Here is a 72,089-nt window from a genome sequence, read left to right as displayed (position 1 = left end):
TGGGTGTCAGAATCTTGAACTTTCCTGAGGAAGTAGCAGGTCACCAAATGGGGTTCAAAATTAGTCAGGCTTTCAGATTAAGTACTTTGAGAAATTTTGAGTATTGTAGAGCATTTATTATTTATTAATTTACCCTTAAGGTGAGATGCAAAATGATTTTGCTTAGATTTACCTTGGATGAATTAAGGAATTTAGTAATCCTTAGTTCATTCTAGCTTCAGCAGCCTGGCATCTGAGGGTTTACAGTTCATCACCCCTTTACATGTACCTCAATATTATATTTTCTGCCTATATAATTAGTGGACAGTTTGAGATTTAAAAGCTAAATTGAGTGTGGAACCAATAGATCTCTTTAGGAGTTAATGTTAGAAGTTTATTTTTGTTTTATTTTCTCTTCTGATATTTCTGTTCACTCTCCCAGAGCAAGTTGTACTGTGACTATTTCATAAGTATGCAAGAAGATTCATGTACTACATTTTTTGTTATTTTTTATCATGTTGTTGACCAGTACATTGTCTTTCTCTTTGATTTTTGTTCTTTTTAGTCTACGTGTGTATGTACACACATAGTAGAAAGAACGTAGGCAGGGTGAAATGCCCTGACTCTTACGCTATTCTACTGTTCGTTGGGTCTCAACCAGGGGCAGTTGGCACCACCAGGAGCATTTCACAATGTCAAGAGACAATTTTGTTTGTTAGAATTGGGTTGGTCGGGGTGTGCTATGGGTATATAGTGAAAGAAGCCAGGGATGCTGCTAAGCATACTGCAATGCACAAGACAGAGGCTTGCAATAAAATGTTACCAGGCCCAAAATGTCAATAGCTCTGAGGTTGAGAAACCCTGGACTAGCTGAACAAAATACCATCTTAATGCTTTTGCACTAAGACCAAATAATTACAGTCTTGCTCCATCATTGCAATGAATGCGCACTATGTGGTAAGATATTTCTAAGTCTTCAGTATTTCACCTACAAGTTTAAAGTTCTCTGATGTTGGCATAATGACTAAATCTTTCTGAACGTGATCTTCCTTTTGATAAAATGGAACTAACATGGCCTTAGTCCTATGGTTGTTAGAAGTATTAAATTAGATGCATATATAAAACATTTAGCAGTGTGTTCAAGATAGATTCTGAAGAATGATTCCTCCATCTCCCATGATGTTATAACACATTTTAGCTATTTCAAAAAGATTACTTTTTATTTTAACATTTCAGTCAGAAGAGGAAATACCTATGAATTTTTAATCAAGACAATAAGAAAGAGAGGGATTATTTAGTGTTAGCTTGATGGCTCTATTTTCTTTTTTACTTTAAACTTTTCATGATACACTTCAGCAGGAATTATTTTTGCACCTTAAACATGATGTACCAGTGGGAAATCTTGAGCAATGTAGCATTGGGGCAAGAAATAAATCTACACACTTCTTTTAGTTACCTTGAGGAAAAAAACAAATTGATTAAAGTTTTAATTTTTTAAAGTTAATTATTTTCTTGAAGTAAAAAAGGACATGCATATCTGTATATATAAATTCCATTTAAATAGATTTCAGGAAACTCTATGAAGTTTCTTTAAAAATAGCATGCACAGTTAGCTCTTTTAGCAAGATATTTCTAGCTATTTTTCTCTCCCAAATAAAGAATAAAATATCCTGTCTGGGATTTTCTACAAATATGATATAGAAAACTTGTATCATTTAGAAATTTGTGATTGCAGATTTATAGAAATACAGTCAAATGAGTGAATGCCTATATTGCAGGTATTCATACATAATGTAATCTTGAATCCTGATTTTTTTGGCAAGGAAGGGATCAAAAGTTTTCATGCAGTTCAGACATTTCAATATGCATATACTTTCCTTCCATTTCTTTCCTTTCCCCAGGCAAGCACAAAACTTTACAATAAAATTGCCTGTTTAGGGCTTCCCTGGTGGCGCAGTAGTTGAGAGTCCGCCTGCTGATGCAGGGGACACGGGTTCGTGCCCCAGTTCGGGAAGATCCCACATGCCGTGGAGCGGCTGGGCGGGTGAGTCATGGCCGCTGAGCCTGCGCGTCCGGAGCCTGTGCTCCACAACGGGAGAGGCCACAACAGTGAGAGGCCCGCGTACCACAAAAAAAATAAAATAAAAATAAAATAAAAATAAAAAAATCGCCTGTTTAGTAGTTTTCATTTCTTTCTAGAATCTTTCAGAAAATGTTAAAAGTTTCTCTGACAAGTTTGGCTATTTTTCAACAAACATAATAAATCCAGAGTTTAAGTAGTCATGTACTTTTACAATGCATATAAAAACAGACTTATCTTGAATTTATGGATTTTCTATTACATGCAATACTTGAGAGTTAATAAAAAATTTCCTTTTTTATCACAATGTGTGATTCAGATTTATACTAAGATATCTGAGTGTCCTTTTGAGAAAGTTAAAAGTAATGCTAACAATGTGAGGCAACTCAAGTATGTGTAAGATTATCCACTGAATGTTGTTGTAATGTTAGGAGTAGAAATTTAATATGTTGTTTTTTCCTTCAAAGGACCTATAAATATTATAAAAATAATAAAGCAAATAACAATGTTTTATTTTCCTTTAGTAACTTAAAAACAGGACAAATAGGGCTATTGATTATGAAATATGAAGCAAATATTTGTTGAAAGGATTATGCTAAAATTTTAAACCATTTAATCAATAAATGGTAACATATGCACTTCAACTCTTTTTTTTTTAGAAATTTAAAGAAAATTATTTAAAATGTCAGTATTTTATACAATGCTTTACATGAGTTTATGTGGCTTTTTAACATTACAGAGTGCTTTCACACACTTTTGTTTGTTTTAATTTTGACAAATGGAGCCATTTGAGAACTATTTAGATTGGGTGTGTTTCTTTCCATTTTTCAGAAGACAAATCTAAGGTTCAGAGAGGTCATTCACTCAAGCACACACCTAAGAGACGTAAAGACATGAATCTTCTCCCCCGTATTTCTCTATTGAGTTCTTAATCTCTTCTAGTTCACATTGATGCTGTTTTCATAAATATTTTCCAAGTATATAAAATTGATATGCCAACACTTATTGCTTTTTTCTGTTGTCCCTCAAAATGCATATTTGAGGACAGTCAAATGACTGACAGTAATTATTTTTAAATTTTTGTTAGTTAAGAGGTCATAATTTTTTAGCTTCTTTTTAATGGCTTAACATTTTTTAGAAATTTATTTTGCCATGATAGTATCAATTTTAATTTGTTCATGTGTATGGCAGTAATGACTGTCCATCAAAATCTTCCTGGACACAGGGCAAAATGACATTTTCCAGCCTCTCTTTCAGTCAGTGTAGTCATTGGAGTTCTTCTTAATGGGCTAAGAGTAGAGACAGTGTGTGCTGCTTTCATGTTTGAACCTCTAACTGGGTACCTGTGCCTCCTCATGACTCTTCTCCCTCCTGTCACCAATCGCTGGGCATGACAGCCTAGCCTTTAGGATGTGGACAGTGACGAGACCCTAAAGGATAGCAGAGTTCCAGAAGGGAGTTACAAGGAGCTGAGGATCCTTGTGTGGAGGAGAACTGCCCACCAGCCAGGAACACCTGCCTGAATGATTAAAGGAGAAAGAAATAGCAACCCTTTGTGGGTCTTTTTGTTACAGCAGTTTATAGTAGGCTTTAATATGATCTTTTAAATTTAATTTTTAAGCACATTCTTTTACTTTTCACAATCTACCAAGTGTATGGAGGTTTTCAAGACATTTTTCTTTACTCCTTGGCTTCTCTGACTTCCCAGACCTATAGAGAAGGTCCAATCATTACTTAACCTTAATTCCCATTACATTTGATGGCAAAAGTTCTGGCAAGTTTTCTGTTTACCTCTTGGTCTTTTCTGCTAGGCTTGCTTAATGTCCTGATTTGCACAGTGAAATGAACTTTAGCTCACATTTTAAATCTCAAAGCTTACATTGTGATGCACATAGCAAATGCTGGGAAGAAGCACTAAAAGGCACAGAATGTGTCAATTTTCCCCACCCCTGCATTGTAAAGACGCTCCTTAAGACCGTAAAAATGGCAGAATGATTCTCTTTCCATGTACAACACATAATCCATTAGGTGCCTTCACCTGAAGAAATTACATGCTGTACAGTAGTCATTTTAGAAAAGAGTTACGTATAGTTGACTACATTAACAACAATTTTGTACTCTGCCTTAAAGTCTTTGGCTATTACAGAGTCATGAGTGACTGTAATAATTTCGTCTAAACTGTTGAAAAATAGTTTATTCTGGGACACCTACTATATAGCCCACTTTTTTGTCTCTCAGAGGACTAAGCCAAGGCTCATTTCCAAGGTTTAGAGATTTTTATTATAGTGATCAGACTGGGAATTCCTACGTTTACATAGACCAAAATCCACTCGGGAAATTCTTCGCAATTCGACGGTGACTCATGATTTGTAAGGAATTACAAATAACACTCAGTTAGATGCTAGAAGTCTAATATACTCTGTACAATCGGGTGTTAGGAGGATTGAAATGGAAGTAGTCTTGTTCAGGCTTCAGGGACGATGTTAGGCGTCTAACCGATTAGTGACCTTGCCTGGACTACCTGCCTGCTTGTGAGCTACCGCCAGCTAGTCCGCCGGCACTTACGATAAAGAAAGGAGTGGATCCGGGAGTTTCTTGAGCCTCGGGGACCTGGCCAGTTGCCGGGGGTCTAGAGATTCTTATGATACACACAATGAGATAAACGGCATTGTTGAAGAAACCCAGAGCTCCCTATTTGCACTTAAATTGAGGATATCAGTTTGCGGCCTGGTATTATAAGCAGGACTCCCCTAAACTGCAATTGGAAGTCTCACCTGCAGAGTAGACGCACTGCCCAGGACCTTCCCAAATAGGACTCCAGATTGCTGTTCAAAGGACTTCCCAGCTCCATTCAAGTCTGGAGGTAGGTGTTGGCCCAATTTGGTGATGTACATGCTTTTACTTTTCTTCCCCTTTTCATTTCTCTTTCTTCCTTTTTAATGATTTTCTATTAAAGTTAAGTTGAAATTGTCTATTTGTGTGACGAGTGGTGTCTTTTTGTTACCGAATCTTCCGAATATAAGAAGAAACTAAAACTTTTGGCAAAACACCGGGTTTCTGCTCATTTATCTGTCCTTCACTTAACTAACACTATTTTCATAATAGATTGCTGTGCGGTTTAATACAACTCTAAGGACAAAAAGAATTAGGTAAAATGAAGTTCTGAATAATTGGAAGGCAAAAAATTTTGTATGTCTATAAATAGTTATAGTAACCAGCCATAAGAAATATCTAACTATATATTATATATATTTAAATTCCAAGAGTGTACAAGGTTTTCCTAACATCACTGCAAATCTGTGCATACTAACTTTCTCCTGCTCATGTTTCCTACTTGTCTCCTTCATCTGTTACATAAAAAAATAAACATTTTCTTAAAACTTCCTATGCTTACACTAATTACATTGGATGATGTGATTTATGGTAACAGTGAAGATGTAAAGGGGAGTGATCCAGACTGTTTCAATGCATCTAGAAATCAGAGAAATAGTTAGTAGTATTGTTTTAAAAAAATGGACAAAAGAAGAAAAATATCTCTTTTGTCTGATTTACCTTAAACCTTTGGAATAAAAGCCTGTTCCTGATTGGTGATATAGCAAGATATGTGTATATGTATATGTTTGTGTGTGTGTAGGATGTGCACATGAGTTTCAACTTTAAATAAAACAAATTTTCACTTGGAATATGTTTATGCTTAACTAGTGTAAACTCTACTGTGTTGTATGTAACATTTTGTAATTTGGGGTGATGGATGGTACAGAACTTAAAGAATCTACGTCAAAGGAGCTCATATGTTCTATGCTCTTTCCTGATTGTGAATATTAAGAATCTTTTAAATTTTGTTGCTTATAATTCTCATAAAAATCCCATGGAAGTGGGCACATTGATGACTAGAGAAGTTCTAATTTGCTCAGCAGTGGGTAGAAAGGAGAGATAAACTGAGGATTTCTTCTTGCTGGCCCAGTTGCCTAGCCTCTATGGCATACAGCCATTTTTCTCCTTCCTTCCTAAAAATGTTATATTCCCTTTGTCCTCCTCTCACTACTTAAAAATAATACAATTTAATATAGGCAGTTTCTCCCAGGGGTATTTCTCAGTGGGGCAGTTTTGGGATTTTGCAAGACTAACTGTTTTGCCTTTAAGGTAGTTGGAAGGTCTCTGGTTACACCAAGGGTGCTGTGGAATGATCCAGAGTCTTGGAATGTGGGTCTCTTTGCATCAGTATAGGCAAGCATGGGGGATTTATCTAGTAAGTGTGGTTGTGAGAAAGTAGTTGCCTGAGAAAAAAGACTTACTTTATCTTCTGGGCATCCTCTTATTGTTGAGAACTGTAGTTCTTGATGCAATAATAACAAGGACAGAAAAAAATGGTATTGTACTTAACATTCAAATAGTTAACATAAAGGTTAAAATATTTCAATAATAAAATAAACTGTAGATGCCTTTCCTTTTTTATATTTAATACAAAGTAATTTTAATAGACTTTTACTTAAGATAAAAATCTATAAAAGAGACTTTAGTTATACTTATCTATTAACTAATTCTATTATTTTAATTTAGTCAATACAAAAATATATACACATTGTTTTCTAAGATTTGCCTTCCATGAAGAGACTGCTCTGATACGCATATTTCTAAAGGTCATTGGAAGTCAGAAAATCTTGGTGGCATCTCTAGATTCACAATGAGGGCATTGTCATGGATTAGACAAATTTGAAGTCTGCATAAATATCAAAGCATAACCTAGGGCATACAGTACTGTTCTCCTCAAAGAATTATGTTAATTGGAGTAAAAGACATATTCTCACACAATTTTTATTTCCTCTTGAGTGCCTTGCAGAGTTCTAGGCACTTGGTGGATTTGCATAAATATCTGTTAAACAAAAATGAAGGATTTGAGACCATCAAAGTCAGCAGTTCATTTAAGATTCTTTACCAGTTAGCTATCTCTGTGTAACCAAACACTTGTAACTTAAGAGTTTTAAAACTACAATCATTTTCTTCTGTCTCATGATAATGAGTCTTTGGAAAGTTCTGCAGATCTAGGTCATACTTGACTGACCTTGGTGTAATCAGGGGGTGAGTCAGCTTGGGGCTGGCTGGTCTAAGACTGCCTCAGCTGGGGTGGGTCGGCTCTGCTCAGGGTAGTCTCTCATCAGGCAGCTGGCCAGTCCAATTTATTCTCAAGGTAAGTGGGCAGAGTTCCAAGAGAGTGCAACATGAACAGCCTCCAGAGCCCTGTACTCAGAATGCCACGCTGTGACAGCCCTGCATTCCATTGGCCAAATCAAGTCACAAAGTCAGCTCTGATTCCAGAGAAATCAGAGAAAGCAAGTTCACTTCTAGTTGGGAAGAGTTGCAATATCACATATAAACAACATATATATCGGAAGGGGTGGTGAGTAGGGGCCCTTCTTATAATCAATATCTGAAATATTGAAGCAAAAAAAGAAAGAAATCAGAATGTACTCAAAGCTCAAAATTACCGCATGATGAATTTTAGTAGCCACATTATTTTCCTGTCAGCAACTCTAAATGACAGGGAAAAAATTCCACAATTGGTGGCAGCAGAATAAGTTTTTCAAATGGCTTATGTTATTTGTCAAAACAGAGTAGTTATTCACACAGACAACCTAGCTGTGGATTTGTCAAAGCCCTGATTTTCATGATCTGAGCATTGCTATTTATAGTACAATGTTTCTACTGGGTGGGCCTTTCATTTCCTCTGCTTTATTTTTTTACCTTTCTGCAATATTTTCTGTTTAAATTTATATCAGTTGCTACAAAAATCCCTTTATACTACAAAGAATGATTGGTTTAGTTACTCTGATAATATTTCTTTTTTCCTGAAGTGATGCACAAAACAGCAAAACCTTTTTATAAACACACTTTGGAGGATTATTCATTTTTTTAAATTGTTAAACCTTATTTTTTCTTTAAGAACAGTTTTAGGTTTACAGAAAAATTGAGCAGAAAGTACAGAGTTTCCCATACACCCCCTCCCTACAAACACACACATTCCCTCATTATCAGCATGCCCTGCTAGATCGATATATTCACTATAATCAATGAACCTACATTGACACATCATAATCACCCAAAGTCCATAGTTTATATTGGGGTTTACTCTTGTAGATTCTGTGGGTTTGGACAAATGTAGAATGATATGTATCCATCATTAAATATTATATAGAGTATCGTCACTGCCCTAAAATTTTTCTGTGCTCTATCCCTCCCCTACCCAACCCCTGGTAACTGCTGATCTTTTCAGTTTTTAGTTTTGCCTCTTCCAGAATATCATATAGTTGGAATAATACCATGTATAGCCTTTTCAGACTGGCTTCTTTTACTTAACAAGATGCATTTCACATTCTTTTGTCTTTTAATTGCTTAACAACTCATTTCTTTTTAGCACTGCATAATAAATATTCTGTTGTCTGTATTACCACAGTGTGTTTAACCATCCACCTACTGAAGAATATCTTGGTTGCTTTCAAGTTTTGGAAGTTGTGAATAAAGCTGATACAAATATTCACTTGCAGGTTTTTGTGTAGATACACATTTTCAATTCATTTGTGTAAATACCAAGAATTACAATTGCTGGATGGCATGGTAAGAGTATGTTTAGTGTTGTACAAAACTGCCAAACTTCCAAAGTGGCTGTACCATTTTCTATTCCCACCAGTAATGAATGAGAGAGTCCTTGGAACGTTGCCACACATCCTCACCAGTGTTTGATGTTCTCAGTGTTTTGCATTATGACATTATTAGCTTTTAAACATTTTATCTTTAAATTGTTTAGCCTTTTTATAGTTTTGACTTGTAGTTACATAATAGAGAGCTTAAAATTTATTTAATTGCAATTTACATAAAACTTTAAGTAAAATGTATACATTTTATAACTAGCATTAATCATATATAAAAATCTGATTTTCTTATGCCAGATTTAATATATTTATTATTATGAAATATCCATACAACAGATATTAATCTTAATGAAAACACTTTGAGAATAAAAGAGGTAGTAATCCAAGATGAGAAACTGATGTTTCATTTTGTGGAACTCCTAGGTTCAAAGGTGAAACCAGGCTTCAAGAGGGTTGGCAAGGGACTGAGTCACCCAGTATCTTTCTGTAGTTGGGGCTTGACCTACCCAGAAGAGTAGGGGCCTCATTCATTCTTCTCAGGATCCTGACACCTGCTATGTTCCTGGAATGGGATATCCAAGTCTATTTCCAGGAACTCTCTCTTTGACCTATAGTGGTCTAGAATTTTTAGTTAAAATCAATGACACATTTCTTTCTTCTCTGTCTTCTTTTTCTTCTCCTCTTCTTCCTCCTCCATTTCCTTCCCTTTCCCCTCCCCTTCTCCCCTTTCTTCTTCTTCTTCTCCTCCTTCTTCTGCTGCTGCTGCTTCTTCTTTTTCTTCTTCCTCTCATTGATTACTAACTACTTAATTTCGAATCTCAGTGGCAGCACCGATTCTCTAAGCTTATTTAACCTCATCAAGGGAATGATGCAAGATGCGGGAACCAGAATCTTAGCAGATTAAAGTACAGCTAATCCATATCAAGTCAAATCTGTACCAAGTGAGATCAGTGAGTATTATACACACACTGGAGCTGAAGAGGAGCCTATACTTCAGAAATGTCATTGCTTTTATACTTTAATTGTTTGTTGTGAGATTGTTTTGATAGTCTATTTAGAAAATGGGTCATTAGAGAATGTCAGTTGCTTAAAAATCAATCATAAGTGCTAATAATATCTTGAGATAAAATGAAGTAAATTATTAAAAATTAATGTATACGTTTAATTTAGACAGTGTTTGGGAGGGGAAAGATTCAAGTTTAGTTCATTCTAAACAAGACCTAATATAAGCCTACCTGCTGTAAGCAATGCATGTATACTCCTGCCTTTGCCCAGAAAAAAATACTCTCTTCAAATTTCTATTGTAAAAAGGAAGACCCTCTCTCTGGAGCACTGAAATTGACTTAAACCTTCCAGATAAGACACACTTTACAATAAGTTACACCTGGTAATAACATTACAACATTCTCAATCTCTTATATTTATAATGGTCTTCCTTAACCTTGGTTAAAAAACAAAATACAAGTAAAACTATGTTAGTAAGTACTAATAAACACTAGTTTAAATACAAGGACTCCAGTCTCATTATTTTTTCATTCCTCACCAAGAATATCAAAACTCTGATGTAACTGCAAAGTAACAGTTGATTTTTATTTTGCTTTTAATTGTCATATTATTAGTTTGTAAATAAAGAGTGTTAAGTCTCTTCATAGTGGAAATTGTGTCTCTGTGTTCTAATTTGAGTATTCTCATTACCTAATATCATCATGACATTTGGTAGGCATCACAAAAATGTATCTGTTGAATGAACCAATAAATCAATATGAATGAATAAATGTTAAGAATTTATAAATAATTAATAAGGTTGAAAATGAATAAATGTTAAGTCTGAGAGTGTTCTTTAGACTGTTTGCCCAAAGAGGGAAGATTTATAGATAAGAAAATCACAGAATATTCAGAATCTGTTAGAAGTATGAAGGAAGTATTTTGTTGTTGTTTGTATAATTGTTTATTTATTCTCTCTCACTTTAATCAACATTCAGCATAGTGTTATGTAAACAAAGTGATTTATTAGAATATCTGGGCCCAGGTGCCCTTGATCCTTTAAATGAACAAGATCATTAAGCTTTCTCATTTCCCCCAGCACTACCTAAAACAGCATCACTATCACCTTCAACAACAAAGATCTTAACCTTTCAAATACTCAGCACCTAACATATACTTCCATTGGCCTTGCTTTTTGCTTCATTGAATTTATTGACAAAGGAACCACTTGTTTTAAAAGAGATAATAATTTTACCTTAAGTCATGTAGGGAAAATGACATTTGGACTTGGTAAAAATACTGCATGGTTTAATTTTCTTACATACTTGTCAACTTTTTCCTTTATAGTATGTAGATTTGACTTACTTTTCTTAAAGTCATGACTAAATGCTTTAACTTGGTGAATATTTACCAAATTTTCTGCCCTTATATATCTACTCCACACAAATTAGTTTTCAATAAACATTGCCAAGACTCTCTTTCCTCATATCTTTATCCCTAACCATCTGCAAAATGTTTAAAATAAATAAATTAGATACAAAACTGTTAAAGGAAGAGTGAGATTTTGATCTCAACTATTCAGATAACCCAATTTCTGGCTCTCCATATTGATTAAAATCACCAGATTTTGTTCAAACCTCTGCTTCTGTTTGCCTGTGTAAACACAATGTATTTTTTTTTCTTTTTGGATGCAGTTTTATGAGGAGAGATTGCTAGAGCTTCAGAGAATAGCTCAAGCATTTTATCTGTTTACATGAAACCTAGACTTAGATTGAGGGTCTTCCTATTTATATCTTTTGCTAAAGAAACTAGTAGCTCTGAACTGTCTCAAGAGAATCACTATATTTCTCAAATGAACAGCATATACTTAGATCAGATGTTTTGTCTTACAAAATTCAATATTTCCTTTTTTTAGGAGAAGAAATAATGATTTAATAATGCTTTGCAGCAAGCAACACTTTAGGTGTAATAAATTCTTGCATTCTAGTAGTCCATTTTGCAAATGCCTTCTAGTAGTCCAGACAATTGATGCCCTTTTTTATTTTTCTTATTATACAGATTTTCAGGGAAATACCTATGTGAGCAAAATTAATTCTACAATTTTTTTCCTCATTATCATCTTGCATTGTTTTCGAGTGGAAGTGCAACTTTTCTTAAAACTGCCTACAACTTGTTTTTTAGTATTAGTCATACTCCTGATATGTCATTCTGCTTTTTCAAATTGAGAGGTTGAAGGAGAAAGAGTCAATAAATTTATCTGAAAATATTCAAATTCATGCTGTTCTAAGGTCACAAATGTAACCTCTTGGCCTGACCACTGTTGGTCATTGACCAAGAGAGTGAGAGAGAGGTGCAATGGTGACAGCTCCGGTTCCCATAGTGCGACTAAGAGTGCATTGTGTTTTCCAATTACGAAAAACTGTATATAGCATTTTGCCTATCATGTGCATTTTATAACTAAAACCAAATCTTTATTATATTTGTGCCAGATACGGTCCCCACAGGAAACAGAGAGCTCATTCAAACTTGGCACTTAAAAGATAGTTGAATAATAGTATTATTGTCATAGGTGCAGTCAGAGTTTAGGTCAACCAGCAGGGGACAGGACAGTGATTCAGGACTATAAATAACAGGGACACTTCACCAAGCCTGGACTTGAAGAGTTGGGGTCAGTTATAGGAATCCAGAAAGAATAGCTAGGGCGAGGGCTACCTCATAGGAGTTGGGACTTTCTGTCAAAGGATGCAGCTGTCTCACGATGACTTAGTAGGGAAGTAGCTGAGGTGAATGCATACCAGAACCTCTTTTCCTCTTGTCCTCTTGATCTCATTTTAGAGTCATCAGTTGGCCAAACACAACTGGAGAACAGAGCATAAATCAACTCATTGTGGCAATTTACACAGTTCAGACTTCTGGATGCAAAGAACAGGAGAGAGGGTAGAGAATGGATATGGATGGGAAGACACTGCCACCTGTCACAGCGTCTACAAGTTCCTATGTGATCTGGCCATGATGGTTTCTACCATTTCTACCACATTCCGTTTCCTACTACTTAACCTATTACATGCTTTTCTTTGACCACCAAAGCCTTCTTCCTCCCTATCAGTGAAACAACTGTACATTTGTCACCTCCTCATTGAGGCCTTCTACAACCATCCAGTTTGAAGCGTCTACATCACTAGTCACTCTTAACACATTATCCTTTTCGCTTTCCTCATGACAGATACCACCCCATAAAATCATCTTGTTCATTTATTTGTTTCCTTATTCATTTACAAGAATTTAGGTTTCTAGTACAAGGACATCATCTGGATTATTGATCACAGTTTGTCCAGTGTTTGGAAGAATCTGTGGCCCAAATATAATTTCATTCACATATCCCTCTTGCTTTTTTAGTAGGCAAGAAACCTGTGGCACAGATGTGCCCCAAGTCATAGGCAATGTAAGGTTAAAGGAAAAGCTTAGTTATCCCTAACTCCACTAAGTATCATGATAAATTATATTGCTTTCTAATGTTGCAATTCAAAAGACAGTAGGAGGGCTTACCTGGTGGCACAGTGTGGTTAAGAATCTGCCTGCCAATGCAGGGAACATAGATTCGAGCCCTGGTCCGGGAAGATCCCCCATGCCACGGAGCAACTAAGACCGTGCGCCACAACTACTGAGCCCACGTGCCGCGACTACTGAAGCCCACGCGCCTAGAGACCATAATCCACAACAAGAGAAGCCACCGCAATGAGAAGCCCACACACCACAAAGAAAAGTAGCCCCTGCTCACTGCAGCGAGAGAAAGCCCACACACAGCAATGAAGACCCAATGCAGCCAAAGATAAATAAATAAATAAATATTTAAAAAATAAAAGACTAGGGTTTTGCTTGTGACCTGTTAGAGTTAATGAAGCATTAGAAGTTGACTCATTTAAGAATAAGCACTTAGTTTATGGATGTAGAAAATTCTGGGTCAGTGTTTGCTTTAGGGTGGAGAAGAGAACTCTAAATAATAACTCCACGTCAGTAAGTCTGTATAATGATTAAGTTTATGCCTTTAGCTTTTTAACATATTCAAATCTACCATGTTACACATAAAAATCAACTTCTGCTCTGCATTTCTATCCATGACACCTGGGCAAAACCAGAAATGGCTTATTTGATGAAACACTTACTGTTTTGTTAAAAGAAAACTACTTTCAATCCTTGTCTAACAGAAACTACATGTTATATCCCTTTTTCATTTTACATTTCAATTAAGTCTTATCGCTCCCCTTTCTTTCTCTGCTTTCTGAATCATATCCAGTTGGAAGTGTCGATGTCACTCTTAGACAAAAATATGGACTTTTGTTCATTTAGGTAGTCATTCCCAGTATTTTTTGTTACACATAATGAAAACAAAAGCTGATAGAGATGTTTTTAATGAAAATTTAAATGGGTGGTAGTAGAAATGGGGAAAGAAGAAAGGGAAAGCACAATAGCAAAATATTTTTAAGCATTTACAATAACAGTGTTTCCACAATTCCTTTTCTTGTATAATTACACTGGGAGCAACCCTTCTGTTTGGCATCCTTCCTTCTCTTGCTGTACACAATTCTCTCTCACATCCACTGCTCCTTATTTTACAAAATAAAGCTATGTGCAGAGGGGAAGATAATCCCCAGTTTAATTTTCTACTATCTTGTCAAAAATTTTAACATTTCATTCATTTCAGTCATTTTATAATTTGTGTATTTGTTGGCATTGGAAATGAGGCATTGTTTCTCCTTCATTTTTTTCATTCTATTTGTTTTTGCTTCCCAAACATCCAAGCTCATTCTATGTACCAGTCTTGTATTCCTTTACCTACCTAAGCTGGGCACCAGGGGAGCCAGATCTTTTCATACTCATAGCTGGAGAAGAAGACAGCGAGAGCTCCAAAATTCTATCCCGATGACTCATTTCATTGAAAGCTCTAAAACCCTTCCTTACAGAATTCCACTCTGTCACCCAACAGCTGCTCATATTTTTGCAATTAAACTGTGATCTCAGTGTTTCCCCTTCCAGGGAATCACAGCATTCTTAGACATCTCTTTTTAGATTTATTTTACTATACATCAGTTTTGTTTGTCTTGACTTTCTTATAAATGGAAGCATACAGTATGTCCTTCTTTATGCCTAGTTTCTTTCATTGAAAAATGTTTTTTTATGCAACCATGTTGTACTATTAGTGGTTTTTTTTTTAATTGAACTGTATTATTGTACTGTATGAATGCACTGCTATTTGTTTATCCATTCTTCAGTTGATGAATATTTGTGTCTCCAATTTGGGGGTATCATAAATAAAACTGGGATAAACAGTTTGTGGACGTATGATTTGTTGACCTTGGGTTAATATCTAGAAGTAGAATTACTAGGTCCTAGGGGAGGGATATGTTAAACAGTATAAAAAATTGTGAAAACTTTTTGCCAAGCTGTTATAACATGTTATATCCCAACTCCTGAAATGTAAGCGATTCCAGTCATTCTACAACCTCACCAAACATTAGTTTTATCAGATTTCTCCGTATTAATCACTCACGTGGGTATGAAATGATACACCATTTTCATTTCAATTTGTACTTCTTATTGTATAAATATGTACAGGAGTATCTTATGTATTAATTGGCAATTCCTACAAATGCTTGTGTAGTAGCTGCTCACATTTTTGGCCAAATATTTTTACGTTGGGATTTATTTATTTATTTATTTTGTTGTTTTCTAGTAGTTTCCGTATTGTGGACACAAGTTCTATGTCAGAAGAGAGAATTTTGAATGTTATTATAATTCTAGGGATGGTCTTTAATTTTCTGAATAATGATTTCTAATAAGCAGAATTTCTTAACTGGAAGACAAATTTTTAAAAGTTGTCTTAATACTTAGCAGTTTTTGGATCTGCTCAAACAAATCTTTACTTTGCTGAAGATAGTATTGCTTTTTTTTTTTCTCCAGCAGCTTTATAGTTTTAGGATTAAGTGTGGGTAGGCTGATGACCCCTCTAGAATGAATTTTTGAGTGTATAGTATGAAATTGATGTTGAGGTCCTTTTTTTTTTTATTTTAGCCAATTGTTTCAGCACCATTTTTAGGCAGGGTTGTCCTTTCTCAATTGAATTGCTTTGATGTCTTTGCTGAAATCAATCAAATGTGTGGGTTTATTTCTGGATTCTCTATTCTGTCCTATTAATCTATATCTGTCCTTTTGCCACTTCCATACTCCCACATTGTCTGAATTACTGTAGCTTTAGACAAAGTCTTGAAATCAAGTAGTATAAATCTTCCAAATCTGTTCTTCTATTTAAAGATTGTTTTGGTTAGTTTTGATCATTTTTATTTCCATATACATTTTAGGATATATTACCCAATTCTCAAAAGAAAGCTTGTTGGAATATTAATTGGGGTTACATTTCATCTATGCATGAATTTCGGAAGACTGAACATTTTAATATTACAATCTAAATATATTGTATACTCCTTCCATTTATTTATTTATTTATTTATTTATTTATTTATTTATTTATTTTACTGGAGGCTAAGACATCCAGAGTAATATTTAATAGAACTGATGGGGCTTCCCTGGTGGCACGGTGGTTGAGAGCCCGTCTGCCGATGCAGGGGACAAGGGTTCATGCCCCGATCCGGGAAGATCCCACATGCCACGGAGTGGCTGGGCCTGTGAGCCGTGGCCGCTGAGCCTGCGCGTCTGGAGCCTGTGCTCCGCAACGAGAGGGGCCACAGCAGTGAGAGGCCCGCGTACCACAAAAAAAAAAAAAAGAAAAAAAAATAGAGCTGATGACAGCAGAAATATTTGATATTTTTTCCTTGTTATGGGCAGGAAGATAGGTCACTATATCACAATTAAATACGATATTAACACTAGGTTTCTTATAGACTCCATGTATCAGTTTGAAGAAATTCCCTTCTATTAATAATTTTCTGAAGATGTTATTTACTGATTTTATTTAATAACTTTTATGCCTATTGGGATGGTTATATAATTTTTAATCTGCTAATATGGAAAATTACATTGTTTGGTTTTTAAATATTCAACCAAAGTGCATTTCTGAGATAAACCCCACTCAATCATTAAGGTATCATTGAGTTTTTCTAATGTACAGATGAACTTAAATTACTAATGCATTGGTAAGGAGTTTTCTATCATTATGAGTGATCTTGGTCTATAATTCTCTATTCTTATAATGTGTCTGTCAGGTTGACATATAAGTTGGGAGTTGTTCTCTTCAGTGTTATCTGAAATGGCTTTTCTAAGATTTCAATATTTCTCTCTTAAATGAACCACAGAGTTCACACCTGACATTATCTGGCCATGGAGATGTTCTTTGTGGAGATTTTTTTTTTTTTTTATAAGAACCTTAATTTACTTAATAGGTATACCCTTATTCCGATTTTTTAAAATTTATTTTTGTGACAATCATAGTAGGTTCTATTTTTCAAATAAATTTTCATTATTACCTATATTGCTGAATTGCCATAGAGTTTTTTATAATAGTATTTATTTTATTTTAATTCTGGTTTGATCTCTACCTTATCACCTCTTTCATTCTTAGTAGTAATCATTTTGTTTTCTCTTTTTCTTTTTTTCATTTCCAATCTTCCTTAAGTTTCTCAAAGAAAAAAAACTTTGACTTTGTTAATATTTTATATTGTTTTGTGTTTCATTGATTTCTGCTCTTATATCTATTATTCCTGTCTTTATTCTCACTTTGTGTTTAATTTTCTCTTCATTTTCTAGCTTTTTATGATAAAAACTTATTTCAGTGATTTTAAACCTTTCTTTTTCCTAATATAAAAATGTAAAGGTATAGAAGCAACCACTCATTTTAATATGTCATAATTTCATTTTACTCACATTTTCCAAATCCTTTGTAGTTTCTTCTTTGATGCATGGATCATTTAAAAGTGTATTTGTTTTAGTCCTCCTGGGTCCCGATAATAAAATACCGCAGACTGGGTAGCTTACAAGTAACAAAAATGTATTTTTTTAATCCATTCTAGAGACTGGAAGTTTAATACCGTAGTGCCAGCATGGTCACATGAGGTCCCTCTTTCAGATCACAGACTTCCTCATTGTATCTACACTTGGCAAAAAGAGCTAGGGAGCTCTGTGGGGTCTCTTTTATCAGAGCACTAATCTCCAACATGAGGACTCACACGACCTAATTGCCTCTGAAAGACTCCAGCTCCTAATGTCATCACCATGGGGTTTAGGTTTTCAAAATACAAATTTGGGGAGGAACAAACATTCAGACCATAGCAGAGTGTATGGTAGTGTGTGTGTGTGTGTGTGTGTGTGTGTGTGTGTGTGTGTGTGTGTGTGTGATTTCTAGATATTTAGGTCTTTTTTAATGGATTGATTTTTATTGATTCTAAATTAATCCATGTGGTTGAAGAACATACTCTGTACTTTTTCTTTTTTTTTTTCTTCTCTTTTCTTTTTTAAGGCATATTATAGCTCAACATATTGTCTATTTTGGTGAAATTCCTGTGTGAATTCTGAAAAGTAAGGTGTAGTATTCTATAAATTTCAATTGAGGTAAGTTGCAAGATAAAGATAATGTTTTTAAAATATTCTAGGTGCTTGGTAATATTTTTATCTAGTTCTATGAGTTACTGATAAATATGTTTTAGAATATTCAATTATGAGAGTAAACTTGTCTAATTCTCTCTTTAGTTGTCTTTATTTTGGCTTCAAGTATTGTAAAGCACTGATTTTCAGTACATACACATCCCATAATGATATATCTTCCTGGTAAAACTACCCTTTTGTCCATATGCAAAGTTCCTCTTTGTTACTGGTAATATTACTTGCCTTAGAATCTGTATTGTCTAACTATAGCCATACTTGTTTTCTTACTTTTACTGTGTGCATGCCTTTTTCTATCTTACTACTGTTAATCCATCTGATTTTTTATATTTAAGTTGTTTTTTTTTTCTATGAGACCTCATATACTTGAAGCTTTTATTTAAAAACCCAGCCAGGCCATTTAGGTGTGAGATCTGAAATTAAGATCAAATATTTAAGTGATGTCTTGACATCTGGTAATATTGGGAAGGTCACAGACAGCCTACCCACAAGTTTCCCTCCCACCATGGCTGCTGAAGATAAGGTTCCCTTGCCAACAAAGACTCTTTATCATAGAGACCAGGCATAGTGCCTGCTTATGCCCAGTAGCAAGCCTCAGTTTTCTGCCAGCATGTGGAATTATTTAAATTAGCTAATTACATCTTTCCTTAGAAAACCAGGGTCAACCCACCCTCTTTTTGCTACAAAGCCTACCTCTCACATCCTATGCTTATTCACGGTTCCTAAGTGCAGCCTTGTGTGGCCCTGAGGGTATGCAGTGCCCTCCCCCCAATGCTGTGAGTCTTTGTGAATATGAATTGTAGTCTCTTTCATCTGTGCAGTGCCATGTGTTGTTTGTTCAGCCATTTCATATAATTTACAGGAGGAGATCCCTCCCTCACCAACAGGGTAAATAGAGGTAATAAAAAACAACAATATCTGTGCTCAAAATAGATTGTTTGTCTCTTTATATTTAATGCAAATATTGTGATGTACGGATTTAGGTCTATCATTTGCTGTTGTCTATTTTTCTTCTACTTATTATTTTTCTTCTTCTGTAATTGCTTTTTATTTTGGAGTATATTAATTAAGCTGCTATTTTATTTTAATTCCTCTTTGTTTTTCAGCTATACCACTTTATATTATTTTTTATTGATGTGGGTGACTGGCAGGGAGTTATAATATTATTCCTTGTCATCAAAGTCTAATAATTAAAATTTTTCCATAAAATTAAAGATCATTACATCAATATAATTCAATATGTCCCTTCTTTGTGCTATTTTTGACACAAATTTTACATTATACTAATAAACATACTTATTATTTTTCATGCTCTCAATACCTTATATGCATTTTAATTCCCATCTTGTGTTCTTTTCAGCTGAAAATTTCCTTTGGTATTTTCTGTAGTGCATGTCTCCTAGTGACAAGTTTTCTTGCACTGATCTGAAAAAAATAAATCTATTTTTCACTAATTTTTAAAGTATATTTTCTTTATATGCACACTTCTTAGTTGAAAGATTTTATCTCAACACTTTAATGATGTTCTTTCCACTGTTTTCTTGCAGCCGTTGTTTCTGAGGACACATAAACCGTATTTAGTATTATTGCTACCTTATATATAATCTGACATTTTAATCTATTTGGCTTAAATTTTTATCTTTTTTCTTGGCTTTCAACAGTTTGAATATGATGTGACTAAGAATTTTTTTGTTTTACTTTATAATATACATGTTGCTTGAGGTTTATTGGTCTTCCTGAATTTGTTGTTTATATTTTTCATCACATGTGGGCATTTATTTGCATTTATTTATCCAAACATACTTTTGTTCTTGTCAGTCTCTTTTTCCTCTCCTTAAAAGACTCTGTTTACCCTTATAGTAGAAAACTCAATACTGCTAACAGGTAACATAGTACCTATTCTCTTTTTCAGTCTTATTTCTCTCTGTTCTTCAAATTGAATAACATCTTTGAACTATCCTCAGGTTCACTGGTTATCCACCCTGTTAATGTTTTTTTTATAGAATATTTTGTATTTTTAACCTTAGAATATTTCTATTTTTAATTTTCTCTTTAGTGCTGCAATACCATGTAATTATATATATATATATATATATATATATATATATATATATTTGCTTTAAGTTCTTGAACATGCTTAAAATGAATGTTTTAAGCTCTTGTTTTCTAATTCCAGCATCTGGTTAATCTAAGTGTCTTTTTCTATTGACCACTCTTTGTCTTAACAATGTGTCACATTTTCTTCTTTCTTGGCATTTCTACTGATTTTATTATTATTATTATTATTATTATTATTATTATTATTATTACATACTAGCTATTGTGTACAATATGTTTCAATTCATTTGGATTTAACTGTATTCTTCTGAAGAGTGCTTATTGGTTTTATTTGGCAAATAAATTACTAACTGATCATATTGATATTATGTAGGCTCAGTTTTACATTTTGCATGACAGAACAATTCTATTTGCCCTTAGTCATAGTATTGATCTCCTTGCCATCAAACATAGTGTTTGACCTTAAAATGTAGCAATTCTTAGGTTTGAATGGGAAGCCTTAGTTGTTTATGAAGCCTGTTTAATTCTGCATGACTTACTCTGTGAACTCTATTTTCTTTGTAACCAATGGTTCCAAGAATGTTTATATACAGATAAGTCTTACCACTACATGACTTTTTTCCTTATGTGTTTTCCCTCCTCAATTTCTAGCTGCTTTTGAATATCTGAAATCGGTCCTGGAAAGTCTGAAAATGATGCAATCATCTTTTTTAAGTTTTAGTCCTAAATGTCCCATGCTATGCAGATTATTGAGTTCCTTCAGGGAAAAGATAGATAAATGAGGATCTCACTCATGCACAGCTCTCTTCTTTCGAGGCTCAGATTTTTCCTTGTTTTTACTTGTTTTCCATTAACATTCACATACACACACATAGACAATATGATGAGGGAAACCCTCCTCGTTCAATATTCAACCTAAAATATTAAACTTATGAATGAAAACAAAGGATCTGAGGTGAAAAATAGCAAGGGAATAATATAGAACAATAAGAGTAGGAAAAAGCAGAAAATTCAACTGAGTTAAGGTAACACCACATTTTTAACATTAGATATAGTCTGGTATACAGCAGTAATTTTAAGAATTTATGAAATGGAAAATATCTCCAACTCCTTACTGTTCTCCACTCAAATTTTGTACATTTCACATCCATCATTTTTGCTTCTGAGCTTTTAATACTTTTAAAGGCTCTATCTCCAAAAGTGAACTGTTGGAAAATGTCAGATGTAGCTTTGCTGTTCTAATAAAATGATGTTTGCATATGTATTTTGTGTCTATTCTGTTGTCAAAATCATATGGACAAATTAGGCTTTCTAAATTTCAGAATGTATAAGTGTCTTTTTCCACTGAATTTTCTTTTTTTATAAGAAGATTATTCAACAACTAACAAGCCATAACAGGGACACAAGATGTTTTTCTAGCTTATTGTGTTCCCTATTGTGATTTTACTTTCCTAGGTTCTCCAGGTTTTAATTTGCCCAGAAAGATGTTTTAAGCCATGGCCACTTTGCAGATGTGGTGTCTTATTCTTGCTAGACAGGAAAATGAATATGGTATATCCTTGATTCTAATCTTATTATGTTACTTTTTGAGCAGAGGTAAACTGGAGGGGTGATCATGCAATGATACTCTTTATTTATTTTTATTTTTTGAATTTTATTTAATTTATTTTTTTTATACCACAAGTTCTTATTAGTTACCCATTTTATACATATTAGTGCATATATGTCAATCTCAATCTCCCAATTCATCACAACACACACCCACACCCACCACTTTTCCCCCTTGGTGTCCATACGCATCTGCTCTACATCTGTGTCTCATTTCGGCCCTGCAAACCTATTCATCTGTACCATTTTTCTAGATTCCACATATATGTGTTAATATACAATATTTGTTTTTCTCTTTCTGACTTACTTCACTCTGTATAACAGTCTCTAGATCTATCCACATCTCTACAAATGACCCAGTTTCATTCCTTTTTATGGCTGAGTAATGTTCCATTGTGTATATGTACCACATCTTCTTTATCCATTCATTTGTTGACGGGCATTTAGGTTGTTTCCATGACCTGGCTATTATAAATATTGCTGTAATGAACATTGGGGTACATATGTCTTTTTGAATTATGCTTTTCTCTGAGTATATTCCCAGTAGTGGGATTGCTGGTCATATGGTATTTCTATTTTTAGTTTTTTAAGGAACCTCCATACTGTTCTCTATAGTGGCTGTATCAATTTACATTCCCACCAACAGTGCAAGAGGGTACCCTTTTCTCCACATCCTCTCCAGCATTTGCTGTTTGTAGATTTTCTGATGATGCCCATTCTAACTGGTGTGAGGTGATACCTCATTGTAGTTTTGATTTGCATTTCTCTAATAATTAGTGATGTTGAGCAGCTTTTCATGTGCTTCTTGGCCATCTGTATGTCTTCTTTGGAGAAATGTTTATTTAGGTCTTCTGCCCATTTTTGGATTGGGTTTGTTTTTTTAATATTGAGCTGCATGAGCTGCTTGTATATTTTGAAGATTAATGTTTTGTCCATTGATTCGTTTGCAAATGTTTTCTCCCATTCTGAGGGTTGGCTTTACGTCTTGTTTGTAGTTTCCTTTGTTGTGCAAAAGCTTTTAAGTTTCATTAGAACCCATTTGTTTATTTTTGTTTTTATTTCTATTACTCTAGGAGGTGGATCAAAAAAGATCTTGTTGTGATTTATGTCAAAGAGTGTTCTCCCTATGTTTTCCTCTAAGAATTTTATAGTGTCCGGTCTTTCATTCAGGTCTCTAATCCATTTTGAATTTACTTTTGTGTATGGTGTTAGAGAGTGTTCTAATTTCATTCTTTTACATGTAGCTGTCCAGTTTTCCCAGCACCACTTACTGAAGAGACTGTGTTTTCTCTATTGTATATCCTTGCCTCCTTTGTCATAGATTAGTTGACCATGGGTGTGTGGGTTTATCTCTGGGCTTTCTATCCTGTTCTATTGATCTATATTTCTGTTTTTGTGCCAGTACCATATTGTCTTGATTACTGTAGTTTGTAGTATAGTCTGAAGTCAGGGAGTCTTATTCCTCCAGCCCCGTTTTTTTCCCTCAATGGGAATTCCCGTTTTTTCCCAAATTCCTGAAGACTGCTTGGCTATTTGGGGTCTTGTGTGTCTCCATACAAATTTTAAGATTTTTGTTCTAGTTCTGTAAAAAATGCCATTGGTAATTTGTTAGGGATTGCATTGACTCTGTAGTTTGCTTTGGGTAATGTAGTCACAATGATACTCTTTTTAAATCTGCTATTCCAGCTATACTTACTATTGCATAGGTAGCCTCGGCTTAGATACCTACAATCAAAACTGATTTTTTTTTTTCTGACTACATATACAGTGGGCTTCTTCTTTCTTTTTTTCTGTTACTTGTCTCAGCTATTGCTTATATCAGTATCTGTTTGTCAACTATTATCCTCATTTTTCACAAGAGACATATGAGTTATATAACAACCATATATTTGACTTGAATATCAAAGAGATTTGTATTGACTCACATACTTCATTCTTTTTTTTTTAATTTTTTAAAAATATTTATTGGAGTGTAGTTGCTTTACACTGTTGTGTTAGTTTCTACTGTACAGAAAAGTGAATCAGCTATATGTATACATATATCCCCCCTTTTTTGGATTTCCTTCCCATTTAGGTCACCACAGAGCACTGAGTAGAGTTCCCCATGCTAAACAACAGGTTCTCATTAGTTATCTATTTTATACGTAGCATCAATAGTTTATATAGTCAATCCTAATCTCCCAATTCATCTCACTCCCCTTTCGCCCTTGGTATCCATACATTGTTACATACTTCATTCTTTTTTTTTCTTTTTTTTTCTTTTTTTTTTTGCAGTACGTGGTCCTCTCACTGCTGTGGCCTCTCCCGTTGTGGAGCACAGGCTCCGGAGGATGCGCAGGCTCAGCGGCCATGGCTTACGGGCCCAGCCACTCCACAGCATGTGGGATCTTCCTGGACTGGGGCATGAACCTGTGTCCCCTGCATCGGCAGGTGGACTCTCAACCACTGTGCCACCAGGGAAGACCCAGACTTCATTCTTAATTGAGGTATTTTATTTTCTGTGTCATTAATAATATATTTATAACCAATACCCTGAACATGGTCCCAAGGTTTGTAGAGATGAGGGATGACTGAGAACTTTTTAATTCTTTTTAATGACTCAGTATCATCCAAGAATTCTCTTGGAAGACCTTAGCTTGAACAAAGTGTGACAAGAATTCTCACAGAATGACTGCAGGCTCCTGATGGGTGGCAGTAGGAAGATACTGGTATATTCTAGGAGCAGTAGAAATATCTAAGCAAGCATGCCTACTCACGTAGTTTTTGTATTCATTTTGAAGCAATTATCTAGCTTAATTCTTTATTTCTTTGAGAATAAAATGGAAGTGAATTGATTTTTACTGAAATCCTCACCTTTCTAAACTGCTGAATAAAATGATTGAGGTATGAGTTTCTATAGCAATGTCTTGTTAGAAAACTCTGAATTAATGTTAATTTAGTCACAAGATCTTAAAATCTCCTTAAGTCTTACCCCAACTATTAACATTCTATTACAGTTATGAAAAAGATAAACTGTCCAATGACCAGAATATCATGACATCATAGTTATGAGAAAAATTAATTTTTCAATGAACTGGACATTTTAGTCATATTTATAACCATTTTCTTTCAACTTTATATCATGCTAATTATAGTTAACATAGTAATCTAGTTAATAATTTAAGGAGTGTTGTGATTTTCTTTCAGTTCCTTGATTTCTTTGTTGTAGAAAAATAGCTCTGATGCATTATTAAAACAACCTCAGTAAATCACTACATTTTATTCCCAGTTTAATATAATAAAACCAATGGAATGCTCTACTTTTAGAAACTTTTGATGTAGTATCTCTCTACATGAGCTGAAAGAAAAAAAAAATCAGTTTACATTTTTCATTTTATGAGCTCTATGATGCAAAGTCTCAAGGTATATATACTGTTCTTCCTGAGATTTTCTGACCACATTCTCTTTTCTCTCTTCTAGTTCTTTTATATCAATCTCACAGGTGTTGACTGGTTTGCAAGTCAGTTTATCTACTGTCACCCAGGATGATATAAATACTCTATTGACACAGTGACATAAAGATCTTACTTTTTAGTAATACCAGCGTGTCTCACTACGTGACACTCTTTACATTTATTAAGATTCTTACTAAATTATACCTTTCTGTTACTTATTAGAATTCACATTGAAATGGTCAAAGTTTAAAAGTATTTTCCTTGCTTGAGGTGTATAATAGAATAGGGTTGGGATTTTTTTGGGTTTCTTTTTTTGTTTGTTTGTTATTTCAGGATTGTGTTAAGACATGTGAGCACTCAATTAAAAATACTTAATCTTTATTGCTGGACAAGTCCTGATTGTAATACTTGGGCATTTATTTATGGATGTTATAAGAGCATGTCTCCGTTAGTGGCAGCCAGAAACATGAACTTTAAAAATCTTCAAATTTTCAAATTCTCTTCAAATTCAGTACCATTAAGAGGTATATACCTTCAACTCATGCAGTCCTTTAAAACTCTCTTATTGACTATATATAACCTTCTTAGTTTCTCTCCCAGAGAAGTCTAAAGCCTGAAAGACATTTTAAAGTAGATAATACCTAGAAGGAAACATTAAGAATTCTGGAGAGAAAGCTCCAAGGAACAAATCAATAAGCTCTACAAACCTGAGAAAGGAAATACAAATCATTTGGGAATATTAAGAGAAGCTGCAAAAAAAAAAAAAAAAAAAAGTCAAATAAAACACTTCCAAAGCAAATACATTTCAAGTCCAACTGCCATTGTTTACTGTACTCAGCTGAGTTACCTTGCTGTCTGAACAGGATAAAACTTGCAAGACTCTGCCTAAAAAACTCTGTCTAGGGCTTCCCTGGTGGCACAGTGGTTGAGAGTCGGCCTGCCAACGCAGGGGACACGGGTTCGTGCCCCGGTCAGGGAGGATCCCACATGCTGTGGAGCGGTTGGGCCCGTGAGCCATGGCCGCTGAGCCTGCATGTCTGGATCCTGTGCTCCACAATGGGAGAGGCCACAACAGTGAGAGGCCCACATACAGCAAAAACAAAACCAAAAACAAACAAAAAAAAACTCTGTCTAAAGATTACTTGAAATTATCACAAATTGGGCTTATCTACACTTGTGTTTACTTCCAATAACAATTAGTTTATGTCAACTCTGCTCCATTCAAAGTAACAATGTAATAATGCCTATAATTTATGGATGTTAACCCTTAGGAAAACTCTATGAGATTTATATTTATTTGTATAGGAAAAGGAGAAGAATCATAGGAGATTAAATAACCTGCCCTAGGTCTTGTTTGAGGAAGAATCAGAACTGAAACGTGAGCCAAACCAGTCTGACTCATGTTGAAGTCTGTATTCTTAAACACTGTCTATAATAAGTTGAATACTTGATGTTTTTTTATAATGAGGGACAATATGATACAAAATTCTTCAAATGCTTTTGGCATATTAAACAGGAAATATATAGTTTGTCAATATATTTAGACTAAATAACTAATAAAACTAGATAGAGCTCCTTGAAGAAGTGATTTTGGCAACAAGCAAAATTAAACAACTATTCCATAGTGTTTTATGGTATAGAGCCCACTATTCTGACATGTTTGTTTTGATAATTCAACTTTCACAAAAATCTTCACTAATAACAACATATTCTGCATTATGTGGATAATGTTTAACATTAAGCAAAAGATCCACATAATTCTGATTATGAAAACTGGAAGAAAATTGAAAGATGATTGTGTAATTGTGTTTTGCTGAACCCAAAAATTTAAATTACTTATAGCCTTAGAGAGCCATTTTCTTGTGGTGTGTTTTACATAATACCTAGCAACACTTTCTCTACTTTTGTTTATGAATGTGACATAAACAAATGAACCTCATGTATGCACTAACTAGTAATAATCTGCAGTAAATTTCTCCTTGTCTCATTATTCAGAGACTTATTTTACATAAACCTTGAGTTCAAAGTCCTTGAAGGCTTTTATTTTTATTTTATTTATTTTATTTAACATCTTTATTGTAGGATAATTGCTTTACAGTGGTGTGTTCATTTCTGCTGTATTACAAAGTGAACCAGATTTACATATACATATATCTGCATATCCCCTCCCTCTTGTGTCTCCCTCCCACCCTCCCTATCCCATCACTCCAGGTGGTCACAAAGCACCAAGGTGATCTTACTGTGCTATGTGACTGTTTCCCATTAGCTATCGATTTTACATTTGGTAGTGTATATATGTCCATGAAAATCTCTCACTTAATCCCACCTTGCCCTTTCCCCTCCCTCAGTCCTCAAGTCCATTCTCTACATCTGTGTCTTCATTCCTCTCCTGACCCTAGGTTCTTCAGAACCATTTTTTTTTTTAGCTTCCATATATATGTGTCAGTATACGATATTTGTTTTGCTCTTTCTGACTTACTTAACTCTGTATGACAGACTATAGGACTATCCACCTCACTACAAATAACTCAGTTTTGTTCCTTTTTATGGATGAGTAATATTCCATTGTATACCTGTGCCACATCTTCTTCATCCATACATCTGTCGACGGACATGTAGGTTGCTTTCATGTACTGGCTACTGTAAATAGTGCTGCAATGAATATTGTAGTACATGACTCTTTTTGAATTATGGTTTTCTCAGGGTATATGTCCAGTAGTGGGATTGCTGGGTTGTATGGTAGTTCTATTTTTAGTTCTCTAAGGAACCTCCAAACTATTCTCCATACTGACTCTATCAATTTACATTCGCACCAACAGTGCAAGAGGGTACCCTTTTCTCCACAGCCTCTCCAGCATTTATTGTTTGTAGAGTTTTTTATGATGGCCATTCTGACAGATGTAAGGTGATACCTCATTGTAGTTTTGATTTGCATTTCTTTCATGATTAGTGATGTTGAGCATCCTTTCATGTGTTTGCTGGCAATCTTCTTTGGGGAAATGTCTATTTAGGTCTTCTGCCCATTTGTGGATCGGGTTGTTTATTTTTTTGATATTGAGCTGCATGAGCTGCTTGTATATTTTAGAGATTAATCCTTTGTCTGTTGCTTCATTTGCAAATATTTTCTCCCATTCTGAGGGTTGTCTTTTGGTCTTATTTATTGTTTCCTTTGCCGTGAAAAAGGTTTTAAGTTTCATTAGGTGCCATTTGTTTATTTTTGTTTTTATTTTCATTTGTCTAGAAGGTGGGTGAAAAAGGATTTTGCTGTGATTTATGTCATAGAGAGTTCTGCCTGTGTTTTCTTCTAAGAGATTGATAGCGTCTGGCCTTACACTTAGGACTTTACTCCATTTTGAGTTTATTTTTGTGTATGGTGTTAGGGAGTGCTCTAATTTCATTCTTTTTCATGTAGCTGTCCAGTTTTCCCAGCACCACTTATTGAAGAGGTCTCTTTTCTCCATTGTATATTCTTGCCTTTTTTGTCAAAGATAAGGTGACCATGTATGTGAGGGTTTATCTATGGCCTTTGTATCCTCTGCCATTGATCTATATTTCTCTTTTTGTGCCAGTACGATACTGTCTTGATTACTGTAGCTCTGTAGTATCATCTGAATTCAGGGAGCCTGACTCTTCCACCTCCATTTTTCTTTCTCAAAATTGCTTTGGCTATTTGGGGTCTTTTGTGTTTCCATACAAATTGTGCAATTTTTTCTTCTAGTTCTGTGAAAAATGTCATTGCTAGTTTGATAGGGATTGCATTGAATCTGTAGATGGCTTTGGGTAGTATAGTCATTTTCACAATGTTGATTCTTCCAATCCAAGAACATTGTATATCTCTCCATCTGTTTGTATCATCATTAATTTCTTTCATCAGTGTGTTATAACTTTCTGCATACAGGTCTTTTGTCACCTTAGGTAGTTTTATTCCTAGGTACTTTATATTTTTTGTTGTTGCAATGGTAAATGGGAGTGTTTCTTTAATTTCTCTTTCAGATTTTTCATCATTAGTGTATAGGAATGCAAGAGATTTCTGTGCATTAGTTTTTTTATCCTGCTCCTTAAAAAGTTCTAGTAGTTTTATGGTAACATCTTTAGGATTCTCTATGTATATTATCATGTCATCTGCAAGCAGTGACAGTTTTACTTCTTCTCTTATGATTTGGATTCATTTTATTTCTTTTTCTACTCTGGTTGCTGTGGCTAAAACTTCCAAAACTATATTGAATAATAATGGTGAGAGTGGGCAACCTTGTCTTGTTCCTGATCTTAGTAGAAATGCTTTCAGTTTTTCACCATGGAGAACAATGCTGGCTGTGTGTTTGTCATATATGGCCTTCATTATGTTGAGTTAAGTTCCTCTATGCCTGTTTTCTGGAGAGCTTTTATCATACATGGGTGTTGAATTGTGCAAAAGTTTTTTTGCATCTCTTGAGATGATCATATGATTTTTATCCTTCAATTTGTTAATATGGTTTATCACATTGATTGATTTGTGTATATTGAAGAATCTTTGCATTCTGGGATAAATCCCACTTGATCATGGTGTATGATCCTTTTAATGTACTGTTGAATTCTGTTTGCTAGTATTTTGTTGAGGATTTTTGCATCTGTGTTCATCACAGATACTGGCCTGTAGTTTCCTTTTTTTGTGACATCTTTGTGTGGTGTTGGTACCAGGGTGATGCTGGCCTCAAAGAATGAGTCTTAGAATGTTCCTCCCTCTGGTATATTTTGGAAGAGTTTGAGAAGGATAGGTGTTAGCTCTTCTCTAACTGTTTGATAGAATTCTCCTGTGAAGCCATCTCTTCCTGGGCTCTTGTTTGTTGGAGGATTTTTAATCACAGTTTCAGTTTCAGTGCTTGTGATCGGTCTGTTTATATTTTCTATTTCTTCCTGGTTCAGTCTCAGAAGGTTGTGCTTTTCTAAGAATTTGTCCATTTTTCCATGTTGTCCATTATATTGGCATGTAGTTGCTTGTAGTATTCCCTCATGATCCTTCGTATTTCTGCAGTGTCTGTTGTTACGTCTTTATAATTTCTAATTCTATTGATTTGAGTCCTCCCTTTTTTTCTTGATGAGTCTGGCTAAGCGTTTATCAATTTTGTTTATCTTCTCAGAGAAGCAGCTTTTAGTTTTATTGATTTCTGTTATTGTTTTCTTCATTTCTTTTTCATTTATTTCTGATGTGATTTCTTTCTTTCTGCTAAGTTTGGGGTATTTTGTTCTTCTTTCTCTAATTGATTTAGGTGTAATGTTACATTGTTTATTTGAGGTTTTTCTTGTTTCTTGAGGTAGGATTGTATTGCTATAAACTTCCCTCTTAGAACTATTTCCCTGCATCCCATACGTTTTGGGTCGTCGTGTTTTCATTGTCATTGTTTTCTAGGTATTTTTTTGATTTCTTCTTTGATTTCTTCAGTGATCCCTTGGTTACTTATTAGTGTATTGTTTAGCCTCCATGTGTTTGTATTTTTTAGTATTTTTTTTTCCTGTAGTTGATATCTAGTCTTATAAGGTTGTGGTTGGAAAAGATACTTGATACAATTTTAATTTTCTTAAATTTCCCAAGGCTTTTGTGACCCAAGATATGATATCCTGGAGAATGTTTCATGAGCACTTGAAAAGAAAGTGTGTTCTGTTGTTTTTGAATAGAATATCCTGTAAATATCAATTAAGTCCATCTTGTTTAATGTGTCATTTAAAGCTTGTGTTTCCTTTTTTATTTTCATTTTAGATGATCTGTCCATTGCTGAAAGTGGGATGTTTAAGTCCTATACTATAATTGTGTTGCTGTCAATTTCCCCTTTTATGGCTTTTAGCATTTGCCATATGTATTGAGTTGCTCCTATGTTGGGTGCATAAATATTTACAATTGTTATATCTTCTTCTTGGATTGATCCCTTGATCATTATGTAGTGTTCTTCTTTGTCTCTTATAATAGTCTTTATTTTAAAGTCAATTTTGTCTAATATGAGAATTGCTACTCCAGCTTTCTTTTCATTTCCATTTGCATAGAATATCTTTTTCCATCCCCTCACTTTCAATCTGTATGTGTCCCTAGGTCTGATGTGGGTCTCTTATAGACAGCATGTATGTGGGTCTTGTTTTTGTATCCATTCAGCCTGTCTATGTCTTTTGGTTGGAGCATTTAATCCATTTACATTTTAGGTAATTATCAATATGTATTGTCCTATTACCTTTTTCTTAATTGTTTTGGGTTTGTTATTGTAGGCCTTTTCCTTCTCTTGTGTTTCCTGCCTAGAGAAGTTCTTTTAGCATTTGTTGTTAGGCTGTTTTGATGGTGCTGAATTCTCTTAGCTCTTGCTTGTCTGTAAAGATTCTAATTTCTCTGTCGAATCTGAATGAGATCCTTGCTGGGTAGAGTAAACTTGGTTGTAGGTTTTTGCCTTTCATCACTTTAAATATGTCCTGCCACACCCTTCTGGCTTGCAGAGTTTCTGCTGAAATCTCAGCTGTTAACATTATGGGGATTTCCTTGTATGTTATTTGTTGCTTTTCCCTTGCTACTTTTAATATTTTTTTCTTTATATTTATTCTTTGGTAGTTTGATTAATATGTGTCTCGGTGTGTTTCTCCTTGGATTTTTCCTGTATCGGACTCTCTGCACTTCCTGGGTTTCATTATTTCCTTTCCCATATTAAGGAAGTTTTCAACTATAATCTATTCAAATATTTTCTCAGTCCGTTGTTTTTTTTTTTTTCTCTTTGTCTTATGGGACCCCTATAATTCAAATGTTCATATGTTTAATGTTGTCCCACAGGTATCAGAGACTGTTCTCAATTCTTTTCATTCTTTTTTTCTTTATTCTGCTCTGCAGTAGTTACTTCCAATATTTTATCTTCCAGGTCACTTATCCATTCTTCTGCCTTGGTTGTTCTGCTATTGATTCCTTCTAGAGAATTTTTAATTTCATTTATGTGTTGTTCATCACTGTTTCTTTGCTCTTTAGTTCTTCTAGGTCCTTGTTAAACATTTCTTGTATTTTCTCCATTCTGTTTCCATGATTTGGGATCATCTTTACTATCGTTACTCTGAATTATTTTTCAGGTAGACTGCCTATTTCCTCTTCATTTGTTTCATCTGTTGGGTATTTACCTTACTCCTTCATCTGCTGTGTGATTCTTTGTCTTCTCATTTTGCTTTGCTTACTGTGATTGGGGTCTCCTTTTCACAGTCTGCAGGTTTGTAGTTCCCATGTTTTTTGTTGTCTGCCCCCAGTGGGTAAGGCTTCCTGCTGGAGGGGACTAGTGTCTGTGTTCTTATGGATAAGGCTGGATCTTGTCTTTCTGGTGGGCAGGACTGTGTCTGGTGGTGTGTTTTGTGGCTTCTGTGAACTTAGTATGATTTTATGTAGCCTCTCTGCTAATGGATGGGTTTGTGTTCCTTTCTTACTGTTTGTTTGGCATGTGGTGTCCAACACTGGAGCTTTCTGGTCGTTGAGTGCAGCTGGGTGTTAACGTTGAGATGGAGATCTCTGGGAGAGCTTTAACTCACTGATATTACATGGGGCTGGGAGGTCTCTGGTGGACCAATATCTTTAACTCGGCTCTCCCCCCTCAGAGGTCCCGACACATGGCAGGAGCACCAAGACCCTGTCAGCCACACAGCTGAAATAATAGAAGAGGGATTTATGCTTTCTGATGTTTTCACTTCCATTTATTATGATTTTCTATCCTGTCACACTCCAATATTATGCCATTGACTGTGGGAATCTTTTCATTTTTCCTTTAGAACCACTAGATAATCTTCATTGTTCCAACATTTTCACTTCACTTCAGACCGTGTTCTACCTTGTGAACAACTTCCTTGATGTTATTGCTTGAGACATTTGTTTGCTCTCACACACTGGCCCATTCCTGCACCCGGCCACTGACATCAAGGCTCTTCTTAACTGATGCAGCCTTTTGTCTTCTCTCCTTGAAGGCTTTTAAATGAATATATAAAATGCCAGGACATCTAGAATCAGGGGTGTTTGTAGTGAAACTCTTCATGTTGTCTGCAAGTTTCATTCTTCTGTTTAACTGTGGAGAAAGCATGGCACCTTTATACTTTTCTGTTCTCCTTTTTCTGGGCACCAGGGAAAGGACATGTCTTAGTACCCAGAAAACCTTCAGGTTGCAAATATGTCTAGGATTTTAGCTTTGGATATGAATTATTCCTTTTATGGTGAAACACAGAAGTTTACATCTGATACATAAATTGGAACTCTTTTCATAATGGCATTCCATTTAAGCAGTGGATATAAAAAGGAAGAATACAACAGAGTTAACTAGATATTTTTAGTGAGAAAGGTGAAAAAGATATTCTCAGCAGTAAATTGCACACCTAGAAATGCATATCAATATTTTGATTTTGTGCTGCCTGCAGTTTCAGTTAAGCCATTTTATAAACCATATTCTTGTTTTAATCTCCCCAATCAATTTTTTAATACCTGAGTGAGTATACAAACAATATGTGGAGAAAACCACATGATAACATGTAATTTTTCCATATGGAGAATCCCCTCTCCAGGTATTTTAAAAGACGGAAGCCCCAAAATAACCCCAGATGAATTGAACCAGATTTTTTCTTGTTTGTTTTGGGGTTGGGAGGGTTACTTTGTAATAATCCACAGTTCATTCTGGCTCTCACAGACATTGAGATTCAATATATTAGAAACAGTTTATAGTGTTGGGGAACAAAGAATTTGAAGGCCAATCATTCCAGGACTCAAACTTTAGACTGAGCTTGGCCACTGCTGAGCTACGTCACCTGAAGTTCAGGGTGGATCAGAAAGCGTGACTCTCTTCCTCATCCTTATATCTTCAGGGCTGGTCTAATGTCTGACACATGGTAGGGTTTCAGTATGTGTTTGTTAAGTGAATTAATAAATAAAGGGGTGAATTGCTTTCTCTTTCTTCAAGAGAAGAAACTTTAAGAAAAAACGAAGGCTGTTTGCTACCACATTTTCCTGGAAAGGACACATATTTGATTGATTTAATGAGGACCAATTTTTGAAGGTCAGATTGTCTATTAAATTCTGTATGAGGAGAGGCATTTGGGGTGTCAAATAGGAGTTTGTTCAGGTCTCCAGTGAGCATTAAAAAGAAGGTTGTGGGAGGATTTGTAAGAAGATGATTACTTCTCCTTGATACCTTAGAAGGAGAGTTCAAAAGGAAATTGATTTTCTTGATTTCTTGAGGATATAATGCAAGTCTTTTTCCCCCTCTGGGGTAATGAAATTAGGTTGCAAGTGTCAAAGACAATGATTTATGGTTGTGGTCTTTGAACTAGGTGTCTTGAATTAAAAAAAATAAAAGTACTGCATTTCATGGTCTTTCCTGATAAACTACAGAAAGAAGTCATACTGATTCAATGCAATGTTTTCTGATGGAGTGTTGCTGGGACAAATTTTATAAGCAGATTATGTTCCAGAAGTCTTAACCGTGTTCTGAAAATTACCAAAATTCACTTTCTGTTTGTTTGTTTGCTTTTGTTTTTGAGGTTACAGCCTTGGGATGAGACCATTTATAGGAGAATGTGTTTCTTAGCTCTCCTTCCTAGATATAGCAAGCTTTGTAGTCAGATTTTGTGATCAAGTATGAATGTGAAATATATTTCTCTAATTTATAGTTTCTGTGGCAGGATTTGAAAAAAAAATATTGCATTTCTCATAAGAAGTAGTAGTAACTTTAGGTAAAAATGCTTCGTAAGTAATTTGGACAAATTTTGTTTGAGGTAAATCTATTGTTTAGGTAAAAAGTAAAGCTCTCAATAAACTGACAATTTGCTAATAAGTGGATATCATAAGATGTTTAAATACAGCATCTAAATTATTACTCAAATTTTTCCACCTTTTTTGATGGCTTGGAGTTCTATTAAGAGCCTATAAATAGAGTAGTCTGCATTGATTTGGTAGATAATATTTATACATTGTCAATTGAATTGTACAGGAACACCACTAGTGATTTCTTTATATCTTGACTCAAAATCCTTATGGGGAGCTCGATTTGTATGTTAGAAAATATGGTGGCCTACTCACTGTAGGCAGTAATGCAGATTTGCTGTCTATATGCATTCAGCTGAAATTAATCTGTAGGTCCTTGCTGCTCTAAGTGAGATTCGTGAAACTTGTTAGAAAAACAGTAATTCAGGCCTGTCTTCAGATCTACAGAATTAGAATCAACATTTTGACAAAGAACCTAGGTGAATAATTGGATGCATGTTGAAGTTTGATAGCACTCTTCCAGGCTTTTAGAATGTAAAATAAGGCATCCACTGCATAGAAAATCTAACTCACAGACAAGACCATCTTTTCATTATTGTAAGATTAGACATAAGGAGCAGTATTAGTCTTGGGTTTCTCTACTAACAATTTTAAACCTGTTAGAATACCTAAATTAATATAATCAAATACAGTATAATCTTATATGATATCACATCATATTTGTACATTAGAATTGGATCAAAATTTCAGAAAGTAGATGCCAGTGTTTTCTTTCTACAGGTAAAGAATCTGAGACTTGAGAGGTGAAATGGCACACTCAAGCTTCCACAGCTGGTAAGTGGCAGAGCTCTGATTACTGTGAAGGTTTCTGGAATCCAGTCAAGTACTCACCAAAAAGAGATGCTTTCTTCACTCTGCAAATTCACTAAATATCTTTATACAATTTTTATTTTGAATTTAAAAAATATATACCTGTCATTCATAAGCAAAAACTATCTGTGCATAAATATGTGTATATAACATATACAATACCAGTATTTAATGATGGTTATATAGAAGAAAAGAAGTTAAGGGTTATTTCAGTTGGTAGAATGAGCAAATATACACAATAAAATATTTGCAACTATTATATATTAAAAAATCAGCTGTGAGTGATATTTTTATGCGGTGTGTGATATATGATCTGACTTGTATGTATATGCATGGTTTTGTGTGTGTGATAGAGAGCTTAATTCTTATCTTCCATTATAGTAAGTCAATATAAAATGGCTAATTTGACAAAATGAGGGAGAAAGAGAGACAGAGAAAGAGAAACGGAGTAATAAGCATATTACTTAGAAATATAGAGGTAGCTTACCAAGGTGCAGCTAGAAGACATGGACTATGTTGCCTCTGGAAACATGGGTGGGCAAGGATGTTTTAATGGTTGGCCCTTTTCCATTAAAAACCTATATTTTGGTAGACCTACCTATCGTCTACCAAAAGCCTGTAATAACTTTTAAACATACGTTTAAACTTTCAAAAGGAGAGAAAAAAAGGAAATACATCATGGTTCACCTTATGTACAGTTCAATAAAAGAATTCAACAAAACGCATGCAGATCAATTGATTCTGAAAGTAGTTGATTCTGAAAATAGTGCACTGTGTTTAACTGGCAATTTCAGTTGGGTTGCAGGAATCTGGAAGTATAACCTGAACTCACTTCTATTTAGCACCTTGGCAAAGCTCAGATGAGTAAAACAATGTTATTAGAGGATTGCCATGATTACCATAGTAGAAAAATATTTATCTAAAAAGAATACCAGAAAATATAGCTACTAAAAAACATTTCTTGAGTATCAGTAAGGGGCACTAAGATTCCACTGAAAGGAAATTAATAACCCTGGAGCAGTCATAAATTGTTTTCTTACTTTAACTTTAAAGGGAAAACATCATAAACTCTATGCTTTTTTAACTTCAGTATGGGGGTTGGAAATGCTTTTCCTCTTAACCCTTTTAACGCGAAGATGTATTTAACTATTTTCTTTAACTGGAAATTTATCTATTTTTCTCTTGTTTCCACCTCTGTCTGGTGTGCTTCTTATTCAGCATTCAAATGCAATGCTAGTTTGCTTACTTTGTCAAAAATAGAGCAATTGGGTTTTTCACAGGTAAGTAAATTCCTAATAAATGACCTTCTGCAAGAAGCTCTATTAAAATGAAGCAAGGGTGTGTTTACTGCAAGTTGGAGCCAAGAAGGAAACTGTATGAACAAAAATAAGATTTGTACAACCAACCCTCCTCACCTGCCCCCAAAATAATGAAAACATCATTCCTCAACTAGGACCACACTAAAAATAATTCTAAATATGAGAAGAAACTAAAACTAAAACATGCTTTGAATGGCCATTGAATATTAATCTCACAGTTAAAGAAAAGATGCCTTTTATCCACAGAGGACATTAGAAAATTAGGGAAAAAACAACATAGATAAACTATGAAGGGGTGAAACCATATTGGTGGATTTTCATGTCTTCTTCAATACTGATTCCTTTAAATATTAAGAAGACATAAAAACTCTAAATTGCCACCCTAAATTAGAAATAATCCCAGAAAAGAATCAGGGTTATCTGGAAACAAAAAAGCAGCTTTATTGTTCCCAAGGTTTGCAAACCAGGGATACAAAGGCTTCCTCAGTAACTGAAAGCGTGTTTCTCCTATTTTTCACCCTGTGAAGGGGGTGAGGGATTTTTAAAAGCAAAAACCTCGAAAGTCACAGTTGGGAGACTTGTAAGGAGGTTGGATGGTCCTTGCAGTCTGACCACAAGTCCTTGCATCTAGACCGCAAGTTTTTGATGGTTGCCTGTCATCCGAGCTTCTCCTTAGGGACTTTATCCAGGTAGGACCCTTAGCAGCATCATCAGAAGTCCTTATAGTTTTTGTTCATGGTTTTTTGTAAGAACACAGGGTACGTGACTGAAGTCCAGGTGTGTCATGACTGCCTGGCTCCATTTTGGGTCGCTTTTGGCCACACCAGGTTAATTTTCTATGTTCTTTCCATAGGGCATTTCTCTCATTTTTACCTTTCTTTAGGGGATTTTATTTTATTTTTACAAAGTAGAATAATTTTGAAGTATATTGCTAACGGGTGTTCAGTGTAATATTTTGGACCTAGCTGTATATTTTTTTTCCGTATACTTTTTTGTGTTTGTAACTACCAAAAAAAATAAAAACACAATTTAAAATGTAGACTTTCATTTTGGTTACACTGACCATATTTTTAGGTAATTTGTGGATTCCTAATGAATGGCATGAGAAATGGCATTGCTAATGGATTTATGCTGATTTTGCTTATTGTATTGTAGATCTAATAAACCAGGCTCAGATCATAGAACTGTAGATCTGTGAAGAACTCTCTCAACAACGCTTTTATTTTACAAATGAGAAATCTTTAAGTACAGAAAGGTCACTCAGAAACCTTTAAAAACATAAGTGAATTATTTGCCTTTGTAGCAAAACTGGAAGAAAATTCCAAGTCTCCTGACTTCAATCCAGAGTTACTTCTTCAGGCCATGCTGCCTTTCTGTGTGAAGAATAATTGATTCACTCTCAGAGTAATAGATTTCTTTAGCAACGATTTGGAAAACAACATGAATCCTAAGGAAAACAAGTGAATGTTGATCTTATCTGCATTTGGATAAGCGGCATTGTACTTAGAGGTAGAGGATATTATATGTTGATACAGAAAAATGGATTTCTAAGACCATTAAGGAATGACTCAAAGAGCATGTCACTTATTGGATTCTTTTATTGGTTTTGTCTGTGAGTACAAGTGAAGTATTGTTCCAAAGAAGCCATATCAGAAATGAGGAAAGATCTCCAGCAAGGACAGATACTTTTAAATAAGACTGATATTGTTTTGTGTCAGAACTCTTAAGAATAGTACAAAAATGAAAACCTCAGCTCTAAACCTAAAGCATATTCCCTCTCCACCAGTAACACAATTTGAGTTGTGTGCCGTGTTTGCATTTGGCTGACTGTGCTGGTTCAGTCCATTTTTGCCCTCCTTCTCTTCAATATAATTAAATCAAATTTGTATGCTGAGTCTGTGATGACTAAGTCTGGCTGTTCGCTGCCAGTAAAATGTTTTGCTCTCTACATTTCATGCTGGTTCTCTTTCTATTAACAAAAATGGAATTTTCAGGCTTCATTACAAGATTAAACTTCTGATAGAATTAAAGATTATTGATTCTTTCTTACCAGTTCCAAAGCAATTTTCCTCTTGGAACCTACCACTCTGAAAACAAGAACCCCAAAACACAATTTCTCCAGGGATACATTTTTTTCTGCTCAGCAGGGAATAGTTTGGTAGTATATTATCAAACTTGGCAGAGGAGTTAAACAATGTAAAATAGAATGATTTGAAATGAATGAAAAAATCTGATATAATTGTGTGTATAACCACCTCAAAATACTTATGAGATGAGCTGCACCTCATTACCTGTGACTTCAGAGACACAATTGTTTAAGATTTTTATAAAATAACACAGAATGCTGTCCCTTTTAAAACAATAATTGTTTTCTTTTGCCTTTTGAAATTGAAGATGTACTGTAAATTTTCAAGAGGCTAAAAGACTGGTTCCCTTCTCCCTCAATGCAAATATGTTAAGATAGTGTTAATTTTCTTGTTTACACAAGAATTAAGTTTTCAGTCTATTTTTTGTCATGTCAGTAATAGCCACTGATGATAATAAAAGCAATAACTAAATAACTAGATAAATAAATGAAATACTGTTGTCTCTCCTTTCTCTTGTTATTTTGTTCTTTCTTTTCATTTTCCTGTTTATATGAATGAAAAGAGACAGCCTGATCTCTTTTTCAAGGGAATGTTTTAAAATTTCATGCTTAAAACTATGTCTGGAGAAGACCTTTTATCTTACTTAGCTTGAGAAAAGAGTGTTTGCTAATCTAAATGGAGAATATTTATTTCTTATTGTATAATTTCAGTTGAGTGATTTTCTCAAAAAGCTTAACATTGGGCCTAAGAATTGCCATTAGATCAGAGAACTATATGCAGATAACTGAAGACATTCCTCCCCAGCCATCTTCATTTAAGCTTCTTCTTATCAAAGAATAAAGAGCCAACTTAGACCATTATCTGTTATACGTATTCACTGTACATAGAATGCTTTGTTAAACCCCACAATCTGAGGTCAAACTATATATGAAAATGAAATGATTTTGTATATAAGAATGCTCTAAAGAATCCACACAAACAGCTAGTGGAGTTAATAATCAAGTTCATCAATGTGGTAAGATATAAGATCAATAACAACAACAACAAACACCCACATTTTGTCTGTAAGATAATTGAAAACTAAGGCTGGATTGGGCATGAAATTAAGCTAAAGCCACACAGTAGTACATTGCAGAATGGAGTTCTGAGTTCAAATAAGTCTGACTTTAATACACGTTTTTTTTTCCACCCTCCCTCCAACTATCTCACAATTTCTTCTGTGTTCAATTCAATGACTCAATGAATATTTTGAAATAAATGGAAGAATTTTATTAAATAAAAATTACCCCACTTCTGGGCTTCCCTGGTGGTGCAGTGGTTGAGAATCTGCCTGCCAATGCAGGGGACACGGGTTCAAACCCTCGTCTTGGAAGATCCCACATGCCACGGAGCAACTAGACCCGTGAGGCACAACTACTGAGCCTGCACGTCTGGAGCTTGTGCTCCGCAACAACAGAGGCCGCGACAGTGAGAGGCCCGTGCGCCGTGATGAAGAGTGGCCCCTGCTTGCCGCAACTAGAGAAAGCCCTCACAAAGAAACGAAGACCCAACACAACCAAAAAAAGAAAAATAAATAAATAGTGTTCCCTTAAAAAAAAAAAAAATATATCCCACTTAAAACATTTGTATGCCATTATAATAAAAAGAAATTTCCATTTATTCATTGTCTGGATCAAAAAAAAAATTGGAACTCTCTTTGAGGCTAATAGCATAATAAGGGTTGCCTTTTGACCTGTGTGACACTAAAGATATACAGCAAACTCTAAACAAGGCTTTATCCCCTTGGGACACAAGGGATGCTGGCTGCAGTTTATCTCTCAGATTTGGCAGCATCTCTGGTACTGTAACTCTAGGGCAAGCTCTCATTGCTTTTCCTTACCTTTGATTTCTGGTCTTGCTGTCTCTGCTGTGAGTTAGCAGAAGGATGTTATTGCATTAAAGGTGGAGAACTTGAGCTAGGCTGGAAGAAAGTTGGGTTGCAAACATTCTTGGAATCATGAGGAGTTTTGTAGCCAGGTCCTAAAGATAATATTGAGAAAGAGTCAGGAGAAAGTAAAACCAGTCTCTGGGAAGCATAATGGGAGGACAGGAAGGAGGGGTAGGGAATCCAGGATTGGAAACTAAGGTATTATTATAGCTCAACTACTCACTGTATGTGCATCTCTGGTTCTGAAGGCTAAAAAGATAAAAATAAATTTCACTAAAATTTTATCAATGCATACTATAATCAAGCAAAATAATGATCTTTCTCCCTTAAAAAAACAGTATGTCACTTATTACATGTCCTAGGGATTTAAAAGGTCTGGCTTCTACATCTCCCAGCCATCAGTTGTTTGTAATGGCTTAGTAAAGGAAATAATTTTGTTTTAGTTTACTAGATTTATGCATTCACTTTCTCTTAGCTGAAATGAAGGGTGGAATTTGAATTCTAAAAACATGCACTTCGTTCCACAAAGTAAGTTAATTTTCAAGTTCATCAGATGTGTATTTATATAGTGATTGTATCTGTCACATAAACATTTTGTCAATCACTGCCTTCCTTCTGTTCTGATACACTATAAATTCCATCTAAAATGTGACGAATACTTTGCTTGTTCTAAGTATAAATTGATTGTGGCAATGACAAGCATTTTGCCAAATCGCATATGCTCTATTATTATGTTGAATTAACCAAAGTAATCATTGAAGTTTTAAATTAAAAAAAAATGTATATCTAAGTCAAAATTAAATCATGAAATGATTTTGCTTTTGCCCTTTAAATTCTTTTATCTTTTGAATAAACACTTGCTTAAAACAACTATAAATATATAAACTAACCCAAGATCTTAAATTATAAAACAAATCAGAATGTGTGAAATAGCAATAGAATCTAATGAATAAATCAAGTTATCCTTCCGTTTTTTGTACTGGTATTTTGCTTGGTTATACTATGTATGAAAGAGATGAACTTTTTCCTTTAAAAGATAATGGCACATCACTCTTGGCAGTCATCACAGTAATAATTCCTTTGAGCAAAAATCACCAGTGAATGACAAAATTAGTGAGCAAAAGTTGAAGTGAAATTAGAATATTTATATGGTCTCAAAGTATCTCTGCTTAAGTACTTATTAATTACAAGAGTATAAATATTAACTTTACAGTGGAGAAACCTAGCAGGCACAGCCTTAACCAAGTGATCAACATTAACATCACCTTAATGGGACAAATTAACATTATATGCCTCTTGACATGATACACTGAGAGGAACACCTATTATTTCTTTGGTATTATTGCCAAAAGTATATAACCTGAATCTATGAAAAACATCAGACAGGCCCACACTGAGGGACATTCTACAAAGTAACTAGCCTTAACTCTTCACAACTGTTAAAACAAAAGCAACCCTGAGGACCTGTTCTATACTTAGCAAACATGGAATTAAATATGTGTGTTGCTATATTGGATCATGAACAGAAACAGACATCAATATATAATTTTATGACTTTGACCATCATATATTTTTTATATAAGAGAATATCATTTATCTTAGAAAATATACAGTGAAGTATTTAGACCTAAAAGGACATATCCCTGTAAATTATGCTCAATATTTCCAAGAAAAAATAAAGAATGAAAGAGAACAAAGCAAGTGTGTGAAATGTAAATATATGAGGATTTGAGAAAGCTATGTGAAAACTGTTTGCGTTTTTTGCAACTTTTCTTGTAAGTCAGATGTTATTACAAAAACGTTTAAAAAATAGAGTACTGGCAAAAAAAATTGGAATTTTGAGATGATGTCAAAGGGAAGAGAACAAATAATTAAAATTTTCCGAGTCCCCAGTGAATGCCTGGAGTGTCCGAGCCTGCCTCCTGGGTTTCAGCAGCAGTGAACCGGGCAGTGGATTTCAGATACTCAGACTCCACCTTTACTTTCACCTGCATTGGCGACCCCAAAAGTGACTCTCAAGGCTATTGGAGCTGCTACACCAGGCAAGACCTTCAAGATAGCAGGAGAGTAAAACTTGGAGATCAACTTCCTCCCCACAAATACGTAAGAAATGTATCTACATGTGGAATAACTCCTACAGAACACCTACTGAACGGTGGCAGAAGACCTCAGACTTCCCAAAAGGCAAGAAACTCACCACATGTCTGGGTAGGGCAAAATAAAAAAAAAGAAAAAAACAGAGACAAAAGCATAGGGACGGGACCTGCATCAGTGGGAGGGAGCTGTGAAGGAGGAAAGGTTTCCACACACTAGGAAGCCCCTTCACTGGTGGAGACAAGGTAGGCAGGGAAGCTTCAGAGCCATGGAGGAAAGCTCAGCAGCAGGGGTGCAGACGGCAAAACGGAGAGATTCCCACACAGAGGATTCGTGCTGACTAGCACTCACCAGCCCGAGAGGCTTGTCTGCTCACCCACTGGGGCAGGCAGGGGCTGGGAGCTGAGGCTCTAGCTTCGGAGGTCGGATCCCAGGGAGAGGACTGGGGTTGGCTGTGTGAACACAGCCTGAAGAGGGCTAATGCACCACAGCTAGCCAGGAGGGAGTCTGGGAAAAAGTTTGGAACTGCCTAAGAGGCAACAGACCATTGTCTTGGGGTGCGTGAGGAGAGGGGACTCAGAGCACCGCCTAAACGAGCTCCAGAGAGGGGCACGAGCTGCGGCTATCAGCGCAGACACCAGAGACAGGCATGAGATGCTAAGGCTGCTACTGCAGCCACCAAAAAGCCTGTGTTCAAGTGCAGGTCTTCTCTACACCTCTGCTCCCGGGAACCTGTGCAGCCCACCATGGCCAGGGTCCCATGATCCAGGGATAACTTCCCTGGGAGAACACACAGCACGCGTCAGGCTGGTGCAATGTCATGCTGGGTTCTGCTGTTGCAGGCTCGCCCTACATCTGTACCCCTCCCTCCCTCCAGCCTGAGTGAGCCAGAGCCCCGTAATAAGCTGCTACTTTAACCCCATCCTATCTGAGAGAAGAACAGACGCCCTCAGGTGACCTACACGCAGAGGTGGTGCCAAATTCAAAGCTGAAACCCGGGAGCTGTGTGAACAAAGAAGAGAAAGGGAAATCGCTCCCCACAGCCTCAGGAGCAGCGGATTAAATCTCCAGAGTCAACTTGATGTACACTGCATCTCTGGAATACCTGAATAGAGAAGAAATAATCCCAAATTGAGGGGGTGGACTTTGGGAGCAATTATATATATATATATGTATATATATATATTTTTTCCTTTTTTTCTTTTTCTGAGTTGTATGTGTACACTTCTGTGCATGATTTTGTCTGTATAGCTTTGCTTTTACCATTTGTCCTAGGGTTCTGTCTGTCCTATTTTTTTCTTTTTTTTGTATAGTTTTTAGTGCTTGTTATCATTGGTGGATTTGTTTTTTGGTTTGGTGGCTCTCTTCTTTCTTTCATTCTTTGTTTTTTTTTTTTTTACTTTTTACTATTTTTAATAATTATTTTTTATTTTAATAACTTTCTAAATTTTATTCTGAGCTATGTGGTGCTCTGGCTAGGTGTCAGGCCTGTCCCTCTGAAGTGGAGGAGCTGAGTTCATGACAGTCATCCAGAGACCTCCCAGCTCCACATAATAACAAATGGCAAAGATCTCTCAGAGATCTCCATCTCAACGCCAATACCCAACTCCACTCAAGGACCAGCAAGCTATAGTGCTGGACACCCTATGCCAAACAACTAGCAACACAGGAAAACAACACCACTCATTAGCATGAAGGCTGCTTAAAATCATAATAAGGTCAAAGACACCCCAAAACACACCAATGAATACGGACCTGACCACCAGAAAGACAAGATCCAGCCTCATCCACCAGAACACAGGCACTAGTCCATTCCGCCAGGAGGCCTATAAAACCCACTGAATCAATCTTAGCCACTGGGGGCAGACATGAAAAACAACAAGAACTACGACCCTGCAGGAAAAGGAGACCCCCAAAATAGTAAGTTAAGCAAAATGAGAAGACAGAGAAACACAGCAGATGAAGGAGTAGATAAAAACCCATCATATCGAACAAATGAAGAGGAAATAGGCAGTCTACCTGAAAAATAATTCAGAATAATGATAGTAAAGATGATCCAAAATCTTGGAAATAGAATAGAGAAAATGCAAGAAACATTTAACAAGGACCTAGAACTAAAGATGAAACAAGCAACGATGAACAACACAATAAATGAAATTAAAAACTCTCTAGAAGGAATCAATAGTAGAACAACTGAGGAAGAAAGGATAAGTAACCTGGAAGATAAAATAGTGGAAAAACTACAGCAGAGCAGAATAAATAAAAAAGACTGAAAAGAATTGAGAACAGTCTCAGAGATCTCTGGGATAACATTAAATGAACCAACATTCGAAATATAGGGGTCCCAAAAGAAGAAGAGTAAAAGAAAGGGACTGAGAAAATATTTGAAGAGATTATAGTTGAAAACATCCCTAATATGGGAAAGGAAATACTTAATCAAGTCCAGGAAGCACTGAGTGTCATACAGGATAAATCCAAGGGGAAACAGGCCAAAAGTCATATTAATCAAACTATCAAAAATTAAATACAAAGATAAATATTAAAAGCAGCAAGGGAAAAAATAACATACAAGGGAATCCCCATAATGTTAACAGCTTATCTTTCAGCAGAAACTCTGCAAGCCAGAAGGGACTGGCAGCACATATTTAAAGTGATGAAAGGGAAAAACCTACAACCAAGATTACTCTACTCAGCAAGGATCTCATTCCAATTTGATGGATAAATTAAAATCTTTACAGAAAAGCAAAAGCTAAAAGAATTCAGCACCACCAAACCAGCCTTACAACAAATGCTAAAGGAACTTCTCTAGGCAGGAAACACAAGAGAAGGAAAAGACATACAATAACAAAACCAAAACAATTAGGAAAATGGTAATAGGACAATACATATCGATAACTACCTTAAATGTAAATGGATTAAATGCTCCAGCCAAAAGACATAGACTGGCTGAATGGACAAAAAAACAGCACCCATATATATGCTGTCTAAAAGAGACCAACTGCAGACCTAAGGACACATACAGACTGAAAGTGAGGGGATGGGAAAAGATATTCTATGAAAATGGAAATCAAAAGGAAGCTGAATTAACAATTCTCATATGAGACAAAATAGATTTTAAAACAAAGACTATTACCTGAGACAAAGAACACTACATAATGATCAAGGGATCTATCCAAGAAGATATAACAATTGTAAATATTTATGCACCCAACATAGGAGCACCTCAATACATAAGGCAAATGCTAACAGCCATAAAAGGGAAAATTGACAGTAAAACAATCAGAGTAGGGGACTTTAACACCTCACGTTCACCAATGGAGAGATCATCCAAAATGAATATAAATAAGGAAACACACACTTTAAATTATATACTAAACAAGATGGACTTAATTAATATTTATAGGACATTCCAGCCAAAAAACAACTGAATACCTTTCTTCTCAAGTGCTCATGGAACATTCTCCAAGATAGATAATAACTTGGGTCACAAATCAAGCCTTGGTAAATTTAAGAAAATTGAAATTGTATCAAGTATCTTTTTTCGACAACAACGTATGAGACTAGATATCAATTACAGGAAAAAATCTGTAAAAAATACAAACACATGGAGGCTAAACAATACACTACTTAATAACCAGGAGATCACTGAAGAAATCAAAGAGGAAATCAAAAAGTACCTAGAAACAAATGACAATGAAAACACGACCCAAAACCTATGTGATGCAGCGAAAGCAGTTCTAAGAGGGAACTTTATAGCAATACAACCATACCTTAAGAAACAAGAAACATCTCAAATAAAAAAATAAACTTACACTTAAAGCAATTAAAGAAAGAAGAGCAAAACAACCCCTAAAGATAGCAGAAGGAAAGAAATCATAAAGGTCAGATCAGAAATAATTGAAAAAGAAATGAAGGAAACAAGGGCAAAGATCAATAAAACTAAAAGCTGGTTCTTTGAGAAGATAAAGAAAATTAATAAATCATTAGCCAGACTCATCAAGGAAAAAAGGGAGAAGACTCAAATCAATAGAATTAGAAATTAAAAGGGAGAAGTAACAACTGACCCTGCAGAAATACAAAGAATCATGAGAGATTACTACAAGCAACTATATGCCAGTAAAATGGACAACCTTGAAGTAATGGACAAATTCTTAGAAAAGAACAACCTTACAAGACTGAACCAAGAAGAAATAGAAAATATAAACAGAGCAATCACAAGCACTTAAATTGAAGCTGAGATTAAAAATCTTCTAACAAATAAAAGCCCAGGATGAGATGGCTTCACAGGAGAATTCTATCAAACATTTAGAGAAAAGCTAAAACCTATCCTTCTCAAACTCTTCCAAAATATAGTAGAGGGAGGAACACTCACAAACTCATTCTACAAGGCCACCATCACCCCTATACCAAAACCACACAAAGATGTCACAAAGAAAGAAAACTACAGACTAATATCACTGATGAACATAAATGCAAAAATCCTCAACAGAATACTAGCAAACAGAATCCAACAGCACATTAAAAGGATCATAAACCATGATCAAGTGTTTTTTTTTTTCCCAGAAACACAAGGATTCTTCAGTATATGCAAATCAATCCATGTGATACACCATATTAACAAACTGAAGAATAAAAACCATATGATCATCTCAATAGATGCTGAAAAACTTCCAACAAAATTCAACACCCATTTATCATAAAAACCCTCCAGAAAGTAGTCAAAGGGGGAACTTACCTCAACATAATAAAGGCTATATATGACAAACCCACAGCCAGCATTGTCCTCAGTGGTGAAAAACTGAAACCATTTGCACTAAGATCAGGAACAAGACAAGGTTGCTCACTCTCACCACTATTTTTCAACACTGTTTTGGAAGTTTTAGCCACAGCAATCAGAGAAGAAAAATAAATAAAAGGAATCCGAATTGGAAAAGAAAACTGTCACTGTTTGCAGATGGCATGATACTGTACATAGAGAAACCTAACGTTGCTACCAGATAACTACTAGAACTAATCAATGAATTTGGTAAAGTAGCAAGATACAAAATTATAGCACAGAAGTGTCATGCATTTGTATACACTAACGACAAAAAATCTAAATGAGAAATTAAGGAAACACTCCCACTTATCACTGCAACAAAAAGAATAAATACCCAAGGATAAACCTACCTAAGGAGACAAAAGACCTGTATACAGAAAAGTATAAGACACTGATGAAAGTAATTAAAGATTATACAAACAGATGGAGAGATATACCATGTTCTTGGATTGGAATAATCAATATTTTGAAGATGACTCTACTACCCAAAGCAATCTACAGATTCAATGCTATCCTTATCAAACTACCAATGGCATTTTTCACAGAACTAGAACAAAAAATTGCACAATTGTATGGAAACACAAAAGACCCCAAATAGCCAAAGCAATCTTGAGAAAGAAGAAGGAGCTGGAGGAATCAGGCTCCCTGACTTCAGACTATACTACAAAGCTACAGTAATCAAGACAGTATGGTACTGGCACAAAAACAGAAATATAGATCAATGGGACAAGATAAAAAGCCCAGAAATAAACCCACACACATATGGTCACCTTGTCTTTGATAAAGAAAGTAAGAATATACAATGGAGAAAAGACAGCCTCTTCAATAAGTGGTGCTGGGAAAATTGGACAGCTATGGGTAAAAGAATGTAATTACAATATTCCCTAACACCATACACAAAAATAAAGTCAAAATGTATTAAAGACCTAAATGTAAGGTTAAACACTATAAAACCCTTAGAGGAAAACACAGGCAGAACTCTCTATGTCATAAATCACAGCAATATCCTTTTTGACCCACCTCCTACAGAAATGGAAATAAAAACAAATATAAACAAATGGAACCTAATGAAACTTAAAAGCTTTTGCACAGCAAAGGAAACAATAAACAAGACCAAAAGACAACCCTCAGAATGGGAGAAAATATTTGCAAATGAAGCAACTGACAAAGGATTAATCTCTAAAATTTACAAGCAGCTCATGAAGTTCAATGTCAAAAACACAAACGACCCAATCCAAAAATGGGCAGAAGACCTAAATAGACATTTCTCCAAAGAAGATATACAGATGTCAACAAAAGCATGAAAGAATGCTCAACATCATTAGTCATTAGAGAAATTCAAATCAGAACTAAAATGAGCTATCATCTCACACTTGTCAGAATGGCCATCATCAAAAAATCTACAAACACTAAATGCTGGAGACAGTGTGGAGATAAGGGAACCCTCTTGCACTGTTGGTGGAAATATAAATTGATACAGCCACTATGGAGAACAGTATGGAGTTTCCTTAAAAAAAACCTAAAAATAGAAGTACCATATGACCCAGCAATCCCACTACTGGGCATATACCTGGAGTAAATCATAATTCAAAAAGTGTCATGTACCACAATGTTCACTGCAGCTCTATTTACAATAGTCAGGACATGGGAGCAACCTAGTTATCCATCAACAGGTGAATGGATAAAGAAGACGTGGCACATATGTACAATGGAATATCACTCAGCCATAAAAAGAAACAAAATTGAATTATTTGTAGTGAGGTGGATGGACCTACAGTCTGTCATACTGTGTGAAGTAAGTCAGAATGAGAAAAACAATATTGTATGCTATCACATATATACGGAATCTAAAAAGAAAGAAAAAAATGGTTCTGAAGAACCTAGGGACAGGATGGGAATAAAGATGCAGACCTACTAGAGAGTGGACTTGAGGACATGGGGGTGGGGGAAGGGTAAGCTGGGATAAAATGAGAGAGTGTCATGGACATATATACACTACCAAATGTAAGTCAAAACTAGTAGGAAGCAGCCGCATAGAACAGGGAGATCAGCTTGGTGCTTTGTGACCACCTGGAGTGATGGGATAGGGAGGGTGGGAGGGAGACGCAAGAGTGAGCGGATATGCAGATATAGGTATATGTAAAACTGATTCACTTTGCAATACAGCAGAAACTAACACACCACAGTAAAGCGATTATACTCCAATAAAGATGTTATTTATTTATTTTTTTCTATAAAGAAAAGCCCAAGCCTAGATAATGTCACTGGTGAATTCTTCCCAAAATTTAAAGAGAACTAAAACCAATCCTCCACAAACTCTTACAAAAATAAAACTAAAAAAAGAGGGACTATTTCCCTTCTCACTCCATCTGTCCATTATTACCCTGATTTCAAAACTATACAAATATATCACAAGAAAAGAATATTACAGAAGAATATTTCTTATGAATACTGACACTAAAATTTCCAATAAATAGTAGCAAGCCTAGTTCAGCAACATATTAAAAAACAAAAAAAAAATGATAACACAATGCCCAAGTTGAGACTTATTCCAGAAATGTAACTTTGGTTCAAAATACAAAAAAAAAAAAAATCAGTGTATTATAATGTATTAATAGAATACAGGAGAAAAACACATAGTCATCTTAGTAGAGCAAGAAAAACAACTGATAAAATTCAGGATATAACATTTTAACAAACTAAGAATAGAAGGAGACTTCCTTAAGGTGCTAAAAGGAATTTATTACAAAAGCTTACTGCTAACTTCATTCTTAATGGTAAAATATTCAATACTTTTCCCCAAGATAAAGAACAAGACAAAGAAGTTTGCTACTGTCATTTTACTCAATATAGAGGTTATAGACCAGTTAATTAGGCAAGAAATTGAAGTGAAAGACCTTCAGCTTGGAAAGAAAAAAGTAAAACTACCTCTGTTTGCAGATGACATGATCTTGTATATAGAAAACCCTAAGAAATACACATAGACAAGTACACACACAAGTATGATGATTAAGTGAATTCAGCAATGTTGCAAGTTACAAAATTAAATAAAATAATTAAATGTACTTCTAAATACTAGCAATGAACAATTCAGAAATTAATAGAGCACTTCCATACAACAAATAAAATACTTAAAAATTAAATTAACAAAGAAATGCAACACTCGTGCAGTGTAAACTATAAAACATTAATGAGGGAAATTAGAGAAGACCTGTATAAATAAAAGATATCTTGTGTTCATGGATTAGAAGACAATATCGTTAAGATGATTGCAATAATTTCTAAATTGTGCTATAGATTAGACATCATTTCTACAAAATCCTAGTTAGTTTTTTTTTTTTTTTTGCAGTAATTGGTAAGCTGACCCTAAAATTCATATAGAAATTCAAGGCATTCAAAATAGCCAAAATAAGCTTGAAGCAGAGGAAGAAAGTTAGAATACTCATACTTCCCAATTTTAAAATTTAATACAAAGCTACTGTAAACAAGACAATGTGGTGCTGGCATAAGCATAGACATATTAGACCATTTGAAAAGAATTATGTGTCTATAAGTAAACACAATCATTTATCACCAATAGATTTTCACCAGGGTGTCAAGATAATAAAGCAAGGGAGAAAGAGTCTTTTTAACAAATGGCACTGGGGCATCTGAATATCTCCATACAAAGAGTAAAATTAGCTCTCTATCTTACAGCATTTATAAAAGGTAGATCAAAATGGATCAAAGAACCAAATATAAGTGATAAAATTATAAAAAAAGGAAAACATGTAAACCTTTGTGACCTGGGATTAGGCAACAGTTTCTTGTAAGTGAAATCAAAGTACAATTAACAAAAGAAAAAAAATACATAATTGACTTTATCAAAATTAAAACCTTTTGTACTTCAAAGGACACTATCAAAAAAACTGAAAAGACAATCTGCATAATGGGAGAATAAATTTGCAAATCATATATCTAATAAAGGTCCCCTATCCAGAATACAAAAGTAATTCTTTCAACTTAACAATAAAAAGACAAATAACCCAGTTTTGTTCTTTTATTGAGTTGAGTTGTAAGAGTTCTTTATATATTTCTGGAGACAATGAGTAGTGACCTTGAGCATCTTTTGTGTATATATTATTCATCTGTATATCTTCTTTGAAGAAGTGTCTATTAAAACCCAATAATTAAAAATGGGCAATAGGTTTGAATAAACATTTCTCCAAGGAAGATATCTCTATCTATATATCTATATCTATCTATCTATCTATCTATCTATCTATATATATATATGTATCTATATCTATATAACCTATGAGCATGTGGAAAGATACTCAGGATCATTAGTCATGAAGAGAATGCAAACCAGAACCACAAAGAGATACTACTTCATAGTCACTAGGATACCTGCAATCAAACACTAAGTGTAGACGAGGCTATAGAGAAATAGGAATACTCATAAAATGTAAAATGGTTTAATGTCTATGGAAAACAACTGGGCAGTTCCTTAAAAACTTAAACATGGAGGTACCATATGGCTCAGAAGTTTTATACTAGTTTGTATACCCCCACAAAAATCAAACCCACAAAAAATCTGTACATGAATGCTCATAGCAGAATTATTCATAAAAGCAAAACAGTGAAAACAACATAAATACCAATTAACTGATAGCTGGGTAAACAAAATATAATATAGCATATGATGGAATGTTACTCAGCCATAAAAAGGAATAGAATACTGATACATGCTACAATATAGACCAACTGGGAAAACACTATGCTAAGTGAAAGAATGACAGAGGAGACCCAACAAGACCTTGCTTCACAGTACAATTGGGTAGAAAGAATGAAGGCCACAATAACAAACCAGTGCAGGAGGAAGGGTGTCTCCTTGACTCAAGAAATTGGGTACATAATGTTTCACAGATCCAACAACACAGCTTCGAGCCTTGGAGCCACAAAGATTTGGGACCTTGGGTCACTCTTGTGTCCTAAATGGACAAGACTCCGTCTGTTCAAGCAAGGCCCAGCAGTTTCCCAAAGCAGAATGATAGAGTGGTCAGCAGCCTACCTATGTGTGATTTTCTACTTGAACTTGATATTGGAAGAGAAAAAGTGTAGAATAATGTTCCACATTTGTTGAATAAGAAATGCTCACTACTCTTTGAAGATTTGGGGGCCATTTGTAGAAGGTCTTTTTGCCTATGAAAAAGCTCTCAAACTTTTCCGGAAATTTTGCATATTAGACCATTTTGCTATATCTACACATTCTAAATGTAAGCAGGTTGCTACCATATAATAACATCAAGTTATAAAATCACACATTGTAAATGTCCTTCAAAGATCATACAAGAGAAATGTCTTCTCAAAAGAACTTTTGGAAATGAAATTGTTAGAACACCACTACTATAAATAATACCAGAAGCATCATACACAGCTGTGTTCAGTGGGCTGGAAAGGTGGAGTAGTTTGTCAATTACAGTCCATGTTTACCTCCACTGGTACTGGTTCCCATGGAGGTTTCTTCTTGTGAATCTCAGTTTCAGTAAGCCATGACTTCCCGTATTTGCCTGTCTGTCTCTCCAGCCTGGGAGATAGCAGTTGGCCCCGTGTCTTTATCTCTCTTATGAATCCAAGAAGAATTGTTGATTTTTCAGTCTGTTTAGCTTTTTAACTTGTTAGAATGGAATGGTCACTTCTAAGCTCCTTACATGTGGAAACAGAAACTCCAAGTTCTTGACATTTTATGAATATTTCTAAGAAGTTATATGAATTGAATGCTGAGTAAATGCTTTGAGCTTTAGATCTCAAAACTGTATAAAATAATGACCTAGATAAACTATCCTGAGAAAGCTAATCATATACACTTTACTCTGGTTGACTTAAAATTTTCTGTCTCTTGGAAATGTTCTTCAGTCACTAACATTGTACTTAACAACTTACAGAGCTTGTCTCTAAATTGTTGCTTAGTGCATGCACTATGTTGTGATAGACACATAAAGCAGCTGGAATCTTTAAACCAAATGACACAAAACATGATCCCTCATCTAGAAATTTTGGCAAGTAATTAACTGACTTCTTTGTGGGAATCTCCATCCATCAGCTAGATCTTTTAGAGACCTTGTTGATAGACAGATAAAATATTTTTTCCGAACTCTCAAGAGGTAATAAGCATAATTTTTGAGTCAGGAAATAAAGAAATAGGACTTTTCTTAAAGATATGCCATAAGAGAAATATGCACATTCATTAAGATGTAGCAGAATTCAATTTGCCTCTAAAATAAACAGTTTATCTTGGACCATATGAAATTGCCATATCTGACCAGTTTTGACTTATGAAAATGTGTATTTTATGCAAAACCTAAAACATACATAGGAAAGCTAACGTAAAAATTAAAATGTATTTTTCTACTATACCAACAATAAAGGAGTTTCCTGTTAATGTTAGAATCTTCTTAAAATATATTAAATATATTAAAATATATTAACTACTGGATTTTGAAAAATATCATGCACATTAAAAAGAAAAATTGGGGCTTCCCTGGTGGCACAGTGGTTGAGAGTCCACCTGCCGATACAGGGGACACGGGTTCGTGCCCCGGTCCGGCAAGATCCCACATGCCATGGAGCGGCTGGGCCCGTGAGCCATGGCCGCTGAGCCTGCGCGTCTGGAGCTTGTGCTCCGCATCGGGAGAGGCCACAACAGTGAGAGGACTGCGTACCGCAAAAAAAAAAAAAGAAAAGAAAAATTGACAAAGTAAAGATAGACTCTTTAAAGTTATGCAATGGCATTTCCATTTAGCATTTTGACTCTGGGAGAAAGAGTACACAGAGATATAATAGCCACCAGATGATGTTAGTGAGATGAAGGCATTCAAAATAAACTCAGACATAAATAGGTAATCTATGCGTAAGGTATGGGGGCAGAGTGTATGAATGCAACGGAAATCAGCATAACGTTTTCTTACAAAGAGTACAAAATTCCACCATATTGCCTCAGCACACCATAAGCATTACCAAATTTTTTATGGTATTTCTAATTTTAATGTAGTTTTATCGAGAGAAATACACATACATTATTGATTCAGTTACATGAAGTATCTGAAAAGTGCTTCAAAAGTAGATGTAATTTTTTTTAATTATTTATTGGCAACATATGCACAATTTCTTAGTAAAAAGATTTCTTAGTAAAAAAAAATGAGGACAACAAGAATGACAATAAGGTAATCTCCAGCTTGAAACGAAGGGTAAAATACAGAGGTGAATTTAACAAAAGTCAACTCATAATGTGCAAAATCAGGTGGCAAGACAATGAGCAAAAGCCCCTATCTGCCATCCCAGCCCCAAGATTCCCTGATATCACAACATTTGTCCTCATGGGAAGCAATGTGGATAACAGACCATGGTCATTGCTTTTTTAATTAAGAAAAGTGTGCCAAAGCGTCTGTCGACTTTCTACAAAATAAGCTGTGTATCCGCAAGAAAAGAGAAACAAAAGTCATGTCTGTAGACCATTATCATATCTTTTTGTTTAAACTAACGTTTGATTTTTTTTTTCAATAGAATATTTTGAAACCTTCACCACCCCTGCCAGTTAGAAACCCAAAAGAGACAAGGGGAATACTTGATCAGTCATTTCTGTTTTGAACAGAGTAAGAAGAGGAGAACACCAGCTTCGCTCTTTGTTGGAAGCTGCAGATAAAAACCTCTGTTCTTGGCCCCAGTTCTCACTATAAGCAAAGCTATATCTTAGCTTAGGGATTTATCTGCCTTAAGAAGGATCGAAGCATTGCCTGACACTGCATTTGGTATGGAATTCTGTATTTGAAATTTTTAATCCTACTTTAGTTCCATCTCAGTTTCATGGTTTCCTGAAATCTCTGATCTATTTTAATTTACTAAGAACAACAAAATTAAGTATGTTCTGGTGCTCAAGGTAAAGCAACCCCTAAGAACTTATTCTTAACTCATGTCATATGAATTAACTTCAACATATCTGTCAATGATTTTAAAGAATATGCAAAATTTGTGTGGATGTAATATGTTTATTTTTCTAGAGAAGAGGCCAATAAAAGGAAAGTTTCAAGATAAAAGGAAGATGTACTTAGGTGGTCAGTGACAGGAAATTTATAAAATAAATAAACAAATTTGTAACAGATTGTACTGTTCTCTGTCTGAAGAAAATCTGTGTTACTTTTCTTGAAAGTGGAATCAAACAATGCATAATTGGCCAGTAGATCTCTAGCAAGTCTAGGAGAAAGCAGACCCTAATTCAAGGACTCAAAAATCTATTTATAAATGGTTGCATAAAACTCTTTGTTTTATAATGCTAGACTGACCGCCTAATTTTTGCCCTTCTGTGTCAATACTTACCAAAAGATCTTCTGTATGTTCCGTTTTATCAAAATAAAATGATGCAAAAGAAGTCATGAAAATAGTAATACAATTTACAGAAAGTTTAGAATGTGTATAAAACATGTAGACCATATACTATATTTTTACTATATTTGACTACATTTAACATAGTTATCAGATCTGAAGAACATATGGCCTCTGATGTTGAAAGAAAGAGTCCTAGTAGATTAATCTACAATTAATTGAATAAAAACTTTTTTATCTACTCTGAAATTTCTCGTGATTCAACAGAAGGTATTTACAGGGAATTGTCAGATATCTCTAAGACTCCATAAAATCTTGATTTTATATGTATTCTATATATATATATATAGAGAGAGAGAGAGAGAGAGAGAGAGAGAGAGATAAAGTGAGGGAATACTAACTTCGGCTGAATGCCCTGAGTTTTCAGTTATTTGAATAAAAAACAAACAAACAAAAAATGTTCCCTGTGGTAGTGGAATTTAGTAACAAATTTAATCACGTGCAGATAGCAAGGTAGAAGTAAAGCTCAAGTAGGCACATGTGAGACAGCAAGCAGAGTCTAGTGACTACTACAGTACTACAATAGGATAAGTTTGTGCTGTGTCTAGTGGATGTCATCTTAAAGTACATAAAGTGTTTGAGAAGAAAATAAATTCCTGTTTTAATGTGGTTGTGATAGAACATGTATCTCTTTTAGATTTTAAAGAAAAACCTTATCTCTGACCTAGTTTCTAGGATTTCCTCAGAATATTCCTATTGACCAGATTTTGATTACTTCAGTTTGGTTAATATAAAAATTTAATGAACTAAAAATTAAGGGAGCCATTTTAACAATAAATATGCAAATAAAAATCCAACATCAATTTCTTAGGAAACATTTTTAAATTCTTTTTGTTTGTCAGTGTCCCACTTTTATTTTCTGCATTTGCTTACATTTGAAGAGGAGGTGTAATAATGACATAAAAATGTCACATAAGTTAAAAATCATGTGGTCAGTAATGGACCCCATTACAACTTTGGTATCAGTTGGAAAAATCAAGTATTTCCTATTCTCCATATGTTTACAATATTGTCTAGTTATTCTTACATGGTGATAGTTGCTAATAGTAACTTTTATATGTATTGAAGTGTAAAATATATCAACTCATGCCAATTTGATACCATTATGTTTAAAATAAATCATAGTAATATTAAGATTATATAATTATTTAATATCAAATAATTTTGCCTGTTTTAATCATTCAAAACTTATACCTGGGTCCCTAATATATATTTATTTGGGGCACCTGAAAATTGGCTATTTGGAGAGCATTTTTTTTAATTTGCATGAATTCCTTCAAAGAAAAAATAGTTCCTGTGATATTTGGGCTGAAGAAGACTCTTCTGTAAAGCTTCTGAATGCTAATAAGTTCTCAGTCTCTGAGTGGCAGCAAAAGGAAAGAAGTGTCTGCCTTATGGATGGAAAATAAAGTCACACTCTTGGATCATGATCCATTATGAGAAGGGTTAGGAAAATGAAATATCAGCTATGTCCACCACCTGCTAATTTTGTAGCTACTTCTTTCATTCAAAAGTTGAGTTTCATCTTCTGTTCTGGAGTCAGTAGTAATAAGGTCATCAGCCATGTGAAAGAATGATGATTTTCTGAAAGAATAGGTGAATAAAATGTGGAAAGGGAATGAGACCTTAACCTGAACATATTTATTAGGTTATTTTCAATACACTAATACAAGTCATTAACTCAATTATTCAACAGATACCTGTTGAGATCTAATTATACAGAAGGCTCACATCCCTTGAGTTATTAATTTCTAGTGGGTAAGTTCAAGAAAATCCCATTTTGCAATGACTGGTAAGTTATCTCATACAGTTTTATTGATTATAATGATAAAAATCATGATGCAAATTGCAAACATTAAAGATAGTGATTTTCTTTCATCCATAATGTAAAATGAAACAGAAAAGAAAGTGAAAATAGATATCAATTTTATATCATTTTTCAAGAAAGGAAATAATTATGAATAACTGATAGATCATTTATAACAGTAGAAATCTTTAACATCAACATTCAGAAACTCTGCAGAGCTCAACATATGTGCTTAGCATGTCCACCCTACGTGATTCAGTATGTAATTTTCCAAGTATTTGGGCATAATTTACTTACCTGGGGGCTAACCTTCTCTGAATTTGCTTCTCTTCCAAGAGTTTTCTCCTATTTTCAACTGATGTGCCAGCCTCAAACACAATTTCTGAGTTCTTATTTTGGATAAGCCAGTTATCAACACAACTTAACTTTCACACCCTATAATTAAAAACAAGTATCTTACCATGTCCCGTTACTATAGGCAAACTTTGAAAGACAGAACAATTTTTATTAAAGATTCAGTTAAGAGCTTATGGCTCTCCATTGAGATTATCACTTAGTCAATTTAATGGTGATATCAAAAATTAAACTTGAAAATTTTCTTCAAAAAATATCTTCTAATATCAAATGTTCTTCAAAATTTGAATATAGCACGACTTTAAGTGAATAAATGCTTGACCTATTTTTGTACCTATATTTCTATCTTTCATGTTCTAGTTCACTGAGAGGGAGTTTAGGAACTTAAACATGAAACTGGCTCGATTATGACAAGAAAATTGGAAAAAAAAATCACCAGAATTCTTGCCACATTAAGCAGCACATTGTTAAAGATAATTATGGCAGGCTGGCTCAGGAACTAGCAGAGTTTGGCTGTAGCATTCTAACAAGAGAAAGAGAAGATATCTCTCACAATGTAAACTTCTGTCAATAAAGACTTTTAAAATATTTTTTCTATATTTGTAAAATCACAGATGCAGATATACAGAAGCTATGGAGACAGGAAAAAGAGCCAAATATATAACTTTAATCTAGTTTCAGAGATTGAGAACTTCAACATATTTTCAGTTGCATTTCACATAATGCCATTCTGTCACAGAGAAAGCAGGCAGCACTGACATATGAGCTTCACATCACATCACACAAAGAAGTGGAGAATTTGAAAGTCATTGAGCACTGAATTTTCCCATTGTACTGCAATTACACCTGTGCTACTTAACTGTACACAGAGCCCCATGAAATACGATGTTCCAGAACTGTCAAAATGTCTCATTTCTTGCCTTCGATGAAGAGGCCTAATTGTGCTGGATCTGGCTCTTGTGTTGGGCTATGTTTCAGTTACAGGCATAAAGAAGAAGATCTAATGATTTTTAATTTAACAGAAGATGCAATTGTAAACATTCAGCTTTGTACCATTCTTTAAATAATGCTTTTGGTTACTTATAAAGAAAAATATGGGACTGGCTGTGATATAAAAATAATACTTAAATCATGAGAATGTTTTAACAGAGCTATTGATCTGTAGTCATCTGTACAGCAAAGTTTATATATATATATATATATATATATATATGTATATTCTTTTTCATATTCTTTTCCATTATCACAAGATATTGACTCTAGTTCCCTGTGCTATACAGTAGGACCTTGTTGTTTATCCATCTTATTTATACTAGTCTGCATCTACTAATCCCAAGCTCCCAAATGTTTCTATATTTAAATAAAAATGTTTAAAAGTTTAGAACTTCGTGAATTATTAAAAGGCAAGTACACTTTTAACATCTGCTAGGTCAGAAAATAGAAATTCTGCATATATATTCCACTAGCCCCTTCCAATTGCATGCTGGCTTTTATGATAAACACTCTAATGTTCTTTAAAATAACTTTATTATTCCATAGTTTTGTTTCTTTTCAATTTTTTAAAAATCTATGTGTTCCTCCTTGATCTCTTTTATTGTTTAATTTGCTACCTATTTGTCTAAAAAGTCAAATAATTTTTTCTGAAGTTTCCCACAATCCAGGTTTTGCTGGTTGGATCACGATGTTGTAATTTAATATGTGTCTCTGTCGTTTGTAATTTTTGTTAATGGATAATGGGATCCCTTGTGTAATTAAATTTAGGGTGAATGTTTTAGCAAGTCTACCTCATAGATAACATGTTTACTTCAGTTAGGAAGAATATACTATTTGATTATCTCTTATGTTGTGATATTAACAGCCATGAATTTTCAATTAATTCCCTAGGGATTGCAAAATTAATTTGTTCTCATTCTAAAATTTCTTCTTTACAAAACTAGAATATATTTTTAAATATATATTTCATTTCTTCCATGTCTTAGCTACCTAGTGACATAGTTAATATAAGAAAGGCAGAATAGATTTTCTCCCTTCTTTACCAACTGTTAAAGAGTTGATTTTCTAGAATCCTCAAAAGATAAGCAATTAGGTTTTTTTTAAGTGTTATTTAAAACTGGTGAACTTAAGTATATTTGATGTGGTTTGATATATTGTACTTATTATCCTCACTGATGTAAAAATTTGTCCACATTTGGCCATTCTACATCTGAACTGGAAGCAGGTAATTCACCTATTTATTTATTTTGGTGGGAAATTGATTCCAGGACCTCAATCTGGATATTAGGAGTGGTCATTGTTTTTAGAAATATGAATATAAATCCCCAGGAATTCTTACTGACTGACATTTTCCTTGTTTAATCTCCAGATAATTGTCTTGAATTATAATTTTTAGTATTTACTTTATTCTCTTGCTTTGGTGTTCCTTAGCAAACTTATTTTACATAAGCTGTATCTTCTTTGACTAGTTTCTATATTTATCACATTCTCTTGATCCATTTGCATCCTTTTCTTCATTTCTTTTGGATTAAATTTTTACGTTATTACTCAGAAGGCATTATCTATTTTGTTTGTTTGCCCTGTCTTTATTCTGATCTTCTTATTTTGTCTTCAGTTAAGAAATATGTTTTCTTTAATTTTATTGGTTCTGAGTTTTATCCCCTCACTTCTTAGCTATAAAGTTGTGTCTATCATATATGTATTATTTGTATAATTCTTTTAGCACATTTAAAAATGTTATAGTTTTTTTTTTTGTGAGTGTTTCTTTCTAGCATGCTTTTTTGTCTCTAGGAGTTATTCTAAGGCAACCAGTATTTTTAATATTATATTTTAAATGAGAAGAGTGGTTCAAGATTGCTTTATAGCTCAAGATATCCCTTTAGTTCCAAAGAATGGCATCCTGCTTTCTTAATTCTCTTATATTCATTTTATACTTTTATCTGGACTTTATTATTTTTTCTATTTTCCTTTTTATGCTCAATATAGACTTCATTCTAAGAAGTTTATCCTTTGTGGGGCTTTGTTTGGCTGCCTAGTTTTGAGAGTTCAGAGGGCTTAGACTTTCCAGCCCTTTTAGATCTCAATATGGAGATATGTTTTCACTTAGCATTATGGTGAGTAGAGCCCCACTCTTGTTTCAGATGATCTCAAATTGACCTGTTGAGTTTTCAAGGAAGTGTGGCCCTTTTGAATTTCACAGGTATGTAAGGCATACCCTTGCTTACTTCTACCCTCTGCATAGTGCTAATACTACTCAGATCAAGTGGCAACCAATGGTTTGTCCACATTCACTCATATTTAAGGATCATCTACATTTATTGCACATGTTGCTCAGGAATTTTTAGTTTTGCTACCTAAATTGCACTGTCAGTGATTCAGGGGGAGAGGGTGGTAGATTTGGGGAATACTTGAATGTATGTCTCCAAACATTCTCCTAGAATCCTTCTCCAACCATTTTTGACTATAGAAATCTCACCTATAAATCACGCACATTAATTATTCATTTACAGCAAGAATCTGATGACCACAATATAAGAATCCTGAAATAAACAACATAAACCAAAGAAATAGATCTGATTTTTCATTAGCTTGAAGGAAATATCAATTTATTTATTTAATGTAGGGTAATCCATGTAGACTGATTTGAAAGTCAAAGTTAACTATATAAATGCTAAATGAATTATTTACTTTGTCCTACATGGACACAAGTAATAGAATAAAGAATATTATTTTATTCAACCTATGTTAGCCTATTTGGGTGACTTGATTACAAAATTTGATGAGATTGTTAGAGGATATATAAAGAGCGTGTTCATTCATAAATACACCAAACATGTTGAATCTTTACTCTGAGTTAGACACTTTCAAAGTGAATATATTGGTGTGCTTGCTTATATCAGTATCTGTAATCTTCATTATCAGGATAAAACATAATATATGTTAAAGATCAGTTATGAGACTTGTTCTATATTAGGAAATTTTGTATATCTTTTTTTATTTAAAAAAATTAACGTCTATTGAATTTGTTACAATATTGCTTCTGTTTTATGTTTTGTTTTTCTGCGAGGCACGTGGGATCTTAGCTCCCTGACCAGGGATTGAACCCGCACCCCCTGCATTGGAAGGTGAAGTCTTAACCACTGGACCACCAGGGAAGTCCCTGTATATCTTTTAAACTTAATATTTACAGCAGTTCAATAGACATGCAGTATTATTCACTATCTAATTTAAGGAAACAGAAGCTCAGGAAGTTAATAAAACTTACTGGCTAGGAGAATAGAAACAGGATTTGAACCCAGGATTTCTAGTAACAATGTGCATGTTCATCCTTAAAACTAAGTCTCTCATGCTGAAGTATAACTTAGCTTTCTCTGCCTTTATTTTATCATAGTAATTATCATTAATTCTACAGACAAGGAATGTTACCTGTGAACAGTGTTAGTTAGCTATTCCTACGGAAATGTAATATAACAAGAAATCCAAATATCTCAGTGGCTATTAACAAAACACATTCACTTTTTGTTGTCCAGGGGTAACTCTCATCCATGCTGCATGTTGAGTTCTTTACCAGAAATATGTCTCTTGTTTCAAAGTCTGGTTGAAGAACTTGAGGCTACCTGGGCATAGTCTTGTCACTTAGTGTAAGAGAGGAAGCTATCCATGAGAGCATTTGTAAAGTCTCTTGTTAGAAATAGTATGCCTATGTACACTTGCATTCTTTAACCAAAATAATTAGCATGACTAAGCCCCAAGTCAATGGCACAAGAACAGAAGAATTAATTGAGAGAAAAGTACAATAAATCACATGCAATGAGACTGAATTCAAATCCCAGCTGTTATTCAGTAGTCACATGACCTTGGGCAAGATATTGAACACCTCTGAATCTCAGTTCCCTCATTAAGAAAGAAAAAGAAAGAAAGGAAATTTGATTATTTTCCACTGTATGAGCTTGTTATGAGAATTTAAAATGAGGACAAATTTAAATGAATTGTCATTGTTCCTAGTGGAAGCTAAATATTTAATAAATATATGTGCTTGGACTCACAGGATAATATATATATATATATATATATAGGAAATATATAATTTATATGATATAGGTTACATATTAAATGTAATATAAATAAATGCATATTATATAATTTAACATATTATATGTGCATATATTTTAAAATATATATAAAATACATTCTATTTGGATATGTATACCCCCCCCACCCTGTCATTGTCCATTCCATCCTGTTGTGGAACGAGTTTATACTTCTTAGAGAAAAACTAGAACAGGGTCTGTGAAACTTTTTGGCTTTCTGTAGTTACAAAAAAAAGAGGCCCTCCTCTATTCACTGTAATAATTATTTTAAAAAAAATCCCTCATATCAGGGATTGATATATCTAGAATACAAAGAGTGAGGAGGGAATTGTAGATTATGTCTGGGAAGCAGTGGGAGGAGAGATAATACAGGGGTTCATAGCAAAGTTGAACATATAGATTGCCATATATGAGAGTTTTTTCAGTAAAAGAGTCACTCTATCTGACTTTGGGTTTTATAGCATCCCTCTAACTGCAGTGTTGGGAATACACAATAGAAAGTCAATTTATGAGTCTATTGAAATAATACAACTAAGAGATTGAGGTACTTAGACCACTTAGTTGTGGAAATGATGTAGAATGGTTGGAATTTTGATATATTTCTAACACAGGCTACAGGAAATTCTGATAAATTGGACTTGTGGTGTGAAATAGAGCAAAAGAGTAAAGAGGACTCCAAGTTAGGGGTTGACCAAATGCAAGAATGACATTTATAAACATGAGGAAGCCTTGGGAAGAGCAAGTTCAACAAGAGAAAGGAATAAATTATTTTGGATATGTAATATGCTTATTAGACATTCAAGCAGAGATGTTGAGTAGATTGTTGGAAATATGAATCTGTGGTTCAATTTGAGATGTTGGGACTGGAAGCACAAGTATGGGAAGTGTCAACATACAGATTTCATTGAAAGAAACTGGGCTATAAAAGATTTAAATGTATGTATTGAAAAAAGGAAGAGGGCCAAGAACTGTAATTGGGACTCTCAAACAGGTAGAATTTGGGAATATAAGGAAGAATGAACAAAAGCAATAGAAAAAGAATTGGCAGCAGTTTTGTCACAGGAGACACATGAGAGAGGTTATCTAAGGAGTCAGGTGAAGAAAAAATATTTTAAGAAGGCTTCCGATTAGCTGTGACAGATGAAACAAGAAGAAAGCTGAGAATGGACCACAAACTTTGACAATGAAATTGTAGCAAATGATCTTGATGGAAACAGTTTCAAGGGAGAAGAGACTGTGGAAACTTGATGATAAAAACCAATAGTGAATGAGTGGAAAAATGGAGATAGAATACAGAAAACTCTCTTGAAGATTTGGCTGGAAATAGTGAAAAGAAAGGTCACTATCAAGAAGTTGAATAAGTAGAAAATATTAACATGTGTGCACACTAGTGGAAAAGTTCCAGCAAAGATGGAGAATTTGATAACACAGAAAACAAGAAGGAACAATTACAGATGCGGAGTCCTTATGTGAATGGGATGGAATAAATCCAGGGCATAAAGAAAGAGCCTACATATATGCAGATGCACATAAGCTGATAACATTTGATGTGAAATTTCTCTAATGGCTTCTATTAAGCAAACTTATCAACTGAGTGAAGAGTGTGAGGATGCGGTGTGACTTTAAAGAGAGAATAAAAGATGTGAAATTGTTTAGGAAGGTACAGACTAAATTAACTAAAAAAAATAAAATAAATAAAATCAGGTTTGTAAGGCAAGACTAAAAGCCCATCATTGTGTGTTTTCTCCTGTCATACTCAACACAGGTAAAAGTAGAGAGTAGGTGGGATACTGTATTTCAACAACATTGTGTTTTTGCCTAGAGAGTGAAACAGGGAGAAAATCACAAAGAAGGAAAATATATGTAAGAGGAGTGGTGTTAATTACTGCTTATAGGGTAAAAGTTAAGTAAGAAGAGAAGAAAAGAAGAGAAGAAGAGAAGAAAAAAAATTAATTGCAGCTCTATTTACAATAGCCAGGACATGGAAGAAACTGAAGTGTCCATCAACAGATGAATGGATAAAGAAGATGTGGCACATATATACAATGGAATATTACTCAGCCATAAAATAAGTGAAATGGAGTTATTTGTAGTGAGGTGGATGGACCTAGAGACTGTCATGCAGAGAAGTAAGTCAGAAAGAGAAAAACAAATACCATATGCTAACACATATATATGGAATCTAAAAAAAAAAAAAATGGTCATGAAGAACCTAGGGGCAAGATGGGAATAAAGATGTAGACCTACTAGAAAATGGACTTGAGGACATGGGGAGGGGGGAAGGGTAAGCTGGGACAAAGTCAGAGAGTGGCATGGACATATATACACTACTAAACGTAAAATAGATAGCTAGTGGGAAGAAACCGCATAGCACAGGGAGATCAGCTCAGTGCTTTGTGACCACCTAGAGGGGTGGGATAGGGAAGGTGGGAAGGAGATGCAAGAGGGAGGGGATATGGGGACATATGCATATGAATAACTGATTCACTTTGTTATAAAGCAGAAACTAACACACCGTTGTAAAGCAATTATACTCCAATAAAGATGTTAAAAAAAAAAAAAGAAAGAAAGAAAGAAAGAAAGAAAGAAGGAAAGAAAGAAAGAAAGAAACAGAAATGAGGCTGATGGGCAGTCCTGGGAACCAGCCCAAACACTAACCCAATGGTGCAGGCTCCAGCTACTCATCAGAAAACTCACGAAAGAAAGAAAGGAGGTCCTCGGAGACAATAAGGATGGTGGTGGTAGATTGTGAGCCAGACCAGAGATGCCCAGTGAAGATCCCCATTCAATAATCTTTATTGAATTTCATTGCTATTTAATAGTGTATCTATCTTGAAATCCACGCAGACCCTGGCATCTGGGATATTGGCAATATTGATATTACCTTTATTAATAAAAACAAAAAGCTAACCTTTTATATATATATATATATACATATATATATACACATATACTGTTGATATTCAACTAGTAATATCACAAAAACGTTATATATGTGATTTAGTTATATTAGGCTTTCAATTTTAGAGGATCAAGATGCCTTATTTTAGTGTTTAGTGATTTAAAACCACAAGCTCCTACATTTGCTAAATTTATTTTCAACATTCTGTGGAATACATGATAGAATGTATTTGAGTATGATTACACAGTGGGTTATCATTTTTATGGTTTTAATGATAGCCTGTATAATGATCAGGACCAAAAGAGACATTTGGAGATTTCATCTTATGTACTATGGGAAATTAATGTGCAGAAAGTGAAAAAATCACTGTGCTCAAGGATTGCTTTGAAAAGCTATTCATTATTGGGCATAGCATAACTTTCAAGTAAGAATGGTTGATTGGCTTTAAGATCTTCTATGTAAAAATAAGATATGACATAAATGATTCTTCTTTTCTCTTTCTAATGCACACATTGCTTCTCTTAAGCCCAATGAAAATTATTTAAGCTGTCACTGTCATCATTAACATTTGACAGGTGTCTACCATGTGAGACAGATATTTATTCCACTGAAGTCCCCATGGTGCTTTCTGGTATGCAGGTGTTTTATTGCAGTATTGAAAATGTTAGACACTCTAACTTGGAAAGTTAATTTATTTAAGAACCCTACAGTGGTTTTTCCAGTATTCAACACTTTGCTCCTTAAACAAGATATCTGAGGAACTCTGCTCTGGTATTTTCCATTCTGCCATTCTCCCACTGATAGGGACGTTAGCAACCAATGCTACGACCCTCTTGCTAAAATGGTTTTAAAATAGTAAATATAGCAAAATATGATTTTATCTTCTAGGGCTGGACTATGTGTCCTTACTCCTGAGTTTCCACTTTCTTAAACTTATATCATAGCTGTCTAATACCTTTTACTTTCCAAGTTTTGGACACATAATTTTCAGTTTATTCTGCTTGCCAATTCCTACAAACTAAAGTGATTAAAAATAAAATATGCCATGGATTATGATCTCAAAGTACTTTATATGCAGGGAGAAAAGAGTTAAACACAATTGGCATGTATTCAATATATAGAGTAATTTTAAAAAATAATTTCTATTCAGTAGAAAGGAAAATTTTAACTACTGGCTAGCTAGTTAATAGCCAGCAAATCAAGTAAGACTTCATATCAAAATGGCTTTCAGCAAAACAGATGAAAGTGAAAAGTTCCCTAATATGGCACTGCTGGGAGAGTAAGAAGACTTATGGAAATTTTTAGGTTTCTTTCTTTTATTTATCTATTTATTTAAATTATTTATTTAATATTCTTTTATTTATTTATCTTTTATTCTTTCTTTTATTTATTTTATTTTATTTTATTTTTCTTTCTTTATTTTATTTCTTTCTTTTATTATAACATTTGTAAAATGTTAAACAAGTGACCTATATAAAATTTGGTAAGTATATTTCAATACCAGAAACAACCATTACAATAGTATACTAAAAGATATAATCAAAAGTCAACAAACAAATTAAAATGGAATTTGAAAAATTGAAATAACCCAAAATGCCTCACTGCCCCAGGTGTCCACAAAGAAAAATAAAAGAATGTTGGCGAGAAATTTTTGATAGAATTAATCATTCAAATGTGATCAAATTATGTCTAAGTATTGGTGCATATACTGAGGGTTCCTGTTATGAGCTGAATGTTCAAGTTCCACCCCTCTCCCACAAATTCACATGTTGAAGTCTTAACCCCCAATTTTTCTCCAGAAAAACATATGCATTTACTTTAAAGAATTGGCTTATGAAATTGTAGGGGTGGAAGTGTCCAAAATTTTCAGGGCAGGCCACAGGTCTAAAAGTGCTGGAAAGAATTGTTGTAGTCTTGAATCTAAAGACAGTCTGGAGGCAGATTTTATTCCTTTTTGGGGGACCTTAATATTTTCTAGTAAGGTCTTCAACTGATAATAGTCATTATGGAGGTTAATTTGCTTTACTAAAAGTCTAATTTTTAAAATGTTAATCACATCTAAAAAAACTAGCTTCACAGCAGCATCTAGACTGGTGCTTTAGCAAACAAATAGGCACAATAGCCTAGCCAAGTTGAAATATAAAATTAACCACTATAGTGAGAAATACTTTTAGATGTTTTTTTTTTTTTAATTTGAATGTTAGATTCTGCATTTTTGGTGTCAGTGTAATTGGGTTTAGTTCCATATATAATAATGAATGATTATGGAATGCGACAGCATTGAAATGTCTTTGACCAAATCATATATATTGCTCTTGGATTAACATATAACCTATATTTGATGTTGGGGTTAAATGTAAATGAATAGCACTTGGTTAAAGCTCATGAGCAGATAATATAGACAAAAAGAATATTTGATTTAAAATATTCTCCGTTGCTACCTGTACAAGAAGGTATTTGAGCCAGTATCCTTCTGAAAGTTAAGGTATCTTTATCTGACATGTACTCTTCATTGGAAAATTCCATAGTTCCCTACAAATGGTAATACTTGTTACTGTTCATTCATCACTGAAGGAACTGAACACTTAGATAAAAGTTATCAAGGCTGTATAATCAATTCATGATATTTGTGTGTTATTTTCCATAAAGCTGAAGCCAGATTCAATTCCAGAGTTTGCTGTGAAAACAATATTTCAATCAGATGGTTGGGGAAATATAATCCAAAAATGTAAGAAACCACATATTTTTTTCTTTTTTTTTAAATTTTATTCTATTAATTTATTTTTTATACAGCAGGTTCTTATCAGTTATCTATCTTATACATATCAGTGTATATCTGTCAATCCAAATCTCCCAATTCGTCCCATTATCTTGCACCTGCTTTCCTCCCTTGGTGTCCATATGTTTATTCTCTACGTCTGTGTCTCTATTTCTTCCTTGTGAACCAGTTCATCTGTACCATTTTTTTAGATTCCACATATATGTGTTAAAATACAATATCCGTTTTTCTCTTTATGACTTACTTCACTTGGTATGACCATAATTCAATTCAGTCTCTAGGTCCATCCACGTCTGTACAAATGACCCAATTTCATTCCTTTTTATGGCTGAGTAATATTCCATTGTATATATGTACCACAGCTTCTTTATCCATTCATCTGTCAATGGACATTTAAGTTACTTTCATGACTTGGCTATTGTAAATAGTGCTGCAATGAACATTGGGGTACATGTGTCTTTTTGAATTATGGTTTTCTCTGGTATATGCTCAGTAGTGGGATTGCTGGGTCATATGGCCAACTAATCTATGACAAAGGAGGCACGGTTATACAATGGAGAAAAGACAGGCTCTTCAATAAGTGGTGCTGGGAAAACTGGACAGCTACATGTAAAAGAATGAAATTAAAACACTCTCTACACCAAACACAAAAATAAACTCAAAATGGATTAGAGACCTGAATGTAAGACCAGACACTATAAAACACTTAGAGGAAACATAGGAAGAACACTCTTTGATATAAATCACAGCAAGATCTTTTATGACCTACCTCCTAGAGTAATGGAAATAAAAACTAAAATAAACAAATGGGACCTAAGGAAACTTAAAATTTTTGCACAGCAAAGGAAACTATAAACAAGATGGAAAGACAATCCTCAGAATGGGAGAAAATATTTGCAAATGAATCAACTGACAAAGGATTAATTTCCAAAATATATAAACAGCTCATGCAGCTCAACATTAGAAAAACAACAACCCAATCCAAAAATGGGCAGAAGACCTAAGTAGACATTTCTCCAAAGAAGACATACAGATGTCCAAGAAGCACATGAAAAGCTGCTCAACATCATTAATTATTAGAGAAATGCAAATCAAAACTACAATGAGGTATCACCTTACACCAGTTAGAATGGGCATCATCAGAAAATCTACAAACAACAAATGCTGGAGAGGGTGTGGAGAAAAGAGAACCCTCTTGCACTGTTGGTGGGAATGTAAATTGATACAGCCACTATGGAGAACAGTATGGAGGTTCCTTAAAAAACTAAAAAGAAAAAAAAAACTAAAAACACATTTTTAATGAAATGTATGAGACATATCATTATAGCTATTATCTTTTTACACTCTAGACTTTAATGTCTATACATTGAGATCCTGTAAGAAAGGTCATGAAAACATGAAAAAACAAATCCTGGGAGTTCTAGAGTATTGAAAGCTAATCTTTTAGTTTTTTTTTTATTCTCTCTCATTTCTAAATTGTTTTTCCTGTTGTTCGTTTCCAATTATATTTGTGGAAACAATGTCCTTGTATACTGTTTGCTCAGTGGATATTTATCACTGTGTACAATAACTTGAGAATTATTGTATTGCTAAATGGCTGTTCTGTAGTTTTGCTTTTAATTGAGTTGCAGACATTAAGCCTATGAAAGCAATAATACTTCCATTACATTCCATGAATGTGTTCTAAATGAGAAAAGTAAGAACTTGGTATACAAATTTGAAAATGAAAAATAAGATTATTTGTAAGAGATAAATATGTGTATGCATATATATACACACGTGTGTGTGTGTGGGTGTATGCATACACATATATTTAAATAACTACAATTTTGGCATCTTACACTGTGATGGCTCTTAAAATTTATGTGTCAATTAAGAGTTCTTAGAGGCTAGATTAGAGCTTCCTTTATATATATATTTTATTCTTGCTAATATTATGAAGAATCATCAATAGTAAGGTCTATTATATACATTTTTGTAAAACTTATAATTTGCTTCCTGAACTTATCCTTCAATGTTTTAAATACACTTAAATACATGAAAAAAAATTGGGTTGCAACTCTTATTCTAGCTTCTGATGTAGCAGTTGCTTATGAACAGACTGTCCAAGTTTGCACTAGTTCATATTACAAGGTTTCACTTAGACCTACCTAGGCCTTTTGCCTTTATTTCCTACCAAGGGACTTTTTTTTTTTCAATTTTATTTTATTTATTTTTTATACAGCAGGTTATTATTAATTATCTATTTTATACATATCAGTGTATAAATGTCAACCCCAATCTCCCAACCCATCCCACCACTACAATACCCACATGTCAATTTCCCCCTTGGTGTCCATATATTTGCTCTCTACAACTGTGCCTCTATTTCTACCTTGCAAAACCAGTTCATCTGTACCATTTTTCTAGATTCCATATATACATATTAATATACGATGTTTGTTTTTCTCTTTCTGACGTACTTCACTTGGTATGACAGTCTCTAGGTCCATCCACGTC

This window comes from Pseudorca crassidens, chromosome 5 (assembly GCF_039906515.1).
Source record: "Pseudorca crassidens isolate mPseCra1 chromosome 5, mPseCra1.hap1, whole genome shotgun sequence".
Taxonomy (NCBI): domain Eukaryota; kingdom Metazoa; phylum Chordata; class Mammalia; order Artiodactyla; family Delphinidae; genus Pseudorca; species Pseudorca crassidens.
Note: the sequence above shows the minus strand (reverse complement) of the source record.